General features: G+C 34.5%; 1 protein-coding gene across 1 annotated transcript; it reads left to right on the forward strand.

Annotated features, from left to right (window-relative positions):
• Positions 1–24365: 24365 nt before the first annotated feature.
• KERA (keratocan) lies at positions 24366–31037 on the forward strand (the record flags this gene model as incomplete). Its single annotated transcript, XM_080706357.1, has 3 exons — positions 24366–24411; positions 25847–26740; positions 30865–31037. Exons 2-3 carry the CDS (start codon positions 25855–25857, stop codon positions 31035–31037), a joined length of 1059 nt encoding a protein of 352 aa, XP_080562483.1. The 5' UTR covers positions 24366–24411; positions 25847–25854.
• Between the last annotated feature and the right edge of the window lie 41052 nt (positions 31038–72089).

Below are 72089 nucleotides of genomic sequence, written 5' to 3' on the forward strand. Positions count from 1 at the left end.
AATTAAAAAGCTTCTATGCAGTTAAGTATACTATAAATAGAGAACCTAGAGAAAGGGAGAGAATATTTACTAGCTATTCATAAGACAGAATTAACATTCAGAATATGTAAAGAACTCAATAAACCTAACAGAAAAGCAATCCAATACAAAATGGAAGAATGACCTGAATAGGCACTTCTAAAAAAGTAAAAAATGCCAATAAATAAATAAAATCATGTTTTCCTGCTTTAGTCATCAGGCAAGTGCAAATGAAAACCATATATGGATTCTAGTCCATTCTAATCAGAATGATTATTATTAAAAGCTAAACAAACAGCAAAGGCAGGTGAAGATATGGCAGAAAAAAGTACCATTATAAACTGTTGGAGAAAATATAAATCATTTAGTATAGCTACAATAGAAAATGGTAAAAAAAATTTTCTTAAAAAATTAAAAATAGAGCTACCAAGTCAGAACACAAAAGAAGTATGCGCATGCCCATGTTTATTTTGTCATTATTCACAATAGCCAAGATATGGACTCAGCCCTGTTGCCTGTCAACCAATAAATTAATTTAAAAAAATACAGTGTATATGCACAATAGGGTTATTATTCCGCCACACAAAACAATGAATCTTGTCATTTGCAAGCAAATGATTGGAACTGAAGGATATCATGCTGATCAAAATAAACCAGAAACAGAAAAACAAGCATTACATGTTTTTTTTTTTTCACATAAAAGATGACCTGTAAGTAGAAAAGCAAATATTAAGGATTTTATAGGGTGCTAAGGGAAAGGGAAAAGAAAGTAGGATGAGAAAGATAAGGAGAAAAAGTGAACTCAATGTACCATATATGCATGTATGATGATGTTGTGACATCTGCTAATTTGAACAAGTAATATATGTTAATAGAAACTACTTCAGACAAAATAAGAACTTAAATTTCTAAAAGAAAAACTTAAGATGATTCTAAGAAAATAATATGAATACACTTTTCACATAGAGTTGGAAATTATGTCTTAACCAAGACAAACCACCACAGAACTGATCAATGGATTTAGCTACATTATTATTGAGGACTTCTATTTCTCAAAAATAGTATAAAAAGAAGTAAAGGAGTAAAACACAAATTAAAGAGGCATTTACAACATAACTCGCCTAAGATTAATAACAAAAATTCCACAAAATTAGTAAGGAAAATATAAATCTTTAAAATAGGCCAAGAAAATAAGGATGAAGTGTTTGAGTTAAAAATTGGAGAAATACAAATTAAAGCCACAAAAGTGACATTTTTGACTATTAAAAAATATTAAAAATTATGACAATTTTAAGTACTGGAGGAGTTATTCGCACTCTTATCTGGTATGAAAATACATATACCTTTTAACCCAGAATGTCTCTTTCTACAATACTTTTCAAACTTTATAGTAGGCATACAAAACTGAATAAAGTGCAGCTAGACATGGTAATATGGATTAATCTTGGTTAAAAAATTGAGTTTAAAAGCAACTTTGAATATTCTATCATTGAATTTTTATAAAGCTTAATCGTTTGATTTATTATATATAATTGGACATAATGTTTATGTATAAATGTATTTTGGATAGGATTCAAGACATGCTACATCAAAATATGACATGTTGGGATTTGAAGAAATAGCACAAGAAGCAAGATGATACTCACCACCCTCCATCCGTAAGGCGCATCTTAAAAGCTAGGAAGAGAGCTGAGCCTGGTGGCGCACGCTTGTAATCTCAGTACTTGGGAGGCTGAGACAGGAGGATCATGCAAGTTCGAAGCCAGCCTCAGTTACTTAGTGAGGCTCTCAGCAACTTAGTGAGACCCTGTTTCAAAATAAAGAATGAAAAATAGGGCTGGTGGTGTTGCTCGGAAGTAGAATGTCCCTGGGTTCCATCTCCAGTACCACAAAAAATTAAAAAAAAAAATAAATAAAGCTAGGAAGAATTTTTAGGTCTTGACTTTCATTCAAGAGGTGCTTTATATGTGAAGAAAAGAACGGAAGACAAACAGATATCAAAAAGAATCCAAAAATATAGGCCTTGCTGAGTCTCCTGTTTCCATTTATTTTTATTTATTTAATTAATTAATTAATTTATTTATTTATTATTAATTTTTTGGTGGTCCTGGGGTTCCTGGAAGCCCTTCTACCTCTGGACTACACTCCCAGACCTATTTCATATTTTTTAAATAGGGTCTCTTAAGCCAGCACGGCTGGCTTCGAACCTACGTGATCCTCCTGTCTCTGCCTCCCAAGCTCAAGGATTACAAGCGTGCGCCACCATGCCCGGCTTCCTGTTCCCACTTAACCATCCCTTTTTGTCCTCCAGTTATATTCCTCCAAGACTGTCCACTCTTCATCAAAAACATGCATTGTCTCTCAAGAGGTAATAATATCTAAGACAAAAATTTTGCTAAATTACACATTTATTAATAGATTTAGCCGGGCGTAGTGGCGCAAGCTTGTAATCTCTGCACTTGGGAGGCTGAGACAGGAGGATCGCACAGGTTTGAAGCCAGTCTCAGCTACCTAGTGAGGGACTCAGCAACTTAGTGAGACCCTGTTTCCAAATAAAATATACAATGGGTCTGGGAGAATAGCCGGGAAGTGGAAAGCCTCTGGGTTCCACCCCCAGTACCACCAAAAAAAAAAAAAAAAAAAGATTTAGTATACATAATACCCTTCTGCATTAGGTATATTATTATCATAAAGTTACAAATGATTAAAGTGATGGGCAAAGAAGTGAGGTGATTTGTCTAGAGTTGTATAAGTAAAATAGCATTCAAGGGTTACTCAAGAACAAAGCTAGAGGGCCCCTTGACTCTTCCCTTTGTCTCAGACCTTGCATAGGGAATATCTGCAATTAACAGTAAATATCCACCAACATGTATCTCAACACTGTCCATTTCTCCTCATCTGAAGAACAACCATCTATTAATCTGACCTGATTAAACCAGAGGTGTCCAAACTAGCCTTTCTGCTTTCTCCTTTATTTTTATTATGAGATTATATTCTTCAAATATATATCCTAACCCCTAGGACATCTGAGTGACATCATTAGGAGCTTTTTGTAAAGATAGGGAACAAAATCTATATTCTCAACCTTTTGTGATACTGTCCTTAATTCAATTTCCAGAGTCAATTTCTTCATTTCTTAGTGAAACGTTGGGTGAGTTGATTTTATTTGGAGGGATAAAACAATGAGTGAGCCGGGTGTGGTAGTACAAGCTTGTAATCCCAGCATTCAGGAGGCTGAGACCTGAGGATCACGGTTCGCAGACAGCCTGAGCTACTTAGTGAGGCACTCTGCAACTCAGTGATACCCGGTTTCAAAATAAAAAGAATAAAAAAATAGGGCAGGGGATGTAGCTTGGAGGTCAAATGCCTCTGGGTTCCACCCCCAAACCCTCAAAACAAACAAACAAACAAACAAACAAACAATGAGTAAAATATTTGGCGGATAATACCTAAAGTGCTTCACAAACCAACAGAGACCCTAGTTTAAAATTACCCAGCTCAGAAATTTTCTGGCTTTCCACTCTTCTTTTGCTGTCATGTGGATTCCTGCTGTACATCAGTTTGATCTTAAATGTTGCTGTGAAAAGATGGTAGGGAGGAATGCAAACACATTTTCTTTTTGCTAATTAAATTTGGATGGTCTTAATTTTTTTGAGTAGTTATATTTCCCCAAACAAATCTAGATTATAATCTGACTCATTTTTATTGGAATCTGAACATTCTATTGATAGAAACATGACTTCTCTCTAGTTAGAATGAAGCTTTCCAACATTTTGCAGTTACATTTAGATTTTTTAATTCACTGTTAACAAGAAAGAAAAGAAAGAAGAAAAATAAATTCCCTCTGTCTTCCCATTTCTATTTACTGGCATTTTCTCAGAAGGGGGGATGTTTTATTTCAGGTTTTTTTTTTTTTTTTTTAAATATCTTTGAGTCCCGAGTGCAATCCTCTTAATTCAAGGTTTATTATTCAAATTTTATTGCTCTGAGAACACAATGACCTTTATTTTCCTAAGATGGCAACCACAAGAAATGTGACTTCATGACTATGAGGATGTATAAAGAGGTGTTCAGATGCCTTAGCCTTGAAAATGTCAAGGCATTGTCCAAATTCTTTGCCAAGACTTGCTTAAAAAAACAATATCTTTAAAGTGCAAGCAACAGAAAATCAAATGTCAGTTGCTACACTTTAGAAATCACCATTCAGAACATTTGAGTTACGTAGATTTCCAAGTAAATATAATACACATCTAAGATTTTGGCAGCAATGAATTCCCTGAATATAAATAAATTGTTGTGTTCCCATTAGTTGATGTTCCTGTGTATGCTCTTTTCCAGACACATATTTTAAAAGACCCTTGAGGGAGGGTTTCTTGGAGATTACGCTCTTTCAAAGTACTTCTGACACCTAATTCAAGACCATTTAATTGATGTTTCAACTCTTGCTAAGGCTAAACTTTCTTAACTATTGTTAATGTACTTTTTGTTATGTATAGGATTGTACTTTTCCTCCAGAAATCAAACAAAACAACAACAAAAGATTAAAAGCATTTTACTGTGTCCTTTCTATTTACTTCATTTCACTATTGAAATTATTAAGCTAAAAAGGTAAAAACTCATAAAAGGATTATGTGACAGAAAGCCTAATGAATGTCAAAAATAACTCCAGAGTAATTTTAGCTTACTTTTATGTAACTGATATATTTTTAAATATTCTCAATTTCAAACAGATATTCTGAGTTTGCCTTTGTCTGTAGCCTCTCTTTATCTTTTCTCAGACATAAGACTAAGTGGAATTAGATTTCATTTAGACCTTGAAAAAAGCCATTGAAGATATATTTCAGTGCTATTTGTAACCATGATAGATGTCTTTACACTTAGCACCAAGAGACGTCTTTCATTTTTGTACTTTTTTTTTTCTAAACTGTATCTAATTCTCTCTTCAAAGATGAAATATCAGGCAGCAGTCTGCCAGGTTTCAAATAATCCTTTTATTGTAGAAGTTAAATGCTTTCTTTGTTTCTCAAGTAAACCCATCCAGCACTTGCTGAGCTGATAGGCAAATTCCAGTAGCATGAGGCCAGGTCTCCAGTCTGAAAGAATGAGGATGTCCACTTGCGCCTTTACCATATTTAATTTAGAATGAGGACTAAGCTTGGAGGTTTGACTATCCATCCTAAGTTTCAGCTTTGGCTGTGACACCTTCTTTGTTTTATCCTCCTTTCCTTCCTCATCATTCTTCATCTTCTCTTCCTTCTCCATCTCCTCCTAAGTAATACATAACTCAATCTGTGAAATAAGCAGCATTGAGAAAATACATAAATTTATACCAACCAAACAACCTATACCAAACAACCTAAACAGGAGATTTTAAATTATTGGCATCTTTATGCAAAACTCTCATATAATCATCTCCTTTCATAATCACACAGTTTTATGGCAAAGTTCCCCTCCTCATTTTACAAACCAGGATTTTGAGCCTTAGAAGAATTAAATCAACCAGTTAAACATCACAAGTGTGGTCATATTTGCAACTGAGATGTAACCTTAAATTCATCTCATTAAAAAGACTATTAACTATTTTATAAAAATTAATACGCACTTTTTGTAAACAGTAAATAAATCAGGGTTTCCTAGACAGAAAAATGGCTTTATACAGTGGAAAGGGGACCCCATGGAAGTTAAGAGGTTTGGACTATAGTCATAATTATTCATTGTGTGGCTGAGTGATTATCTCAATTTGGTTTCCTCATCCATAAGTCAAAATTACTAGAAAAGATGAACCTATGGTCCTTTGGGTTCTAGGATTATATGCTCTTAATTACGAAATGCCACAGCGATAAACACTGTGATGCCTTGAATGTGTGTCTCAGTATATTTCTAGTAAACTCCATCAATGTATAGAAAACAGATCCAGTTAACACAGGCAACCACAGAGAACATTGCCCAGCAAACAAAGTTGGTCTTTGTTTATTACTGCCTGTCAATCATTTTACCATCTCCTTATAGCCTATGTCTTCCAGCCTGCCCACTGAAACCCCTGTAAACTTGTTCCACTCCAAAGGATGTGCAGAGAAACAGAATACCCTAGACAGAAAATAGTCTCCTTGGTTCCTTTATTTAAACAAGATCCACAGCTCAGCAGTTAGACATAAATCAGTTCCTCTTCTTCCATATTTTATAGTCCTTGCTCCTTAACCTTTTCCAGTGACATCACCCCTGTAGAACTTCTTCACTCCAAAAATAAACCTCCTCTATTCTCTATGGCATGGTTTATTTATGGTTGATATTATTATGACTTATGATGAATCAATAGCACTCCCTTCCCTGAAAATATATAAACTTTTAATCTTACCTTTTCTAGACCCTGGTAATCATCGTTTTGTTTTCTTTCTCCGTAAGATCAGCATTTTCCTTCTAATAAAACAAAAGTTTCATGAAGGAGTAGCATTTTTAGTTTTGATGGTACTGAGGTTCCTGGAAACCCTTCTACCTCCGGGCTACACTCCCAGACCTATTTTTATATTTTTATTTGAAAACAGGTTCTCTTAAGCCAGCGAGGCTGGCTTCAAACCTGCGTGATCTTCCTGTCTCAACCTCCCAAGCGTGGGGATTACAAGCGTGTGCCACCACACCTGGCTTAAGGAGTAGTTTTTAACTTAATGTTATATCTTTGGAGCCTAAAATAGCTCTTCATATGTAGAATTCCAGGATATAAATATTTGCTGGGTATATGAGCATATATGGGTTTAAGGCTCTAGAATGTGATTTATGTCTCTAAGGATTTTTGGTCACCTAATGAATTCTTTTGTTCTTCTCTTCTCTCCTATTTTCTCCTCTCTTCCTCTCTCCTCTCTCCTCTCTCCTCTCTCCTCTCTCCTTTCTCCTCCTCCTCCTCCTCCTCCTCCTCCTCCTCCTCCTCTTCCTCCTCCTCCCCCTCCTCCTCGTCCTCCTCCTCTTCTACCTTCTCCTCCCCCTCCCCCTCCTCCTCCTTCTTCTTCTTCTTCTTCTTCTTCTTCTTCTTCTTCTTCTTCTTCTTCTTCTTCTTCTTCTTCTTCTTCTTCTTCTTTTTCTTCTTCTTCTTCTTCTTCTTCTTCTTCTTCTTCTTCTTCTTCTTCTTCTTCTTCTTCTTCTTCTTCTTCTCCTCCTTCTCCTCCTTCTCCTCCTTCTCCTCCTTCTCCTCCTTCTCCTCCTTCTCCTCCTTCTCCTCCTTCTCCTCCTTCTCCTCCTTCTCCTCCTTCTCCTCCTTCTCCTCCTTCTCCTCCTTCTCCTCCTCCTCCTCCTCCTCCTCCTCCTCCTCCTCCTCCTCCTCCTCCTCCTCCTCCTTCTTCTTCTTCTTCTTCTCCTCCTCCTCCTCCTCCTCCTCCTCTTCCTCCTCCCTCTCTCTTCCCATCTCTCTCTCTATTTCTCCTTTTTTTCCCACAGAGATGCTTTTGCTTTGCAAACTATTTCCTTTTGTAAATTATGGTTTGCCTTCTTACAAGATGACAAATTGGTAAGATGACACAGAGTGCCAGACTTTTTTCTACCAGATGTTTTTTTCTGGACTCACCATCCTCACTTTTCTGATAATGTAGAAGATTGAGTCAATTTCTGAATGCAGGCTGAGGGAGAACTAAGGCTGTGTTTAGTGCCACTGGCCTTTAAGGCTTGTCACTTCTATAGAAAAAAAATTCATTGTGTGGCCACCATTATTACTGAAGGACCAAAGAGTCTCAGATATATGTGCATTTGCATGGCCCTGACTGCTCTGTGTTTACTCTTCAGATTCCTGGAGTGGAAAAGAAAAGTGAAATCATGGCAGGATAAAGACAAAAAAAAAAAAAAAGATGTGGCCATCTCTTCATCTTGGACCCCACTCAACATCTTTTTTCTCCTCAAGCCTGGGAAATAGAAAGCTTAAGAGGAAAAACAAATGTCAAGAAATTACAATAAACAGAAAGAGCTCAGTGGAGGCCATATTCCTTATTCCATATAGAATTAATCAGATTTTTTTTGCATTATTCTAACAGCTCCATCAAAAGAAAGGAAATAGGTTCATTGACTAGTAGTAGCAAAAGAAGTACAAATGTGCACATTTTAGAAAAAATGGCATAAAACTTTTTTAATTTCAGAATAATCTAATTTTTATCTTTTTCTCCAAGAATCACTATACGACAAAGATATTTTTGAATGTAAGCCAATTTTACCAAAATATATATATATCCTAAAGAACCAGCAAAGAAGAGGGGAATGTGACACCTGCAGCTTCACTATGGAAAGTCAAACTTTTGGTTCAGCCTGGCTTGCTCTCTGTGCTGTTGTCTATGGAGATGAAACAAGACGTTGTCACTTGGCATCCTAAATGATTTAGGCAGGTGAAATAAGAGGAGTTTACTCCAGAGGCACTCAGCGCTGGATGTTTTTGTCTTGTTTTGTCACATTTCTTACTCACCTATTTAGAAGAAGAGTTCTGAGGAAAAGATGCTTAGCTCCCTTTATTTGAACGGTTACTAGGCATAATACAATTGCCAGGATATGTGCTGGGTTTGGGGAATATGAAGTGTCTTCCTACCAGAAAGTGAAGTTTGTAAGTGTTGCCAAAGCATCTGTCACACTAGACCATTTGGAAAAAGAGTGAAGTTTCCTTTCTGTATGTCCAGGGAATAAACTCATGTTAACAAAAAATGAGAAAATGAATTAATGGGAAAGACTAATTAGTAGCTTTTGCAATGATGTTTACAAGTTTCCCTAGAGACAGATGTAATGCCTAGACATGGGGATCCTGTCAACACTGGAGTGGACAGTTTGTCCACACACCACACCACCCATCCCAAGGGGCTTTTTTTTTTAAAGTGAATTGTTAGGATAAGGATAGATTCCATCTGGTGAAAATGGCAAGAAAAAGACACAGGTTTTGTGTTACAGTCCCCACGTTTTTATACTAGCCAACTGGCAACAGTATACATTCAAGAGTTCTCTATTTTTTCCCCTTCTCTTCTCATAGACCATGAAAAGTTCTGTTAAAAGACAACAAGGCTGTATTTTAGAGGTGACATTGTGAAATTCTATGCTCTTCTTTCCACTTCAAGCTCAAATAGCTCCCAGCTAAGAGATTATAACATAGCAGAAGAATAACTTAAAATATATTATCCCTAGGCAGTGTTCTCTCAAGGAGCGTGGGGGAAAGCACATGGTCGAGGTCAGGAATTGCAATTTAATAAAAATACAGAGTAAATTTTCTCAGACTATTATGCTTGGCCAATTTGAATAAGTATCACTCTTGAGCCCTGATAAAAGTACAGATTCCAAAACTCCCTCTGAATTTTACTGAGAAAGTACCTCCAATATTAGGGCTTGTCAACATGACATTTGCTAAATTATTGAGATGATTCTAAATTTGAAGCATCTCTTCAATAAGGATATTAAAATATATTGAAGAATTTTTAAAGAGTCACTTAAAATTGCTTATTTTTTTCAGTAAAAAGTATGTTACTGGCTCCTTTGGGGTTATCTATGGAAGATGTTTTTGAAATATGACTTAAGATTATTATTGTCATCTCCTAAGAATTTATAAAAAGTTAAACTGTATGTTAAAAAATTACTTTTGATCATTCTCCCTAATACTCAAAGAATGCATATGTTAAAAGTAATGCAATTAAATGAATATGAAAGGACTTAGAAGGCCAAAGAATTCTCAAATAATTATTGCATAATGTGTGTGGAAATGAGCTGAAATCCTAGAAATGAGTATGGAGAGTAAGTTTTCAACTCATGAAGCCAAGAGTCTAAAGTCATTTTCAGCAATTGAAAATGGATATAACAGTGAAAATATTTATAGTCCTTTGGCTAAAAGTATTATTTAGAACTCAGTTACTGGCTTGGGATAATTTGTGAACTGCATAGTGGATCATGTTATTGCCAGTTCTTTCTAACTTTCTAATACTTCAAATAAAATGTATAATTCTATATGCTAGAAAAAAAATACTTGGTGGTGCCTATTCCTGGCCAAGTCACATCTGATTTCAGCAGATTTGCTTTCTTTTACAAGCATTCTTTTCTATAAAATGTCTATGCTTGTTCAATTTTATTCCTGTCTTTTTCTCTTTTTTAATTTGCTTTATTCAAATTTCAAGCTTATATAGAAATAACTTTGGATATAATGGAAAAGATATAAAGGTGAAAATTACAATAGAGTTATTTTGATTATAGACTTCTTTATAAATTAAATGCTTGAACTCACTACAAAATTTTAGCAATAGATAAAAAAAAACTTTTGTAGCTTGGAAAACAAAAAATAACTTTTAAACAGCTACTGTTTATGAATCTCTTTATTAAATCTGTTAAGGTCGATTTTGGTGTTAAAAAGCTATTTCAAAGAGTTTCAGTCAGTCATTTAATACTGTGATAACTCAGAAGGTCTTCCTGGTGTAATGTTTTTCCATATGCAGAATTAGAGCTGTGTCCTTCTGTAAAATTTAGTATTTGACTTCACTTTCTAATTGAATAAGGTACAATCATTTAGTTAACAGCAGTCTCTCTCTCTCTCTCTCTCTCTCTCTCTCTCTCTCTCTCTCTCTCTCTCATACACACACACACACACACACACACACACACACACACACACACACACAAAGACTGAAGTATTCAGGATTCTAAAATTAAGATCTTCAGAATCAATAGTCAATAGACCCAGTCTGAAAGATATGAAAGATATCATTAGGGTAATACTAGCAGTATAAAAGTCAAATACAAGAAAATTCTATTGTTTGAATTGAATTTAGAAAACAGTTTTGATTGTGTGACCTTCTAAGGTTACAAAAGATATAAACATTTTCTGAAAGGATTTATTCCAAGATCATCAGCTATCCCGGCCCATGTTTTATACTTATATATGCAATTATCTTACAATGGCAAATTATGGCCCATTAATATCAACATCATCCATGTTATTTTTACTTTCCAAGTAACTTATATTCAGTATATCAATGATTACTATCAAATTGTGAATCAGTTACAGGCAAAGCATTTAACCAAAAACAATGATCATTTCAAATTTCCTCCCCTCCTTAAACTTCTGAAGCATTGAAAACTAATAGGTACTTAGAATTAAATTCTTTTTTTCCTTTTGTCTTTGAAACTCTGAATCACAAAAAGATTCCTTTTCCTGATTTTTTTGCCATAATATACTAATTCACTTGTTTTTTTAATCAGGAAAATAAATTATACTATGTGCAAAATTATAGAAATCAAGTAGTTGTCTACCAAAGAAAAGTGAAAATCAATTGTCTTTTTAATGGAAAATAGTTTGCTTATTTTTATTATTATTACTAACATGTATCTTTTAAAAATTGGGTAAAAGACAAAACATATTAAGACATTTACAGCAAAATTGTAATCATTTCATTTCTGTTTCCCTAATTTAGTAGATAGAGGGTGGAGAAAGGTTGCCTGGATGAGCATAAGTCCAGTTCATTTCTTCAAGTTCAATAAATAAAATTCAAAGTGGTTTCTGGAATCTACATTACTACAATGGCACCAAGAGCAGAATAAGAAAATACACACTTTGTTTTTATTAAAAGTGCACACAAGAAACGTAGGTATGTGTTTCCAGCATCTTTGCTATTGTGATTATACAATAGCACACACATTTATTCATTACTGTTTCTTAAATAACTTCTCTCTTGATGTTTCAGTTAGGAATTTTATCCTCTTAATAAGAAAAAGAAGTAGCATTTTATCCAAAATTATGAATATGGAAAATATGGATATGATCTCTAGCCAAGAATACAAGCAACTATTTTAACAAGAAAATGAAAAGAAGAAAAATTGTTATAAAACATTCTACCTATGTTTCAAAAAAATATTCCAAAGAAAAAGTCAGATTTTCAGTTGGAAGTTATAGACCAGATGTATACATTGTAAGACTGAATCATAAATGGTGATTAAAAAAAAGAGTGTGGTATAACCAACCAACAACATTTACATAAACAAAAAAGCGTGACAGCAAAAAATACACATCCTAAAGAACATATACAAAGAAAGAGTTGCATATTCATTATATTTAAAGTACTGTGCATGAACCAAGTCATGAGTAGAGGAACTGGAGTGTGGTGGTACATGCCTTAATCCCAGGACTAGGGAGACTGAGGGAGGAGGATCCTGTGTTAAAGGGCAGTAGTGGTAACTAAGTGGGATCTTGATTCAAAATCAAATAAAAATAAAAAACTCTGGGTACAAACTCTAGTGCCAAAGACACACACACACACACACACACACACACACACACACACACACACACGAACTCATGGGACACTGAATCCATTGGCATCTTGATCTTGGACTTGCCCATTTCCACAACTGAGAACTGTTTTTACAACTTATTAATTACACAGTCTTAGGTGTTTTATTAGAGCAGTCTGAACAGGCTAAGGAAGTTATATTCTAAATGACTTAAATATTAAATTAGATGTACTCTTCAAATTAACCCAATGAGGTAAGTGTCAATACTGCCCCTATTTTACTAAAAAAGATGAGATGAGTTACTCAAGTTTACAAGTAGTCTTCCAACCGAATTCTTCTTTACCTTTATACCCCAGATCCCACCTAAAATTTTATGAATAGTTGAAATCACTTCTAAGCTTTTAACTACATACTATTGTAAGCTACCTTTCAAAAATTAACCTTGCCCTCCAATAAAAAACAAGTAAAAAAGTATCTATTCAAAGATGATTTTAATCCCAAAAGTTTTATGAAGTAGTAATATAGCAAAATATAAAGAAAAGAAAAAGAGAAATTGAAGGGAAAATATTCATAGCATATAAATAAATTGCATTATTTAGTTCTAAAGAGCAGCTATAATCTGTAGAATTGAAAAGTTCTACTGAAATAAAGGACAATATACAGTTTATTAGTGTTGGATATGCTTTTATATCCAATTATCATAGTGGAGAAAAGAGTTAAGAATTACTCAAATGGGCTGATGGTTGGCGAGAGGATTTCTAGCAAAAGTATTATTTCAAGTAAGGTGCAAAGCTAAGGCCATAATAGTGAATGCAGAAAACTGCAAATACCTGGGTAAGGCCACAGCAAAAGACCTATTACTGGGTACAGAGGGGGTTCTGGAGCTGTCCTCAAGGATCATGAATAAGCCAATAAAAGACTAGTTTATTCTTTTAGTCAGGCCATTATTTATGCTGAGTATAGCATAGATCCTTTTTCATCTGACCTATCTCAGAGTTTTTTGCTTTAGGTAGGGAACTAACCTGATTAAATCTAAGTGAAACATGGTAGTGTATAAGTAACAGTCTGAAAGCTTGCATAGCAAAGATGTCCATACAAAAAATAAATTATTGATATTTGATTTTAGAGTGATGTATAGAATTAAAGAATGAAAGCACACAACTTAGGTGAAAGGCAGGCAATGCCAAGAAATTATTTAGGAATGAGAGCATAGAAGACATTGACCCACACAAATAAATGATATTAACTAAGTCACCTGAAATGACACATCTCTTAAAAGTAGGACCTTAAAGGTCATGAAATAGAGCCGGGCATGATGGTACATGCGTGTAATCTCAGCATTTGGGAGGCTGAGACAGGATCCTGGTTCGCAGATAGCCTCTGCTACTTAGTGAGGCCCTATGCAGCTCAGTGAGACCCTGTTTCAAAATAAAGAATAAAAAATACGGCTGAGAGTGGAGCTTAGAGATAGAATGCCCCTGAATTCCATCCTTAGTACCACAAAACAATACATACATGCATGCATACATACATACATACATACAGTATATGAAATAGGATGGAAAGGAGCATAGCTGCTTCTAATGGCTCATGAAACTACTAGCAAAAGGAGAAAAGAAAGCTCAATTCTATAATCTCAGCTCAAGGTTAGGGCTTGAAATCTAAAGGTTTTGTAATTTTATTTTTAAAATGTACAAATATTTTCATCTCAGGATAAGAGTTTAAATTAACTCTGAAATGAATGCACGATTTACCTTGTCTCTTATCAAATAATTAGATCATTTATAGGGAACTAAGGGCTTCCCCAAAGCTGGAATGAGGACTGCAAAATAAGATCTAGGCTAGAATGGGTTCCTAGGATCTCTAGCTCCATGGACTCTTCTTAGCTTACAGAGAAAAAAAAAAATATTCTCTTTGACCTAAAGCAATTCCTACTTAGTTAGGTATGCATCTCTCCCTAACAGGGCACTAACATTAAGAAGGACTTCTTTTTAACATGCACCATTTCCCTAAATCTTTAATATTCCTTAACCTATAAAGCAAGATAGTAACAAGATTTCAATTCAAAAATGAAATCTTGGAATGAGAACATTATTCTAAATGAATTGCTTATATGTCCTTATCTATACTGGCTAATTATGAGGAAAGATAGGTCTATGCTGAGGATATTTAACCAAAGAGGAAGAAAGAGGATAGGCAAAAACTGGATTTAGATATTTGTATACTACAGAGATTCTGGGCTTCACAAAAATACTATAAGTATTGGCAGTAGGATAGTTTGTTGAACGGCCTATCAATACAAAATTGAATGGAAACATACACTGAGTGAGGTTTATGTGTTGCTACAGAAAAGGGGCAAAATCAAATATTTCACAAAATGGAATTATATACTAAAATTAACTATAAATTTGATTTGTTACCTTTGCCAAGCATTAAGGTACATACTGGGGTTGGGAATACTGGCATCTTTAGAAAAACATGAGTAATATTTATGTGTAATTGGTTATTCTAGCTTATTCAAGCTATTCTAACAAAGCATCATAAACTCAGTAACTGATAAAAAACTGAAACTTATTTCTTAGAGTTCTAGGATCTGAGAAGTACACTATCTAGTTGGTAAAACAGTCAATCTCTGGTAAGAGCCTTCTTTCTGGATCATAGATGGTGCCTACTTTCAGTGTCCTCACAGTGTAGAAAAATGAGGGGTCACTCTTAGGTGGGCCTCTTTTATAAGAGCACAAATCCCACTTATGAGGGATCTGCCCTCATGACCTAAGAGCTTTTCAAAGGCCTCAGATATATATATATATATATGTGTGTGTGTGTGTGTACATATACATATACATATGAATGTATAATATATATTTAATAGATATTATACTATATATAATTAATAAATATCAGGATCTGCATAAAATCAAAATGGTTTGAGCCCCCAATAGTGGCTAGTTAAAAATTATATCTCTTGGAATAAGAGAGATGTGAAATCCTCTACAGTGCTATTTGATTTGTAAAACCAAAAACTCTCCATAATTTCTTGTCAGGAGATTTAATTGAAGCTTTGTTATAAATGATGCATAATTTTTGGCTTCCACTGAATGTTTAAGCCTCAATCAAACTATGGACCTAAATCTGACAGAAGAAAAAAAGTAACATCTTAAATATGATATCACAAATATATACTTTACTTTTATTCATTTTTTAGTCCTGTTCTTCCCTAGAAAAAAGCCAGGGGTTGTTACCAAAGTAGCTGTACACTTTGAAAGAAAACATGGTTTTGAAATGAAAGGAATGCCTAGGACCCCTAGACCTCTTCTGAGCCCAGTGGTGATGATATTTTGGTTTTAAGTGAAACATTTTTTTCTTATTACATTTTTACTTCTTTCCCATATTAGTCTTCCAAGTTTTTTATATATAGCTGGAATAGATGACGTGGGGCAGGGATAGTAGATTTCTCCCTACAGCTCTATAATCAATGAAGGAAGAACAATTCCCATCAACAAGATAAAATTTAAGGATGAGAGATATACCGCTATAAAACAATTCAATTAATAGCGGAAGCTCTTCAATAAGGGATCCAAAATACCAAAAAAGTTTAGGTTTAATGACTCCCAGCAGATTCCCTTCTAAATCTAGTGTTTGGTAGTACAGCAGATGAATATTTTTTGAGGATAAAAATGGATTTTCAAAGTTTAATTACATGACAACTCCTGTTGCAAATGCTGTTCCATATGTGGTCCAAATCACTACAGATTTTGGTTCCTAGTAATAAGCTAATGATCTGAATAATGCCTCTTTGCTTTATTCCAATAAACATCACTACTAGAGGCAGTCTGCTTCCTTTCAACTAGAAAGAAACAACAATACAATTAGCCATATACTATTTCTGAATTGTGTTAACTCAACTTTGTGCCATATTTTAGTCTTCAGAAATATCTCTCCTATGATATATCATATGATAAAATCTAGAGGGTAAATTTTATTAGCCAGAGACATTAGACACTTGATTTCCAGAACAATATCATATAATAGAAATCCCTAGAGCTGCCAAGTCATTGAATAATTACAGGAATTTAGGAAAAATGGGATTTCTCTTCACTCAAAGGAAAGAAGGGATGCTTCTCCACTGTGAAGAGAGATTGTTGAACCATAGATCTATTGCCACAAGGAATGTGGGAATGTGGGGAGTCTCTGGATTTGGGGGCCACATATTAAGACATATGATTCCAGTGATGAAAAGCTATAAGCTTCGAGTTTGTGTCATGGCATGACTTTACTCTCCAGATAGTTTGCACCAGAATGATCCCACTAACCCACTCATCAGATGAAATGGATGTTCAGAAAGTGAATGACACATCAGCTCACTGTACACAGTAAGTGGTAAGCTTCAAGAGCAAAATTAAACCTATCTATGGCTTTTCAAAAAAAAGGGCATGTTATCTTTTATAAATAATTAATATATTTTTGAGAAACTGGATGATAGCGAAGGCTGAGCAATGGTTTGATGTTAGGCTCTCATAAACATATAGTATTATCTGATTTATCCAAGTGAATTTCCTAGCACTGCAGATTCAGAATTCCATCCTTGAGAAAGGGATCAAATAGATCCTAATCTTATGGCTCTTAAATAACACTTATCACCTCATGTGGTCTCTCTAGAGATCAGAGGACTGGAGAAAGTATAAATACAATCAGAATATAGTTGATACCACTTAATAAGTAGAAACCAAATGAAAGTGGGCTATTAGACTAATAAAACTCCAATCTAAGATGCTTTGAAAAGATAGATTAATAAAAAGCTAGATATAGTAAGACAACTGGGATTCAGGGGTCTTTCCTCAGCATTACTGATAATTTTTTGGTTCTCATCGTGTTTTCTCCACATTCTGTTGACATGATGTCTTCAAAAGAAATCCTTTCTGAAGATGAGGTGTAAGTTAACTGGTTTCCAAACTGCCCACTTCTTCTTATCTTGATATCTTCTGAAGGACATGGATTCTAAGTCTCACTTGGTTAAAACTGAGAGGATTTGAATAACTGGTAGAAAATGATACCAGAACAAAGGGTTCTAGATAGCTCCTAACAAAGCTTATCCAAGAATAACAGGGCTATTTTTACTTGTTTTATTTATTTATTTATATTTTGGTCGTACTGGGGATGAAACCCTTCTACCTCCGGGCTACACCCCCAGACCTATTTTATATTTTATCTGGAAACAGGGTCTCTTAAGCCAGCGAGGCTGGCATCGAACCTGCATGATCCTCCTGTCTCCGCCTCCCAAGCACAGGTGATTACAAGAGTGCACCATCATGCCCGACTTACTTTATTTTTTAATTAAATGATGGCATTCTTCCTATAGAGTTCTGGAGCAAAAGAAGATATATAAATATCAAAGTTTAATAAAGATAAAAGTAGCTTAGGGGTGAGAGTTTACTAGTAGTTTCAGATCAGTTTTGGAATCAGCATAAACTAAATTGCTTCATATAGACTGAACTATGAAAGATTTGTTATTTATTAACAATGACAGAAAAAATTATTAATAAAAATCATAAGTCATGCATGGTGGCATATACCTGTAATTTCAGCACTGGGGAAGCTGAGACAGGAGGATTTCAGGTTCAAAGACAGCCGCAACAACACAGTGAAACTCTCAGAAGCCTAGTGCGACCCCATTTTAAAATGAAGAATAAAAAATGGCTGGGGATTTCTCAGAGGTAGACTGCCCCTGAGTTTTATTCCCAGTGCCTCCCACACACAAATTATAGCATCGTAGCTATAAAAAGTGTTCTAAAAAGAAATGCATCAATTTTTTGTCCATTTATAGATATGTATGTGCACACTCTTGAACACACAAATGTGTATACACGTGTGTATATATAATAGGTTAGAGATAAAATGAACAATATGAGGAAAAGTAGGGTTAGGGAAGGAGTAATAAAAGGAAGAGGATAAAGATTTAATTTTTGAAGAAAGTGGATGGTCACCAAAAATTATAAATAATGAATTGGGGTAGATCTGATAATGTTAACTATTCAAATAGTCCTCTGTTATACAGGAAATTACTTGTTATTGATGTAAAGACTACCTATGCTTGGGGAGTGCAGGGTAGAAACAGGAGGAAATCACACCAAAAATGATGCATGAATGTCTTTGTCACTCTGAAACCCACTATGCTGCATAATTACAATGCACCACCACCACCACCACCAACACCAACAACACCAACAACAACAAAGAACTGAGGGGCTGGTTCTCTCCTCAGTGAAGTAGCAGTGACCATACCATGTTAGTCTAGATGAAAGCTAGTAAATACTCTCAAGTCTCATTGATCTTTACATATCATTTTTAGAGATTCTTTGTACAAGCACTTCAACCAACCACAGCTAAAATCTGTGTCTGACACATGTGCCAGCAAATTTACAGTCCAACTAGAGTTTCATGGCTTCCATCCCTTGCCTTCTCTTTTTTTAAAATGCCAGTGATCTTCTGGAATGTAACAAGCCTAAATTCTTAAAAGTAAGATAGCTTAGCAAAGTACCTTTCCTGTTATTTGAAAGAATTAGAAGTAACATAAATAAATATAAAATTGAAAAATGCTACAGAAAGGAAAAGACATTAGAGTAGCAACAACAACAATATAACAACAACAATCTTTTGCCCTTTCTTGAGTTTCTGCAAGTTCCTTTCACTGGTAGGAAAAAAAAAAAAAAGTTGACTATCACCCTCTCTGTTGAAATTTCTGGCCTTGTTTTCTTTACATAAAAAGGAAGACAGAGCCGGGCGTGGTGGCACATGCTTGTAATCCCAGTATTCAGGAGACTGAGACCAGAGGATAACGGTGTAAGGTTCTCTGCAACTTAGTGAGGCCCTGTTTCAAATTAAAAAAATAAAAAAATAGGGCTGGGGATGTAGCTCAGAGATCGAATGCTCCTGGGTTCCATCCCTACTACTGCAAAAAAAAAAAAAAAAAAAAAGACAGTTTGAATAGATGATTTATAAATTCTCCTTGATTTATAAATTCTCCTTGAGTTTTAAAAATTTGTACCTTGAAATTTATTTATTTGTTTGTTTGTGGTACTGGGGTTCCTGGAAGCCCTTTTACCTCCGGGCTACACTCCCAGACCTATTTTATATTTGGAAACAGGGTCTCTTAAGCCAGCGCGGCTGGCTTCGAACCTGCGTGATCCTCCTGTCTCCGCCTCCCAAGCACGGGTATTACAGGCGTGCGCCACCACGCCCGGCTACCCTGCAATTTTTTTATATTTATAAAATATGTTCACCCTCATTTCAATTTGATCTACAAACGAATCTGTTTAGTAAGTATAGCCTGGGAGTGGGGGTGCACACTTGTAATTCCAGTACTTGGGATGTTGAGACAAGAGGATTGCAGGTTTGCAGCCAGCATCAGCAAATTGTGAGGCCCTCTACAACTTAGTGAGACCTTGTTTCAAAATAAAAGAATAAGAAATAGGGATAGGGGTGGAGCTTGGAGTTTAAATGCCCCTGGGTTCAATATCCACTACTGAACAAAATAAGAGTTAGTCGTAGGCTCAGGTAAGTTGCAAAAGTAAAACTCTCACATATTTTATTCATCTATCTAAATTTCTCTACTGTTTCTACTAAAGAGTTAATTCTCATAAAATAAACATAAATAGCAGAGGTACATGTACCCTATATATGTATTTTCTCATTTACTCATTAAGTAAATATTTACTGAATGACTACTATGTGCAAAGCTGGATGGACTTCTAAAATCTCAGTCTGTCACTAGAGACACTAGAGTCTTTTATTAATTCTTGTTAAAGCTGTTACAATTTAGATATTCTTACCATATTCATAATTTAATTCATTTAATTTTTATGTAAGCAGAATTAAAGTTCCTGATCCTGACCTCCAGGAATCAGTAACTTAAAGAGGGCAGATTGGATTGTTACAAGAAAAATCAAAGATATGTCTAGCGATGATTCTAATAGTGGAAAAAGTCCTATAACTTTAGTCTGGAAACTGACATCCAAACCCGGTAAACAATGGGGATAGTGATATTTATTTATATCATGTCTCTTTGTGTCTTTAAAATGTAATTGTTATCATATGTGCACACAGCGAGAAGGAAGAGTCAAGAATGGTTTCCAGATTTCTGGTTTAAGAGAGTAATATGATAATGGTGTCACCTAGAAGTATAAACTGATGAAAACAGCAAAAATAGTGAGGAACAGTGAATCTCACTTAGATTCAAGCACTTGAGGCATGCAGCGGGTGGTGTCTAGAAAGCAGACCATTTACATTGGCGTGCAAGTCTTGTTCTGTGGCTGGTTGGCTAGATAAACTCAGGAGACGGATAAAATCATGCAGGCACTCACAAAACTTATAGCAAGCCAGAAAAGCACAGAGTAGAAGACAAAATTTCCAAGAGCTCACAAACATGATGTAGTATTTCACTATAGTTTTTATTTGTACTTCCTTAATGATTAGTTATGATAATGATGAATGATATTCATGTGTTTATTGGTCATATAGCAATCTTTGGAGATTCATTATCTATTTTAGTCTTTTACCTATTTCTAAATTGTATTGTTTGCTTTTGTTGTTGCTAATTTTTAGTATTTATATTTGGAATATTAATATACCTTCAGATATAGCATTTGGATTTTTTTTTTTTTGGTGGTACTGGGGGTGGAACCCAGAGGCTTTCTACCTCCGGGGTATACTCTCAGACCTTTTTGTATATTTTATTTTGAAACAGGGTCTCACTAAGTTGCTGAAAGCCTCACTAAGTAGCTGAGGCTGGCTTCGAACCCGTACGATCCTCCTGTCTCAACCCCCCAAACACGGGGATTACAAGCGTGCACCACCATGCCCGGCTGGAAATATTTTATCCCATTCTAATAGTAACTTTTAATTCTGCTTACATTGCATTTGGATGTACAATATTTTTCTATTTTTTATGAAGTTTGTTTATTCTTTTGTTGTCTGTGCCTTTGGAATCATATCCAAGAAATCACTGCCAATTTAAGTGTTGTGAAGTTTTATGACCCTGGTTTTCTTCTAAAAGTTTATAGTCTCAAGATTTAAATTTAGGTCTTTTATGTATTTTGAGTTAATATTTATATATGGTATTAGGTAAGGGGCCAATTTTATTCTTTTTCATGTAGTTATTATTTTTCAACAATATTTAGTGAAAATATTATTATTTCCTTCACCAAATATTCTTGGAAACCTTATCAAAAATAACTTGACCATATATGGAAGAAAAAAAAAAACACATCAAAGTTAATCATGAAACCAAGCAGGGGAAGAAGGGAGGGGGAGGGAAGGGTTAGGGATTGGGTAGGGCTGATTGGGTGATGTGTGCATGTATATCTCCACACGTTTTTTATCCCATTAAGATGTATGACCACAATGCACCAATAAAAATTTATTTAACAAAAAAAAGAAAAAGAAATGCTCGAAAATAGCATTACCTTTTTGAAAATGCTAGAAAGAAGAAAAGGAGCTTTGAAATTTAGACAAGGAGAGGTCATTTGAAGAGGAAAGGAAAACCTAGGAGAGAATGATTCCAGGGGGGAAAAAAAAAAACTTAGAGGAATATGTCATAAAAAGTAGGTCAGTATGATCAGAGGTTACAGGTCAAGTAAATGAAAAAACTAGACTTCACTAGTTTAGAGCGTGTGTTGCTCATTGCTGATCATTTTCAAGCAATTTCAGAGAAAGGAAAGAACTGAAGCCATATCCTGGGGAGTGGATCGTGAATGGAATTGTAAATAAGTTGGAGGCAGCAAGTGTATTACTGTAATTGTCCTTCAATGAACATATAACAACATTTGCTTAACAAAATTAAGAAATTACTCGGTTTGGCTAAAAAAGAACTTTAAGTGATAAGAGAGTAGCTGGGAGGGGGTGTGCACATCTAAACATCATCTGTTGGCTGGCTGGGCGTGGTGGCGCAGGCTTGTAATCCCTGTGCTTGGGTGGCAGAGACAGGAGGATCGTACAGGCTCGAAGCCAGCCAAATAAAAAATTATATATATGTAATTATATATATATTAAATTAAAATGATATGTATAATTTTATAAATATATATTATATATAATTTTATATAAACATTTATATTTATATTTATATAATTATATATAAATATATATATATATATATATATATATATATATATATATGGTGTCTGGGAGTATAGCCGGAGCTAGAAGGGTTTCCAGGAACCCCAGTACCACCAAATAAATAAAGATCATCTATTGGTTTTATCCTGAAGGTTTAGAAAAAGGCAAATAAAAGAAAAGGGAGATCATTGTTATAAAGAAGAAAACAACACTTGGTTATTTATTTTTAAACACATGTATATGTAGAGCTAGAAAGAAATATGCCTGGACTAGATTTAAGCTTATAAAAACCCTGTAAGATGAATGCATTTTCATGTGAGAGTGTAGCACCAACTACCAAAGAGAATCTAATATTTTCATAATCATTTATGACACACTAGGGCTAACACAGTGAGCTAGCCCATTACTAAACAGATGACAAAACTGAGCTTTTTTTTTTTTCTGGGGTTTCTGGGGATGGAACCCAGGTGCATTTTACTATTCTACCTCCAAGCTACACCCAGCCCTATTTTATTCTTTATTTTGAATCAGGATCTTACTAAGTTGCAAAGGGCCTCACTGTAGCCAAGGCTGTCTTCGAGCCTCGAGCCTCCTGTCTCAGCCTCCCAAATACTGCGATTATAAGTCTGCTAAAACTGAACTATTGTTGACATGTTTAAGGTTAGGAGGAAGGAAAGATGTGATGCAGGAAAGGCTTCTTCAATTCAGTGTTGTCTCTTCTTTACTATGTTTTTTCTTTTTTTTTTTATGGTATTGGGGTTCTGGGAAGCCCTTCTACCTCTGGGCTAAACTCCCAGACTTACTTTTTATATTTTTATTTGAAAATAGGGTCTCTTAAGCCAGCACGGCTCGCTTCGAACCTGTGTGATCCTCCTGTCTCCGCCTCCCAAGAGTAGGGATTACAAGCTTGCGCCACAATGCCCCGCTATGTTCTGTCTTTGATAAGATTCATGTAGGCAGTGTTGCATGAGTCACATAAATTAATTCCTTGACCATAGAATGCAATATATATATATATATATATTTGAAAAGCAAATTATTACTATCAATCAAAAGAATATTGTCTGAATGAAAAATTTGCATCTGTCTTTGAGACCTACCTTTTTTTTTTTAAATAAGAGTAATGGAAGATGCATTAGCTAAGTGTTAAAGTAAAAAAAAAAAAAAAACAAAAAAAAAACCAGTATAACAGAATGTCTTAAAAGGCACTAAATTAAAAACATCTTTCATATTATAATGAATAAGCATACTTCCACTTAAATAATTACTTGGATTAAATTATTAAAAAATAGAAAATAGAGAAACAAAAAACTTCCATAATACCAAGCTTATTACCATGTTTAGGGCCAAAATCAGGTATGGCTTTCAGATAACATTTTTAAATGTTTCAAATATATTTTTCTATCTCTTTTTCTCTTAATCAAATACATTCTAGCATCTGTTTTATATCAATAGCAAAATGAATAAAAGACATTGGCTTTAATTTTATTGTATTTTTTTTAAAGAGATCATTTAGGGAAAAAAATGCTTTAAAATCTTTTTCTTGTAGTTGAAATTAAAACTGCCTTTAGTTGCCTGCTGGTGGATCAGGTCTAGATAACAATGCATGACCACATCTTTGGAGCTATGAATTTGGAGTCAAAATCGCCCTGAATTATTATTATAGTTCTTGCTGGGCTGCCTAGGTATTGAGGTGCTGTGGTTGTTGGAAGGGTTAAAGTTGGAGCCACTGGTGCATATATACTCAGGAGGACTCATAAAAACACAACAGTGGAGTGTGGGTCAATCTATTACTGTGAGCAAGCAGTGACCAATAGAAAAAGAAGAAGAAGGTCCAAGAAGCCTGAGGTAAGTCGTCTTCTGAAGCCCTGTCAAAATGAAAATAATATATCAAAAGGTGTTCATGGTGACTGGTCAGAGTAGGTTTTACTTTGTACCATAGAAGTCTTGATAGCATCAAGTAAAAACAAATTTTTAGGTATTTTTTTTTTCTCAACTGATTTTTAGCAAACTGCAGACTCAGATACAGGACTCAACTGTATATTCCTGGAAGGCAAGGTAAACTGTTTTACTTTTTAAAACCCTTAAAGTTAAGAATTCAGAGTTCTGATTCATCAGCTGTAGAGTTACAATTTCAAAAACTAAAGCATCCCCATATTCGGAAAAAGAAATAACATGTTGCTATTGGAAGATGGCCAGAGCCTCATTCTGCAATCATAAGAAATCTAACAGCTTGCAGAAACAGCTCGGCTCTTGTCATTTTCTGCAATTTTATGGCAAAATTGAAAGATCAGCATTGCATAAATAACTGATTTTATCTTTTTCAAAACAATTTGTAAAATTTGTTTTGTCTTTGCTATCAGTTGGTTTGTAAATGTGCACTGATCAGAATGTTACTTTTCTATATGTATATAATACATATATATGTTATAAATATGTTTTACAATATATATTCTGCATATATTTTTTCCGTGAAAACAGATTTTTGTAGCCATAGTCTCCAATGATATTCAGTGAGGTGGATTTATGTCTTTTAGGTGTTATCATACATCAGTATTTATTGTAATTATCCATTCTGAAGACATGAATATGAATTTATCTATATATAACAAGTATATTTGTGCTTTATTTTTTATTAAATGTAATAATGCCACAGTTGAATATATATACACCATAATAATATAAGAAATATGATCAACTCTATGTAATAAATTCTCCCTTCACCATATAGGTATGCATGTACATATATGTATATATAAGATATTATATAAGATACATATATATTATATATAAATAAAGCAAGTAATAAATAAATAAAATAGAGTTTATAACTCAATTTTCTTTTTAAACAACTTTATTCTATACTTATATAAGTCTTCTTCCCCTTAAAATAAAACTTACCTGAGAAGTTCGGCAACAGAATAAAAGATTAATCCCACACCTTTCTTCAGATCCTAGAGCCTTCTTCACAACAAGCTGTTAATGCATTATTTGAACTCTTCATTTCCTTTTTCAAGGGGCAAAGATCCTTGAAAATCTCCCCAGATGTTCTTCTCATTTAGGAGTAACAGTAAAAGCAAAAGCATATGCCTATATCTTTAGGACAATACAGGCTTTAAACTTGGATTATTAAAAAGATCACTTTTTTCGTATTCTTATATCCAACTACTGGTTTGAGTTAAGTTCCTTGAATTAAATAGCTTGAAATGGAAAAGCACTTAGCACTGCTAAAATTCAGTTTCCATTTCTGAGCTTTCACTGTGATTGGGTTAAAACTAGAGAGCCACAAGTTGGTAAATTAGTTTCAATGCTTGCAAACATGCTTTGCATATGGTGCCTAATAAATAAATGTGCATTAATTGATATCAAGGGAAATGCTAAAATCTTCAACTCTGCCCTGAAGAAGTAATGCTTATGGATCAAATTGATGCATAAAATTATCTAAGAGGCAAGATTCTTAAACATTTAACAGCTGTGTCTCTTACTGCTCCAGGTACTATAATGGCAACCAGAGTCTGTCTCATCATGTGGGTGCTACTCATAACAGATACTGTGTGGACTCAAAGCATGAGACAGGTCTACGAGGTCCATGAGCCAGATGACTGGTCTATGCATGACTTCGATTGTCCCAGGGAATGTTTCTGTCCCCCCAGTTTCCCGACTGCTTTATACTGTGAAAATCGAGGTCTCAAGGAAATTCCTGCTATTCCTTCAAGAATCTGGTATCTCTATCTTGAAAACAACCTGATAGAAACCATCCCTGAGAAGCCATTCGAAAATGCCACCCAATTGAGATGGATAAACTTAAACAAGAACAAAATAACCAACTATGGGATTGAAAAAGGAGCCCTGAGCCAGCTGAAGAAATTGCTTTTCTTATTTCTGGAAGATAATGAACTAGAGGAAGTGCCTTCTCCATTGCCAAGAAGTTTAGAACAATTGCAGTTAGCCAGAAACAAGGTGTCCAGAATTCCTCAAGGCACCTTCAGCAATCTGGAGAACTTGACCCTTCTTGATCTGCAGCACAACAAACTATTAGACAATGCCTTTCAAAGAGACACTTTCAAAGGACTCAAGAACCTCATGCAGCTAAATATGGCCAAGAATGCTCTGAGGAACATGCCACCAAGATTGCCAGCCAACACCATGCAACTCTTTCTGGACAACAACTCTATTGAAGGAATACCAGAAAATTACTTTAATGTGATTCCTAAAGTGGCCTTCCTGAGGCTAAACCACAATAAGTTGTCAGATGCGGGTCTCCCTTCAAGTGGTTTTGATGTGTCATCAATTCTAGACCTTCAACTGTCTCACAATCGACTCACCAAGTTTCCCCGAATTAATGCTCACCTGCAGCACCTTCATCTTGATCACAACAAAATTAAAGGTAAGTAAACCCTAACATGTGCCTTTGACTAGCATAGTCCCATCCTTGCATGTGTATGCATCTTTTTTTAAGAAGACCAATTGAGTTACTGCCACAACTAATACGCTCTTAGATATTTTAAATGTATTTTCAGTTCTCATTGCTAAATTGTATCTATTCATAGTCTTTATGAACCAAAAAGTCCAAATCTTCTAATTCGAGACTGAAAAGTGGACCTTAATGATATACAGAGGACTACTATCCATGAAAGAGATGAAATATATCTTCTTTTACTCGTGGAGATTCTAGTATTTCTGTCTCCATAGGTAGATTTGTTTTAATAAAGTATGCTAGGCACAGAGAACTTCATAAATAGAGTGAATTTGATTTAAGAGAGATATTATGAAGAAACTCTGTCCTAAAGACTAAAGGGCAACTTATTCCAGAAATTTCTTAATTAGAATAAGTTCCCCAAATGAGACTGGGATGCTCAAAGTTGACTGTGTACAGAATGGTGGCTCCACCTGTTTAGTTTTTGGTTTAATAAGTCTGGGTTGGGAATGGGAGTCTTCATTTATTTCTCTTCTTTTTCTTATTTTTATTTTTATTTTTTTTATTTTTTGGTTCTGGGGATGGAACACCCAGAGGCATTGTACCTCCAAGCTACACCTCTAGCCCTATTTTTAATTTTTTTTTAATTTTGAAACAGGGTCTTGTTGAGTTGCAAAGGGCCTCACTAATTAGTAAATGAGGCTATCCATAAACCGTGTTCCTCCTATCTCAGCCTCCCGAATGCTGGAATTACAACTGTGTACCACCAAGCCTGGATGAGGTTTTTCATTTTTAACAAGTCCCCAGTGAAGCAGCTGCTGCTGATGCTCTAAGAACCACACACCCAGAACTACTGCTACAGTATAATATTTTACTTAATTGATATGGAAATAAGTGCACTGGACACTGGCAACTTATTGGTATTTAGTGGCAACCTCACAAGGTAGTATATCCTCCCCATTCTTGAATATAGCTTTTGGTAATGGAGTGAAAGATGAACATAAAGTCCTTATATACAAAGGTGATATCAAATTTAGAAAGGTTACAGGAAGTTAATAGTAGAAATATTAGAGTCAGACTTGACCTCTTCACCATGATGTTCAAGGTCAGGCTGCACCTGGTATAGAAGTGGGCACTACCTTGATCCAACCACATGGGTACCAATGCTCACCACAGCATCTCTCTCTGTGAATCTTCAACCCCGGTACAAGCCCTTTAACAATAAATCCCTGGTGAAATTTCTGAGACAACCTTAGAAAATGCATTCCTAAAGTGACGTTCAATCAAAATGGTTTTAAGAAAGTAATCCAAATATTTGTCAGAAGATTGTGCTTTCTGGTTACTGTGCACTAAATTTTCCTCAAGCATATAAACATATCACCTCTATAAATATTTTCCACTGGGCACTGATCAAGTATTCACGATTTTTTTTTTTTTGTAACAGTGTACTGGAACATAAAATCCAGGAATTAAATGGCAGGCTGCCACCACAGCCGTTATTTTTCCATGGTGAAAAACATAGTGTTCAATTCTGTAGTCAAGTGAAAGGATGAAATAGAAAAGGAAATGTTAGTAGATGAATGGATTTAGCTGAAGCAAAAGATAGCAGGATCAAAACTAATTTAAACTTGAAATTCTTTGCATGATGATTGTTCATTGTTCTATTCTTCTTCCAGTATGTTTCTCACTGGGCAACAAAATCACACAGACGACTAGTGTGGGAAAGGTACACTTTTTTGAGAACTGGAGATTTCATCCTGAGGATTTGAGAACGAGGGTGTTTGGGAAAGAGGTAGCAATATTCAAAGCTTAGATAAGTAGCAGATAACTCTGTCCTTCCTCAGCCGACATTTCAGAGAGGTTTTCCAGAGTGGTTGCCAAGATATTTCTAGTTTTCAACTATTTTCATATCTTAGTGCACATCAGAATCACCTGTAATTCTTGTAAAATACAGGTTTCTGGGTCCCACATCAAATGTTTCTGACTAAGGTCTGGAGTGAGGCCTAACAATTTAATTTGTGGGTAACATTGAGACTGCTGGTCCACAATTTGAGAACCACAATCCTCTCAAGGCCTTGTATGATATTTCTAAAAATTTCTGCAAAAGAGAAATCAAAGCTCAGCTAGGTGAGGTTAACCAGAACCTAAGTCAAGAACTTCTCCTTAGAAGTGAGATGAAATTTTATTTTCACTCATATAGTATAATAATCATACTTTCCTTCAGGCCCCCAAATATAAGAATTTAAAAATTACAAATAGAAAAACAACCACATCAAAACAGATATTGAATTATTTCCTTTGATATAGATATCAGATGTGGTCCTTTCTATAGTCTAAAGAAATAAACGTAAAATTAGAATTTCCTTGGCAACAGAAATTGGCTTATAATTTTATCACACTGTGTTTAATAACTGGTAAAGCATTTAGTTCTTCTTGCCATAGAATCTAGTGGTTAATAGAATGACTTCCAAAAAGCAGACTTTTATATGAAGAGTTCTCAAAATTTGCCAGATTGTAAAATTTTCCCATGTGATATGATAGAAATATTTATTTCTTCTGAAAAATTTTAAAGGGATTAAAATTTGGTTAAAATTTTATCTATTAAAATAGTTTCATCTTGACATTCTCTGAGAAACACTATAATTAATTTATAAAAATTTAAATATATAGCTAGGTGAGGTGGTGTGTGCATGCTTATAATCCCAGCACTTGGGAGGATGAGACAGGAGGATCATAGGTTCATGACCAGCCTCATATATTTTGGGAGGCACTCCACAACCTACTGAGACCCCGTTTCAAAAATAATTTAAAAAATAGGGCTAGAGGTATAGCTTGGAGATAGACTGCCCCTGGGTTCTACCTCCAGTACTATAAAAATGTAAATATATTTAGAATACTTATTTCTCATACTTAATTTATTCAGATATGAATTGGTTATGGGGTATGAAGGTGAAAATAATATGAAATTGCACATTGAAAGGGGCACATTCTCTCCTATGGGCAATAGACTCCAAGTAGTAAAAAAGATTAGTCTCACCTCACTGTTCCACAATGCCTAGGTGGGGAGCATAACAAATATTGCTTGAAAGTCTGTGTGTGATGATAAATGATAATGTATGAGAACATTAACTTGATAGCCACCAAACTGCTATACATCTACAAGTCATTTTGCAAAGTTAAATTCGCTAAAAGGCATAAGGTTGGAACAAAGTGACTTTGCTTAAAGCATCAATAATACATCAATCTGTATGCACCAGTAGCTTACAGAGGAGAGGCGATGCCCAAGGTAGGTGCATTTAATCAGGCAAGATCTCAAGCTCAAAGAAGCTCTAGAAAGGTATGTAAAAACAATACAGTATGTGGATTCGTGGTCAAGATTAGCTGTTCAATACTTCTCTGAATTTTGCTAGTTTAACAGGCCTTCTGTCTCAAGGATCCTCCTAAATCTCAGTATGGTCATTGGTGCCAAGGGCTCTATTCCAAGGCAGGTGCATAATTTCCACTATGTTAACCATGTGAAAAGGTTGGTGGGATATTTTCTGGCTTGAATTCTTTATAATTCAATTTTTGGTGAATGTTTCCCTCCCAATTAAATAAATATACATATTTATTTGTGAAGTATTATTTGTTTTCTCTATTGTTTTTCTTTTGTTAGACTGACATTCCACGCACTCCTCTATCCATCTACCCATACTTTTAATATCAGTTCTAAACTGTCTCCACTTCTAATTCTCTGAATACTGTCTCACCCTATAGAGATTTAAGCATGCTTCATTTCACCTGTACACTTAGGGAGAAAAAGTATACACAGCCCCTTCGTTTCCATCAAAGTTCTTAATATTTTCTTTATAGTGGTCTGAACTAAGAATTTCAGAACATGCGTGAGATGACTTGTACCTATGTTGGGTTACTTTTATTAAAGAAGAAAAATACCTTTGTGCATAGTCAGGCAAAAAATAATTTTTGTCTCTACCACTTCTATACATCAGGCCACTGGGTCCTCCATTTGGACCACTGCAACAGCTTCTTGGTCTTTGAACTCATGTCTTTCCTGAGTTTCAATGCAATCATTCCGGCTCCCTTTATCTTTACAGGTGTGAATGTCTCTGTAATATGTCCTACCACGACCTCACTGCGTGCTGAACAAGATGCCTTCATTCATGGGCCTCAACTGAGCTACTTACGTCTAGATGGAAATGAAATCAAGCCACCAATCCCAATGGACTTGATGACATGCTTTAAGCTTCTTCAGGCTATCATTATTTAGATATATTTTCACCAGATCTAAAGGTGGATTAATAAGATAACATTTCTCATATGAAATTTGGTTATTGTTCATAGATTTAGGACAAAATTAACATTTCCATTTGCTCTTGGCCACTATTTTCTTTTGTGTAGTTTATTTTTTCTCTGAAGATGCTTTTTAAAACACAGACACAGAGTTAAGATAATTTATCAACTCAAAGATAGTTATTTTTGTCTGTTTCATGTCTGATTACATAATATCAAGCAATGCATTTACACTACTATGCATTAAAAAGCACATTTCGTGTATATTCTAAATATGTATGCAGATACTATCTTTACAATACAAATAAAGCAATCAAACAGGAAGAATGATATGGAAAAAGTTTTAAAAGTTGTAATATTCTTTTGTTGTAATTATGATGAAATAAACAAAGATTGCTGAATGGCTTTTAGACCTTCAAGTTTTCTATTTAGCTTAAGAATGGGGATGAAACGAATCAAATACTTTATAAAAAGAGTTATGTGAATTTAATATTAAATAACAAACAGATATATTTATAATTCATCATTATTTTGTAGCTGTCTTTGTTATATGTCATGTTCTCTAGCAATTAAAATTCTTTTATATTTTTATAATACATTTCTCAAAGAATTATATTTAGTGCTTTAAATCAACTTGACTTGCAAATTATTCATGTATTATTTTTTCCATGACTTTAGAACTTTCTAAATGAAATTAGTGAATGCTTTCTAACAAAAACAGTCATAGAATATTTGTTTTAAGGGCATTATCCACAAGTTTAATTTAGAAACATATTTCATTAAAAAGTGTCATGGTAAAAATGATTTCTATTTTATAGCATAAATATATGCAGATATATTTTCTCTACTTATACTTTCTTTTCTTCCAGTAATTATAAGAAAATATATACTTTAAGTATTTTACACAATATACCCATTTTTCATGAGTTAAGAAAAAAAAACAGGAACTTATATAACCAAACATACTTTGGCCTTCTAAAATTGTAAGGCATATACTAAAACAATAAATATTCCATAGAGACATATGCGTGGCTATATATATGGAATTTTTTGAAATATATGCTTTCAAAAAATCCCAAAATGTTTGATTTTTTTCTAGAAAAAGGACTATGTACATTTATAAAATACTAAATTAAAGAACTTCCAACAAGTTATTCTACTCCAGTCCATGCCATAGTGAAATATACACAAATTAGCTGAATAATCACAAAACATGTGGAATTTCATCCATAATAAATATTATTAGCAGAAAGCTATATGTTACAAAGGAATTAATAATTATTATTTTACAGAAGCATTTTCTAAAGAAATGATGGCTAAGTAAATATATAAAGGTTAAGTATTTAATACAAAGTGGGAAGAAATAATATTTCAGGCAAAATTTAAAGACTATGTAGTTCCTAAAAATATGAAAATAACAGAAGAATATTAGCTGGAAAAGATGTAACATCTTAGTGTTTTAAAGAGCATCAACTCTACAGGTAAAATTCTTGAATCTAAATCCCAGTTTCAAGACTTAATATCTATGTGCTTCTAGGAGAAATCTTTGAACTCTCTGTAGCTGCTTCTCCTATATGTGTAATGATGGCAAGGAATAGCCACTCTGTGGTGAGTATTAAATGACTCAGAACATAAAGCAGTTGGGTGTGGTGGAGCATGTTTGCAATCCCAGTACTTGGAGGGCTGAGACAGGAGGATTATAGGTTTGCAGCAGCCTCAGCTGCTTCTAGTGAGGCCCTCACAACTAAGTGAGACCCTGTCTCAAAATAAAGAAATAATAATAATAATAATAATAATTATTATTATTATTATTATTATTAATTTTTTTGGTGGTGGTAGTACTAGGGTTGGAACCGAGAGCCTTTCTACCTCCAGGCTATACTCCCAGACCTGGATCCTCCTTTCTCAGCCTCCCAAGAGCAGGGATTACAAGTGTGTGCCACCATGCCTGGCTTAATAATAATAATAATGAGGAGGAAGAGGAAAAGGAGGAGGAGAAGGAGGAGGAGGCAGTGGCTGGGTGTAGCTCAGAGGTAGAATGCCCCTGGGTTCAATCCCCAGTACCACAGAAAGAAAGAAAGAAAGAAAGAAAGAAAGAAAGAAAGAAAGAAAGAAAGAAAGAAAGAAAGAAAGAAAGAAAGAAAGAAAGAAAGAATGGAAATAACCTAGAGGAGCTCCTGACACATGGTAAACACTATTATTTATCACTAGTATTGTGAGTATGTTTATGTGTTTATTCTAGGCACCATAAGTAAAGCAGTTTAAGAAAAACTAAGACAGCAGGTGAGACTATTTACTAAGATTTCAGTCTTAACGGACAAGTTAGAAACACAAATATTGTTTGAAATACAAGAGAACGACAATGGTCATGAACATAGAGAGTTAGACAAATGTGAGTGGTAGGAGATAAAATGTCAATATCTGATGAAAAATTGTGTATGAAGAACAAGAGCAAAGAGGATATTGATGTTCCTGGCTTACATACTGGAATTGATGACAGTATATTTTGTAAGAGAAACATTTAGAAAAGATGGTAAGTTGGTCCTTAGGCATGTACATTCTTAAATGGGATTTGAAGTTAAAAGGAGAGGTCTGGAGGGATATGAAATTATTTAAAGTTTTTGGATTTGGTGTTTTACCCAATTATCTTGGGAGAATTGTGCACTGAATCCACACACCGTGAGCTAAGACTGGTGGTCAGGGACAGACATAATGGAAGAGAATGCAGGTATTAATCTAAGTAATGACAAAGGAAGATACAAACGATGAAATAGTCTTTCTCTTGGCAATTCAATTTTTTTTTTTTTTTGGACATAGGTACAAAGTTACTATAGCTTCCCAAAAGTTTCAGATAATAAGCTTTTATTCTCCCTGATCTCATCTACCTGGCAACTATTAAATTTTTTAAAGTAATTAGTGGAAAGTAAGCTCAAGCCACTTCCTAAAATAATGAGCTTTAATGAATGTTAAATTTCTCATTTTGAGAATCTAATTAAAACACAAATATCTCCATGTACAGAGCATGATGTCCATAGGCAAAAATAAAGGAGACACATCAAAGAAAGCAATGATAGAATGAACAATTTAAATTATAATGTTTTAAATAATGATGTTTTTTGTGAGTCTGGGGATAGAACCCAGAGGCATTTGACCCCTGCTCCACCCCCTGCCCTATTTTGTACTCTTTATTTTGAAACGGGGTCTCACTAAGTTGCACAAGACCTTAGTAAGTAGCTGAGGCAGTCTGCAAACCACCATCCTCTGGTCTCAGCCTCACAAATGCTGGGATTACAAGTGTGCACCACCAAGCCCAGCTTAAATAATAATGTTTTAAAAGTAAAGATAAACATTTTGTGGTAAGAATCCTGTAACCAGGTTTTTGTTTTTGCTTTTATGTAGAGTGAATAAATATTTCACTCAGCAGAGATCTGTCAGCTCTATCCAAGATTTCATCAAGGGAATAGCTAAACAACTAAATGTTACCAATGCGATGAGCTAGGAAAATCATTTAGCTCTAGTTTTGAATTAGTTGAGGATGCTAGAGTTGATGACAACTTTGAGAACAAAAGTTACTGTATGCTAACAGAATCTGAAGAGTAGTAATGTGTAAAAAGAGGGGGGAAATTGTCAGAAAATAATCATATCTTTTCTATCAACATCATAGTTTGACTTCAACTCCATTTTGTAAAATTACCATTTTGTAATTGTGTGTGAACAAAAAAATCAGCATTTTCTGGAAATTGCTAGTGCCAACCACTTCCTAGAATCCACTCCAGCAATGGCATTAATATTGTAAGTTTATACCAATAGTACAGCCCAGGAACCTGGCAATGGAAAATAAAAGACCCAACAATTTTCTGCCATTTTTTGTTCTTACACACCTTACTTTATTGGTGGTAGAATCCTTTCTTTGTTAAGCCAAAAAAAAAATCAGTAGATCATCAAAAGTAATTTAATGTAAACATTTAATTGCATGTGTATGTGTGTGTAAGTGTATACATGTTTCTGTGAGAGATAGAAATGAATAAACAGTTTTTCTGCTCCCCTTCACCAAGCACACTTTACTACTGGTAACCAATATACGTAGAGATTTTTCCCTAGTAAACTCCAGCTTGTGTGTATATGTGTGTGTGTTGGGGGGGATGTATAATTTAGTTCAATTCTAACACTTGATAGTTTCAAATTCCATAGATTAGCCGCTGAGTTCGTCAAGACTGAAATGATCACCTACACTTTCAACTGCTCAGCTACAAATTAGAGTTCCCACATTCCCCCTCAGTTTTCATGGCTTTACAATGATGATTCATAAACTCAGGGAAACTATCTACTTTTACTGCTTTCTTACAAATGGTATTTACGAAGGATACAATAAAGAGTCCATAGGAAGAGACACAGAGGACAAGTCAAGTGAGAAGAGGTAGAGCTCTCACGCACCTCCAGGAGCACGACCTGACCAGCAACTCCAAGTGTTCATCAACCTGAATCCTGTCCTTTAGGGATTTTATGGAGCTATAGCTCATCACTTCGACCATTAGTGGTCAACTCAACCTCCAGCTCCTTTTCTCTCCCAGGGAAGTTCCATCTGTTTAATCCCAAGTTTAGTTTCCTTGCAAAATAGTCTGTGCCTGAAAATCAGGAAATTTCCAGATCAAAGGTTCTTATATTACAAAAAAAAAAAAAAAAAAAAAAACCACCTAAGGGATTTAGAAGTACTGTGTCAGCAATTAGCATCAAAGGTCAAATATTAGAACAAAAGATTGTATGAGTGTCTCCATATACGTACATGTTTTAGAAGTTCGCTGACAAAATCTAGGGACTATTTAGATACATAGATGGAAGATAGGTTTATATATAGATTAGATGATGATAGAGAGATAGAGAAATAGAGAGATAGATAGATTTAAAATTTAATGGCTTAAAAAGTCCTTCATTAGCCGGATGTGGTGGTGCATGCTTGTAATTCCAGTACTTGGGAGGCTGAAACAGGAGGATTGCAGGTTCACAGCCAGCCTCAACTACTTAGGCCCTCCACAACTTAGTGAGACCCTGTTTCAAAATAAAGGATAGAAAACAGGGATGGAAATGTCACTTAGAGGTAGAATGCCCCTGGGTTCCAACCCCAGTACCACACATACACACACACACACACACACACACACACACACACACACACAGTCCTTCATTGACTGGGAGGAAGGTACAGTTATTGGTTAAAGGATGCATTTTTGTTCGAAGTTAACCATAGCATAGAGGTAAAGAATGCATAACTGCCAAAGTAATGTAAGGATAAAGTAGTGATGAAGTATTTATGGTGACCAAAAAAAGAAGGAAAGAGCAGAAAACTTAATAATAACGACAAAAATTAAGAAGAGAGCCTATAATAAAATAGTATGTTTGAAGCTATATATATTGATAACACATGGTACAATCATTATAAACTCCTTTGTGAGGAAAGATAGTGTTTCAAATACAGCCCGTGCCATTTACGTAATCTTTGATCTTGGGAAAATATTATAATACTTTTAAACATTGAATTTTTATCTGTAAAACAGCAATATTATCTATCTATAGAGTTTCTGATGAGATTGGATAGAATCAATAAAAGAAATATGCATAAAGGAGACAGAAATGAAGAAGAAATAAAAAATAGCTTTAATATAAAAGCCTAATTCTAAAGTTCTTTTTACTTATACTCTGCCAACTAGTTTTCTTTCCCTAGACTGTCTATCCCAAATTTCTGTGAAACCTGAAAATGTTAGAGGTAATAACAAAAAATCCCTACCATTTCTTTATAAAATGTTAATAATACAGATGTGATATATTGATAAACTTAACATTTAAGAGATTTTCTATTTATCTATTGATCAGATGATAGAGAATACAATCTTTTAAGAATCCTGAAAAGGGCCAGAACACCATAAACTACATTGTCATCACCAGACTGAGGCCATCATCAGATGCCCTCCCATGTCCCCCTTTGCCAAGTTTCCCTTAAAAGAGAAGCCATGAGCCCCCAAAGTGTGTCTCTCTTTTGAAACAGGTCTCACTCTCCCTTGAATGTATATTTCCTACTTTCCTAAATAAAGCTTTATCTATCTGTCATGTGCTGCAATTCTTTTATGTCACATAAGTCAAAGATGCTTTTAGTTCTGAGTTGAGGTTCTCATCTCTGGAAATTCCTGGGACCCTTCATGTAATCAAGCCTTCTTCCATGTGATAAAAGAGATAAAAGATGTTTGTCTTTTATTACCTGACAGACATGCATTAGTTTTATTACATCAAAAGTACTTAATAAATAATAGATGGGAAGTTTATTTCAGGTGAGCATAATTGCATAGGTTTTTCTTTCTCTACTTGACCATATTCTTAATGAAGACATGAGAAAAATAAATGGGACTTGTTCAAATTAAAGGTTTTAAGGTGGTACTGGGGTTCCTGGAAACTCTTCTACCTCTTGGCTACACTCCCAGACCTATTTGTTTATATTTTTTATTTGAAAACAGGGACTCTTAAGCCAGCGAGACTGGCTTCGAACCAGCGCGATCCTCCTGTCTCTGCCTCCCAAGCACGGGCATTACAAGTGTGCGCCACCATACCCGGCAAGGTTTTAAGTTTTAAGTTTTAAGTCCAAAAGAATCAAGTCAAATTGTGAGTGATGGAAAGGTGGACCTTGAGGTTGAAGTTGGGTAGGGAAAAACATGAAATCATCAGGGAGCAAATAATTTGGACAAAAAAGACCAAAGGTTCAATGGAATACATAAAGGTAAGACAGGAATTAGAGTATATGAGAGCTGAAAAATGAAGGGATCCGAGCCTGGGGATTTTAGTTTAAGATATCATAAATGATTCAGTAATTGGAAAAGAGGAACTTCTGGGTGTGGTCATAGAAAAGGACTGCCTAAATAGAGAGAAATTCAAAGTTACCAACGTCAAAATGTCAAGAAACCAGAATGTCTGTAATAAAGTTAGATACAAGTACTCACCATTTATTTTAAAAACCTGGAGAGAAGAGTCAGCACAAAATGGTAAAATTGTTTTTAATACTAATAGGTCAAATATCTTGGACACTGTCATATAGCTGATGAATGGCAGATACAGAATTCAAACACAATTTGTCTGGTTTTAGAGTCCTCACTTTTGACCACTATGTTATACTTCTTTTGATGAAAATATGTCACTATGTTTATTAAAAATTAAAAAATTCTAACATAATGCATATATACTCTTATCTATTGATTATTAAATAACAGTTTAAAAGACTGTGTTTTGTTGAGTATTATATTTTGCAATATTTTAAGTATGGCATATACTGAAGGTAATTTTTGATTCAGTAATTCAGCCAAAAATTCTAAAAAAGTTTTTTTCTTTATGCATCGGAGACAGAAAAATGCCTTCCTGAGAATATTTTATATTGCAAAAAGAAAATAATTATAAATATGAATATTATGATATTCAAATATTTCAAGTAAATTTGATATATAGTATACAAAATCACAGGATTGTTTTTTTAATTTTTATTTATTGATCTAACTTTAAAAAATGCCACTTTATTTGTGACATTCAGCTGAATAAACAACACTCAATGCAGAAAGACTCATTGTTTGAGTTCCTTAAGGTTTTTTTGTGATGAGTTTAAAATGTCCTGGTAAAAGAGCACAACAGTAAAATGAATAGCACAATGTTTTATATCTGAAATATTATTCATGGCATATGTTATGGTGGCAGAGTTTGTTTCCAGTAGGATAAAAGTCCTGCCATGTATTCCTTTTCTGGCCATTTGCTTGCATTAACAATGGATAAGTTGAGGGATGTATGTATGTAAGTGCTATGTACGTGTATGTCCCTATCATTCTAAACTTCATTATGATGTCTTATTACAATGCAGAAAAAAGAATATTTTTTAAATGGTATAACAAAGTTGTAAGCTTCTGAGAACATAGGCTGGAGACATTGTCTAGATTCAAAGGTAAGGACTGCCTTCAGAGGAAAGGAAAGACAGAGGGAACAAATATGATTCCATATAAAATAAGCTACTTCTACAAAATTAAATGTTAGAGATTCTTTATATAGTTAGGAAGAAAAGAATAAAAAATTATTTATGTGATTTAACACCATTGCTGTATTATAATCAAGGATGGTGAGGTCGATTAGGGAGAACATAAATAATGCACACTCAGATCAAATGTATCTGTCAAAAATCCTTAAATGCAAATTTCTTTAACTTGACAGAAATGTTGAGTGTTTTTACCTATACCACTTTTTCCTCTCAGGGGCATATGGAAGGATTGAACTTACCCATTCTTAGCCATTGTAAGAAAGCAAAGAAGCAAAGATAAGTTCTGGTTACTGGGCAATTAGTGGAAGTGATGGGTGTCATTTCCAGGCTAAGGTATTGCATTGCATGAGTGCAATGTTCATTTCCTTCTCTGTGTTGTAAGAGGGGGGAAAACCTTCATATTCTGGTTCTAGATGGTGGTGGGGCTGCCATCCTATCAGTCTCTAGTCTGGAGTGTTATCTGTAGCAGGGGCTATTCTACTGACTGGTATAGAAACATTTTTTTTTTTTATTATTAAGCCAGTGAAATGTTTGGTATATTTTGTCCTGAATGATTCATTCATATATTGTACGTCTTTTCTGTGATATAAACTGAAAAATTCAAACACCTAGTGCTATACAATCAGTGTAATATTTGTAATTTAATTTCATATCTAAATGATGCATGAGCTTGGTAAAAATCAAATAGCTAGAAAAGGATCCCACTGAGAACAATGACTTCCTGTCTCAGCTTTTCTATCCACTGTAACCGTCTAGAAACAGACAAATTAAATGTTTACTGATTTTTTTTTCTTGTAATTTTCTCTATTTTACAAGCAATATGGTTTTATCTCTTGATTTGGAAACTTTATTCGGATTACATTGACGGGTTATGGAAGATCCACATATATTTTATTCTCTTTTATACTTTTTAGTATCAATCATCTTATATTTATTTCTCAAATTAAATAAACTTGGGGAACGTAAAACCTTATACTTCTACTTTTAGTTTTCATGACTCTACCAGGTTGTCTCTACTTTCTTCTGTGTGAGATGCAGGAATTAATGTTCTAAACCTTTCCTCTACTTTACCCTCATAGTCTGTCAGATACACCTTTAGTTTCATGATCAAATTTATACTATGTTAAGTAATACATTTTCCATAAGTTTCCTATAAGCCAGTTTTTAAAGTGTATTAAAAAACAGCCTTCCAATATCAAAGACTTGTAGGAGGAGGAGGAAGGGAGGGGAATCTAGAGGGAAGTGCTCCAAGAGTTGTTTGCTTGTATGTTTATATCACTCTATATCCCAATATCATGTATAATTACAATGCACCAAATAAAAGGGACAGTATAAGTATATAAATATTACCCCTTCTAGGATACCAATGGGAGACAGATTTCCCTTTTTGTATACTCATCCCACCATAAAAATTGAACTAAAACATTGTCCTCTCTAATTTACCACTTATGGCTTCTCCACCTCACTTTCATTATCATCCAGAAAAATACTGAAATCTGTTATCCACTCATGTTGTTATTTTTAATTCTCTTTACTGTTGCGTATTTATCCCCTTTCAAAAATTGCCAAGACTTCAGTGGAATACTAGGAGGATATGAGACAAACATTCTTAGATAGCATTTTCTTTGTCCATTGTTACCCTAAAGATTCCCATGTTTGGAGTGTTCTACCCAAACTACCTACCTAAGACTTGGATGAGGAAGGAAAATTGTGTGGGGAAGTGGTCAGCTGGAGAGTTGAAGCTGGAGGGGGCCTCGGCAGAAAGGGAAAGGGAATGTTCAGTCCCTTGGATCACTGGGCTGAGCTGACTGAACCCATATGATTTTGGGCTGTTTTTAGATTTACATATGTAAAGCTAGATAGCCCTTTCACATTGGAAAGGTCAGTGTTTTTCAGTATTATTTTTATGCTTTTACTATCATCTCATTTCTTTATTTGATCTATATAAGCAATATTGCTCAAAAGTCCCAGTGATTATAATCTAACAGCAACTCCACACCACTTCCTTCTGTACTTTTACTCCTTATATTCCTAATAATAGTAGAACTCCTCTTCCCACTAATTACAAGATTTTGGTATTCAGTTAAATACTAAAATCATTTTTAGTTGTATACTTTTTTCCTTCAAAACTTTAAATAACTTATTATTGTCACTACTTTCCAACTATGGTTAAATAAATGTTATGGGAAGACAGGGTGTGGCACGGCAGCCCAAGATGGTGCCCGGGCTGACTGCCAAGTCATGAGAGCTTGTGATGGTGGTCTTGGCTGGCGCATGCGCTGTTGTCAGTATCAAGCGCCTCATGCATGGACTGTGATGTAATGCCTCGTGGTTGGGCCAGTACGCCTATGAGATACCTTCTTGGGAGCATGGGATGGACATGGGCGGAATGGGATTGGTGGATATTTTTGGAGCAGGCTTGGTATGCTGTATATAAGGAAACTGCTGCGGGGAATAAAGAGGAAGTAGCTTCATCAGCAAGTCGGCGTTCCTGTGTTTCTTCCCTAGGCTCTGCTGGTCAGAGCCTTAGGGTCACAACAAAATGTGCTTCTTTCTTTTTTAAATTATGAAAACCACAAGTGTCTTTTATATGCTAGTGTATTAGTTTCCTATGGCTGCCATGAAAAATACCACAAGTTGGATGCCTTATGCAACATAGGCATTTTTTGTTTGTTTCGTTTTGTTTTGTTCTTCACATCCTGAAGATCAGGAGATCCAAGATCAAATTTGGTTTCTCTGGGGGCCTCTCTCCTTAGCTTACAGATGAATTCTTCAACATACGTCTTTTGGTTGGTTGTACACAGTTCATTCTATAATGGTAAATAGACATGCGTTGTGATTTCAGTGTGTTCCATCTAAGATACAAAGGTTGAAACTCAAAGGCCAGGTAGTCAGATAATCATATTAAGAAGTGGGGATTTGAACAAACAATTAGGTCATGAGGGTTTCTTCCTAGTGAATGGAAATAAGACCCCTAAAAAGAGACACCATGAAGTATTCAACCAACTTTCAACTTTTGTTATGTTGAAGACACAACATAACATAACAACATAACATAACATAACATCCTCTCTCCAGGATGTAGAAAAAAAAACTCCAGTTAAAGACAGAGAGGATGGGCCCTCACAAGTTGGCACCTTGACCTTGGACATCGGCCCACAAAACCATGAGAATAAATTTTTGTACTTTATAAACTTCCCACTCTTAAGCATTTTGTTATTGCCTCATATATAAGCTAAGGTAGCATCTGAAATATAATAGTTTCTATTTTTTTGGTGTGGGTCTAGGGATGGAACCCAGGGGCATTTGACCTCCTAGCTACACCCACTGCCCTATATTTTTTTTTATTCTTTGTTCTGAAACAGGGTCTCACTAAGTTGCAGAAGGCCTCACTAAGTATCTGAGGCTGTCAGCAAACCAGGATCCTTTGGTCTCAGACTCCGGAATGCTAGGATTACAAGCATGTGCCACCACGTCCAGCTTTCTATTCTTATTTGTTAAGCATTTTATCTACAAATTAAATTAATAAAAGTATAGAACAAAAGAGTACACATATGTTTTCTTCATATTTTATCAGATCAAACAGTACTACTCAAACCGGAAGTGATGGTGCACACTTGTAATCCCAGCATTTGGGAGGCTTGAGACAGGAGGATCGCGGTTCGGGGCCAGCCTCAGCTACTAAGTGAGGCCCTTTGCAACTCAGTTAGACCCTGTTTCAAAATAAAGAATTAAAAAAAAAAATAGGGCTGGGGCTTGGAAGTAGAATGTCCCTGAGTTTCATCCCAGCACTGCAAAACAAAACAAAAACAAAACAAAACAAAACACACAAAAAAACAGTGCTACTTACTAATATATACAAGTATTCATGCTGGAAGTTTGTAGTTTTTAGGGACAATTTGGAAGCATTACTTATTATTATTTTAAGAGTGACCCAACTGGTTGTTTATAAAGATTTAAATGCAAAACATTTCATATCATAGAAACCCCACTAGCGACTACTAGATTAAATTCTCATTTATCAGCCTTACAAAATATATTAAACCTTAAAGACAACTACTCACTATTTTGATAGGAGCAAAACCAAAGTATTGTTTAAAATCAGTTTATTGCCTGTGAAAATGGAAGCTTATATGCTGTGAATCTAAGGAAATCGGCCTTACAAAGAATGAGTAATCATATAAATTCGGCAATACCAAATGACTAAGATAGTTTAATAATTTCCAAGTTATTTGACAGAATCATTTGGTTCCAAGGAATAATCGCAAATGTTTGATGAAAGATCTCAACAGAATAAAATGAGAATTCTACATCAAAGCTTCTGTGTTTGTAAAAGAAACAGCTGTGACTAAAGGGCCCGAGGGCAGTGGATTAATATTTAAAGTTATTCTTCTGAAATAGAGTTATAAATTTGAACATGTTCACAAAAATGTAATAAGCTCAATCCCATTTCAAATGATCTTTACAGATGCCATGTAAATACATACCAATCAGCTTTGCAATTAAACACCATCTAATTAGTTCAACAACTTCATGCCAAAAGCATGCTGTCATTTTACTAAATTTACATTGTGCTCAGTGGTAGATGAGAATGGATATTTCAGAATGTTAGCTCATTTAGCATGGCCTAAGTTGGCTATGTGCCTGCACATAAACAAACACAAAAAAGAAAAATGAAAACAGAATAAATCCAATGGAAATCTGGAAAAAATTATATTATGTCTTTATTGGCAAATCCAAAGGAAAAGTTCACAAGAAAAATAGTTTTACATTTAGTTTCTCATATTCCATGCATACAAGATAAAAATGTTGGCAAAAATTGTTTTTATGTATCATTTGTTACCATCCAAAGATTGCTTATTCTACAATAATATTGTAAAGATGTCCAAATGTTCTTTCTTTATCTACTTTACAAAATGACATGTATTTTGATTCCAGATGGTATATATTACACGATATCATTTATCAAAAGTTATATGATTCCAAGCACATAAAACTCATTAAAAAAAAATCACGGTGGCTCTAAAGTTTTTTTCCTTCTTCTTTTTGTGGGGGTGATTGAAGTATTGATTTCTAGTATAATGTCATCTAGCAGTATTCTGGAGACCAAGCAGAGAAAACCAGTCTTTTTTTTAATGCAGAAGGTCAGCCTTTCTCAGTTAGTTTAATAAGCCTTTATTGACCTACATACTTTCTCTTGAGGAATGTGGAAGATTATATGTGATATAGTATCTTTAAAAACCACCACTTGAAGAATAACAAAGAAAGCAATTGGTCTAATTGAAAAGGAAGATAATATGTCTAAAATGTTATGGTGTGCCCGTATGAGATTTTTAAAAATAAAAACTAGAATTCAAAGCACTCCTAGAGTTCTATACCCTAGGACAACCAGTTTTCTATAGTCAATCTTCTTGTTTCCCAAGAGGATAATGTAGTCATTGAGATTATAACTGAGAGCAAGGAAAAAACTACATGTAAACAAACAAACAAAAAATGCTGCTGATTTTAATCACCAAATGCCAAATACATATACTATATATACAGAATTCTAAGTGCATGCAGGCTATTAATACTGACCATTATATGGTAGAAGCAATTATAATTTCACAAACTACCCAGTTAAACTATAGGTTGCCGGGCGTGGTGGCGCATGCTTGTAATCCCCGCTCTTGGGAGGCAGAGATAGGAGGATCGCGCAGGTTCGAAGCTAGCCGCGCGCGCCGGCTTAGGAGACCCTGTTTCCAAATTAAAAAAAAATGTAAAAATAGGTCTGGGAGTGTAGCCCGGAGATAGAAGGGCTTCCAGGAACCCCAGTACCACCAAATAAATAAATAAATAAATAAATAAATAAATAAATAAATAAATAAATAAAATAAACTATAGGTTTAAGTGGGTTCTTTCTAATCTTAGAAGCAGAAGAAAGAGGTTAAAAAAATCAGCTAAACACTTCTACTTCCCTTATTCTAGCCACAGCCAGCTTTTTCCACATCCTGTCATTGGTGGCAGGTAAGCAAAATTTGGCTGGTCCATCACAAAATGGCCTCTTAGATGATTCCAGGCGATTAGTAACGTGTCTAGACTTTAATCTCTCACTTTAAAAATGCAACCTGAAATAGAATCTATAACAGAAAGGGGTGGTTGATTATACTAAAAGCCTTTCCAAGTCCCATTTTATATTTCTCACTTCTATATAGTGAATGCAAATGCTAACCGATTTCAAATTATTTCTTTATTCTTATTTTAATGTTTCACAAATCAGATTTGAAGACAGGATTTGGGCATGACTAAATATAAGTTATCTCAGGAAAATCTGAAGGAGAAATGAAGCAGGAAAACTAATAAATGATGTGGTAATGAACAAATAACCATGGTGGGCAACTGGAAAGCAAAGACAATGAGGACTGAGAGACGGCACAGTACATCTTATGAAAATACCTTGGGGCTGGGGGGAGAGGAAAACTGAGGATTTTTTATATAATTCTTCTCACACTTATAATTCAGTTTTTCTTCTCTAAAAAATGGGCAACTGAAAATGACTGGATCATTGACAACCAGGTAATAGAAAGAGTAAATATTAGTTTATAAGATTTAATCTCATCCTGGCCTTGCTAAGAGCTGATAATGAAATGAAATAGTCTCTCTAACTGGGTCTTAGAGTTCTGTCATTTGAAGAAAAGCATAGGGTTGAGTTATTAGCAAAACTTTCTTTCTTTTCTAAGTTTTACAGGTATTTAATTTAAAATATTTTTAAGATTTATAGCATATCTATTCTTCATTAAAGTCTAAAAACTTCAATGTCACATTTACTTTTTTTAATTAAGTAGGAACTATAATATTTTTACAGTGTCAGAATAACATCTGTAAAATGAATAAATTAGCTTGGGTAAAACAACATCTCTCCACAGGAGAAATCAAATTATCTGTTAAAGTAATTAGACAAAAAGTACCAAATTTTGATAGCTGTAAACATAGTACTGAAAATGTCACCTCAAGACTTGGAAACATTTTTGTCAATGTTTAATTTTGAAATTTAAAGAGAGAAAGAGAGAGGAAAGGAGACAGAGTAGCACCATGTGTAAGTAATAAAAATGCAATCCCAAACAAGCCAGATCCTCAAAGAAATCTTATGATCAAAATTGCTTCCCAAACTTCCCTCTTATTGATGCCAGATGTTAATCATGAAAACAGAAGATAAAGAACTTATGGAGAGAAAAAGGCATTTTAAACAGTAGAAAGTTAACTTATGAAAAGAAAGCCAGTGCATGTCTGGTTAGGCAATAAGCCTCTGTGACATATTAAAACATTTTTTCCATTGACAACCATAGTTTATATGGCCAAAATCCTTTTCCCAATATGAAATACATAATTTGGGGGTGCAGTCTTGGACTTTGGGAGGTTAGTGGCCATGTGATTAAGGGAAAATTGTATTTCAAACATTTCTGAGAGCTTTTCCTTTTTGCATATTTTATTTCTCTATAATGGGATTAGTCATATCTGTGACCTCGAGTTTTATCTCTATATCCTCCTATCCATAATCTAAAATCACATTTCATAGCTTTCAGAATATCTTGACCTGATTGCTACTTTAGCACCAAAATGTAGTGTGTGCAATCGCAATCTTAATTTCTTTTTCCTAAAATTTCTTTATTCTTAATTTTCTTTCACTCAGTAATGCATGGCTTCACTCAATCATCCCTTTATTTACTTAATGAATCTCTTTCCTCAACAAACATGAACATTAAGAGACTACTAAATGGGGCATGTAACCTCACTCCTATAATTTCAATACTTGCGAGGCTGAGACAGGAGGATTTCAGGTTCAAGACCAGCCTTAGCAAATTAGCAAGACTCTGTTTCCAAATAAAAAAAAGGGTTGCGGGTATAACTCAGAAATAGAGATAGCCCCTAGTTTTAATCACAACAAAGACAACAACAAAAATCGGGCCAATCAGAGAGTAGATGTATATTGGTAGGATCTAAGGCAGATTTGAAAAAAAAAAAAAAGGTATAGTGTCTGCTTCTAAAGGATCTAGGAGAGAATTGTCACATAAGATAGTCATAATACAATAATACAATAGAGCAAAGCTACCACTGGTAGCACTCAAGTACTGAAAATTACAGGCATGAGCTACCATGCCTAGCTTACAGATTGATTTTTAACTACGTCTCTTTTGTCTATTCCAGTGGAATATTTTCTATTTCTCTATCCTCAAACTTTCTAATCATCTATTATACCATAGGTGGGGACCTTATTAATATAACATATTGTTTTTCTCTGTTGCAAAATTTCTATGAGGTTATTTTTATTTTCTTATTTAAAACAAAATTTTCAGGTTGACACAAAGCATTTGAGTTTTCATTTCTCTGCTGACATCCCTTACCTGGCTGATCATTATGACCATATTTTACTTTATGTTCTTAACTTTACTCACAGTTATTTATTGAAAGTCTTAAATTTTCTTCTGAAAAATTATAATTTCAATACATAGGGTATTTTAGTATTGTTTTCTACCTCTTTCTCTTGTCTTGGGTCACAATTTCTTGGCATTGTTTTTTCTCATTATTTATTAATTTTTAATTACATGTGAATATTGTGAGTCTTTCACTGTAATGCTAACATTCACTTTTTCTGAAGATATTTTTTTATTTTAGTGGAAACTAAAATGACTTGATTGAGACTCAAAAGTATGGCTCCATCAATATGAGGATGAGTTGAAACTACTCCTTTATCTCAATGTTCATATGTTGCTTTTAAAATTTTTTATTGGTGCATTGTAGTCATACATCTTAATGGGATACAATATGGTAGAGGCATACATGCACACATCACTCATTTAGCCCTTCCCCAATCCCCCTCATTCTCTCTCCCTTCCCTCCTTCTCATGTTTGGCTTAGTAATTAACTTTGATATGTTTGTGAATGTACATCATGTACAGTAGGAAATTTCCCTCTTCACCCTCCCACCCTCCTCAGTTAGGTCTCCTTATTTGCTCATCTGTAGATTCTCCTTCTATGATTAGAGTTCTTCCTATGACCCATTTTCTCCCTAACTTCTGCATATTAAGATGTTCATTTTAATTTTGCATCCTGCTGTCCCCTGAATGTGAGACAATTAGCTAAGTGGAGTTTATGTACAGATTAGGGGCTCTCCTCTCCATTCTTTTTTCTTTTTGTTTTTCTTTTTTTTCTTTTGTGGACATGGGGATCCAATTCAGGGACATTCTAACTGTGCTATACCCCACCCACATTTTTATTTTTTATTTCAGGCCTCACTAATTTGTGAAGGCCCTCAGTTCACTGAGGCTGGCAGAAAACTCACAATCCTCCTGTCTCAGCCTCCCAAGTACTGGGATTACAAGTGCCCAACATGCAATTTTCTCCTTTATGTAAACGCTTTATTTCCAATTTCCAATCTAGTTAAGATCCCAGCTCTCGGACTAACTTTAAAATACTTTCAGATGAAAGTCACTATAGTTCCCTTCTTTCATAGGTCTACTCTTTCTAGTTTCTATTTACTGTGGTTACTGTGTTTTGATGAGGGCTAGTCAAATGTAATATTCTGCTATGATAGTGTTAGATTTTGTGAGATTTTAATAGTTAGTGGACATATCAGATTTTATTTACTCTCTCTTACCATCAATAAGTTGTATTTTGTAAGTATGTATTTGTTTCATATACTTTTGTGAAACTTATTGAAACAGATCCTGAGTCTTTGATTATACAATTGAACAATATTGAGTCTGGTGTCTGTTCTGCTTCTGAACTCTGAGTTGTGAATTATATATTATCTCAGCAATTATAAATTTGTATCTGTCTTTTTATCTGTAGATATTTTGATTAAAGAGTATATACTAGGTAAACACTTATGAATTAAATTCTAAGATATATTTTATAAAATTCATTTGATTTATACATCACCATGAGAGAAACTTTTCAGATATAAATGACAATTTTTCATTACAAATGTTTCTATAAATAGCATTGACATATAGTGGCAAGGAAAGAATGTGTAAAATTAAATATTTCATTAAAAACCCTAAAATAATTTATTTTAATTAACTTTTTGTGGATGTAAGTAAAGCCAAATGATACAAGTTATTACCAAGTAACGATGCACTTATTGGAAGTATATAAGTGAACACAGGAGGTTAGAAACTAAGACATGAACCCGGTTTGAAGAATAATGGAAACCATACGGTACCCAAGATCCCAAAGGCTGGAATTATATTCCAAGCAGCTCTAGATAGTTCCACGGTGATCAGTTTCTCATGCATTGTTACTATCCTCCAAACATCTGCTCTTCATTTTTTTCCTCAAGCCAATCTATTTCCTCAATATCTTCTGCTTCCTCCTAACTTTGCATTCCTTAGGGTACCTCATCTTCTCTTGCCCCACGAATGGCTTCTATCTCTGTTTATCTTAAGCTTATGATCCCTTTGCCTATGAATAAATATTCCTGAATAAGCTGGGATTCTTCAATGATCATTAATAAAAAAAACAAAGTAAATGAACAAAAAGAAAAAAAATGCGATTAATTGGTATAATTCTGTATACAGAATTGGTATTGTTCTGTATACTAATAAGTAAAAGTGTACTAATGAATTCAGGAATGATTGCTTTAGGGATTCAAATATTTGTCTTTCCCCTCTCTTTCTCTCCTTCCCTTTCCCTGTTTTCTCTCAGACCAGCTGTTTCCCATAATAACACCACTTATCGTTGAGTTATATCTCATCTTAGTGACCTTGTTAGAAGACAGTATGTATTCTAAGAGCCCCAAACACAGTATCTCCAAGGAGGACTGTGATGGACTTTTAGGCATGATTTACATTATATGCTCATCTCTGAATCACTATTTGTGTTATACCTAGAGTAGTAAGAGCAGAGACAGTGTCAAGCTTTCTGGAACCATATCCAACAGGCTTCTCGTGAGTCCAATTATTCTATTTCTGGAGGAAATGTGGAAAGAAATATTATAGATTAATACAAAGAAAGAAAATGCATTTTATAGCTTTTAATTTTTTTGTGTGTGGTACTGGGGTTCCTGGAAGCCCTTATTACTCCGGGCTACACTCCCAGACCTATTTTTTATATTTTTGAAACAGGGTCTCTTACGCCAGCACGGCTGGCTTTGAACCTGCGCGATCCTCCTGTCTCTGCCTGCCAAGCGCGGGGATTACAAGCGTACGCCACCATGCCCGGCTATAGCTTTTCATTTAGATAATGAACACAATTAGGCTGTGGTTCAGGTCATCTTACACTGGGCACCATCATGACCTGGCACCCATATACTTGGGCATGGAAATGAGTCATAGTCTAGGAATAGATACTTATGAGTGATACCACATTACAGAAGCAAATTGTAGAGGGTAATCCTATTTTCAAAGCTCTTAGTGGAATGGTTTACCATTAAAAGCAGTTTTAGAATTAACAGGTATCATGATTGTTATTTCTAGTTAACCATTATTTCAGATGAAGAAAGTTAGTTGGTTAGATTTTTCTTATGAACTACAAATTTGCCACCACTATCTTTTAATTTCTATCTAACATTTCAATAAATCTGTGACTTAACTCTTATTACAATAACAGATTTTATAACATATTGGTATTTTTATAATAAGGCAATATGGTATATATTGGTTAGCTTTAATATTTAGGTGGACTGGAAAAGTAATATGAGAGTTATAACAAATAAATTGTCCTTAGAAGTTTTGACTTGAATGTATTTTATTTTCTAAAATTAAACAAGTCCAGAAATTTTAACACTATCCTTTATTGAAATCAAGGATAATGTTTACACAAAAACGATCACTTAGACATGAAAGGCGATGGAATAAATTTCATTGAGAATGGTGCCTCTGTTATTATTTTCATGAAACCACAATATGCTCTGAAATTCTGAATGGCCTTGTAACTTTGTATTTTACTGCCCAAAAGAAAATATGTCAAAATTTAAACCATATCAGCTAATATTCATTAGACACCTAAATATCTGAAGCATAATTCTGATAGCCATAATTCAGAAGAAGAAAAATGTAGAAAAATTAAAGAGAAAAGATTAAGTATTTTGTTATCTGCTTTTAATATAGAATAGGATACCAACTGGGTACAATTATGCTTCATACCTTCAAATATTTCCTGTAGAACAGATGGCGCATACACGACTGGAATGCCATTCCATATAAAAAGTAATATCTTATTCAGAAAGCCAACAAAACTGAATAAATATTCCTTTCTTTTTACCTCTAAACCTAGGAAAGGCTTAACATTGAAATCTAAATTCTAAATGATATATTCAATAAGTCTAAAGGCCTCTCAGCAAAATAAAAAGGAAATTCTCTTTTCTCAACTAAAAATTTCTCATGTGTTCTTCAAGATTAGAGATGTGGCTGTACTGATCTGCTTACTCACTTATCATAAACACTTGTATAAACACCAATTTTTCCATAAAGTTCATAAAGAGTTCACCCTACTTCCTGATCCCAACTCAGGTGTCTGAAGCTGTACATAAACTTTATCTTCACTTAAAATTACCACTATAAATATTTCTGCAGTTCTTTTAATATGGCCATGCTCAATACAAGTCTTTAAAAACAGCAGTAGTGTCATAGTTAAGTCTAATATTTGTGAAGTATTCATCTAAGCTCTAAGCTTAACATTTCATTTCCTTCAACAGATAAGAAATGAAAAGTGATTACTGAATAGCCAATGTGGCCCCAAACCAACAATTGGCCACTGTTGTACTGGCATTTTCAAAGGTAACATCTGTGATAAATAGTTTTCACTCTAACCATGGTTTTCAACTTTATCATATTTTATAAACCTACTCCCCTAGTTTTAGAACATGAGGAATACAAAATCTTACAAACATAAGTACAAAATCATGTATAGTCATGTATTCATATTTTGGACATATAAATATACATTTTTATAATATAAACAGTTTAATTAAAAACTTTCTGAACAAAGTAAACCAATAAAATAAAATGCTGGGTTTCCATAAATTGTCTAATGTTTAAAGTCCACACTGAACTTCCGAGTCTCTTGAGCTTTTCTTTCAATTATAATCAAATATTATAAAAATTTTGTCCTTGTGCTTTTTAAAATTTCACTTCTATTGACACTCCATTTACTTCTAGTATTTCTAGTTTGGCTCCTGATCCTATCATTTCACTAAGACTATCCTTTTGACTAGTTTCAATCATTTACTTAACCTGTCTGTCTATGGTGTTAGAATTTGTATATAAAATGACCCCTAGTGAAACCCCTGTGTTATCCTGCACAACCAGGATCAAAGGCGGGACATGGATGGATGAGGTGGACCACTGAGGCATGGATTTTTGGACCAGTTTGTCCCTGTCCCCCATTTTCTTAGCCACCATGAGATGGGAGCAACTCTCCCTCCCACACCATGCTCTGAGATGAGGCTGCTGTAGTCTTTGTCTCAGAACTGAACAATCATGAACTGACCTCTGAAACCATTAGCCTCAAATAAATCTTTATTTCTCTATGTTGTGCTTGTCAAGTATGTTAGTCACAGAGATGGAAAAGCTGACTGATACACCATGTTAATCTTGCAACCAAAAACTACATTCAACTTTTACACGAACAGAATTGCAGTTTTCTTTGATATAGGATACACTAGCTTAAAAACATACATACCCATTTAGTATATACACACAACTACATTTCCAAATCAGAATGAAGCAATTTTTATTCTTATGACATATCTGTCCAGTGAGTTAGATGTACATTGAAGATTACAGGATATTTCAAAGTTGTTCTAGTTCAAAAATATAGACACTCTATCCATCTTTAGTTCATTTTCTTCTTTCTGTTTGTAAAATAAAGAGGGGTGGTGCAGAGCAATATTCTGTCTGTAAATTGATAGAATTTTACGTTGTATAATATAGTAGTCAATTAATACAACATCTGTGCTTTTTATCTTTCATGGTGTCCTTTTAATGGGATCAATATCTTTACTTGGGTTTGTAAGATATTGATTGTCCTGTATCTTTTTATTCTTCTGTTCCCTCTTGTTATTTGGAAGAACTGATACTTTAATTGCTGTCTCAGCATATAAATAAGTGTGTTACATACATAATGTTATGTGAATATTGCATATATAATAATTATACTGTCTAGAATTCAATTGTTTATTTTTTATTTTGATGTAAAATATATGCTATAAAATACATGTTTTAGTATATATTTACTGAGTTTTAACAAACATATAAAATTGTATATCAAATTCTTACCAGGATATTAGTATTCTGCATATTACTATAGTCCAGACATCTTATTTTTGGACAAAGACCCTTGCCCTCCATCTCTTATGATCACCCACTCTTCTGAATTTGCTCCGATCAAGCTGCATTTGTATTGTTGTCTGAATGGGTCCTCCCAATTTCTATGTAGAAACTTGATCACCAGTGTGACAGTACCAAAGGGTATGGCCTTCAATGGGTGACTAAGTGATAAGGGCACAGTCCTCACGCATGGGATTAGCCCTTGTAAAACGGGCTTGAGGTGCCAGTTTGCCTGCTTTCTGCCTCTTCTCCCATGTGAGAATGCAGCATTGCTTTCTAATGGAGACCAATGTACCTCAAGTCTCCATCCTAGAAAAAGAAACCACATCCCACTGGACTTCCAGCCTCCATGCTGGGAAACATTTTTCTCTTGTTTATAAATTATCCAGCCTCAAGTATTTTATTACAGCAACCAAACATTAGTTTTCTTATTTTAAAATTTGACAAGAATGAAATCATAGTATATATCTTCCTATATGGTTCTTTCACTCAACATATCATTTTGAGATTCATTCACATTGTGGGTATATCAATAATTCATTTATTTTTATTGCTAGGCAATATCATTTTTAAAAAAATCTATTTTAATAAACTCTGCCTTGCTTTTTTATCAGTCTAATAATATTTAATGGAATTGTTAAGATACTTAGTTTTCGGTCTCATCATTTTACTATTCTTCTGTTTGCAAATGTCTTTTGATCTTGTATCCCTTTTTTCTTTTTTGATTATGTATGTCTTAGAGTTCTATTTTAATCCATCAACTTTTTAGTTATATACCCCTCTTTGTTATTCACTTAGTGATTGCTCTAGGGATTATTAGCTCATGCCACTTGAAATTTTCTTAAACAATTCAGAGTTTGCATTGTAGCTGGCTTCATTTTGATAAAGCATGTGTGAATTAAATACTTTCTGCTAGCCTAATTATTTGAAGGAGATTTTTCAAAGGATGGGCTAATTTATCATATTGCAGACTGTTGGAAAATATTTTTATTTCATAGGTTGATGTGTGTGAGAAGTTTATTAGCTTTTACTTATCCAAAATATTGAGGTCAGGAATTGGCAGGCAGCTAACAATGCTGTGAAAGGGCTCGCATCTCTTTTTGAGCAAAAATACAATGTGTGTTTTCTGTATGATTTTCCACTCATCATTCTCCATTTCTTTTCCTCAAAGCCAAGCCAGGCCCACAAAAGCTCTTTCCATCTGTTTAGGCACTCTATGGCCAGTTTTGCAAAACACACAGAAAAAAACAAAAACAGTTGCTTTTTAATTTTATGATTATGCCACCTACTTAAAAGTAAGCAGTGTTTATGGCTTTTTATTCAACACTGCAACCACAAGAATCTTTTCTCTACAGCCCTGTTGGTCTTCACTATTTGGACAGTCTTTCCTTCTACTGAGTATTAGTATTGCTTGTCAATTCATCTGCACTTTTGCTCACTTATTTTATAGAATGAATTTTATGACTCTACTTCTTATCTTCCTTGTTGCCATTCAATGATTTTTAAGAAAACGAAGGGGACAACAATTTCATTCAGCCACATTAAAATGAACGCTTCACCTACACAATAACTTTCTTCTTCCCTTGTTTAATTTTCTTTAGAGCACTTATAATTTAAAATGTATTTACTTTTGTATTTTTTCTGTTGCCGCAATATGAAAGTACACTCGATGACAGCAACAGTTTAGTTTTGCTGCCTCAACTATTACTGCATCCAGAGTATATAGAACAACTCCTGATATTTCAATTGACAAATATTTGTTGGGACAAACCAAATGCAGGAAATAGCTATTTGAAACCCAGATTTTCACTTACATAAAACCAATCTTCCCCAAAGTATGATATATTTTCAATTGACTGAATAGAATATAGTTAGATTATACAGGCAGATTTAAGATTTGTTTTTTAATTTTTTTAAAATCAGTGCATACATCTTAATGGAGTACAAGATGGTATGCATGCACACATCACTCATTTAGCCCTTCCCCAATTCCCACCCCATTCCCTCCCCCTCCCCCCTTCTCATGTTTGTCTTAGTGATTGACTTTGGTATATTTGTGCATGTACAACATGTACATTAGGAAATTTTCCTCTTCCCCCTTCACATCCCCCTAAGTTACATCACCTTACTTGTCCACCCTAGGTATTTCTTCTTCCTCTACAGTTCTTCCTATCACCTGTTTTATCCCTAGCTTCCACATATTAGGGAGAACATCCAACTTTTTACATTTTTTGACTGACTAATCTCACTTAGCATAATGTTCTTCAGTTCCATCCATTTTCCTGCAGTTGACATAATTTTGTTCTTCTTTATGGCTAAGTACAATTCCATTGTGTACATATCCCATAGTTCTGTAATCCGTTCATCTGTTAATAGACATCTTGGTTGGTTCCATAGTTTGGCAATGGTGAATTGTGTGGCTGTAAACATAGATATGCATGCATTAGTTTAGCAGTTTAATTCCCATTCTTTTGGTTAGATACCGAGAAGTGGTATTGCTGGTTCATATGGTAGGTTTGTTTCCATTCTTCTGAGGATCCTTGATACTGTTTTCCAAAGTGGTTGCATTTATTTGTAGTCCCACCAACAACACATTCAAGTTCCTACTTATTCACACCCTAGCCAGGATTTGTTGTTGTTTGTATTTCTAATAATATCCATTTCTCTTTTCTCTGCTGTTGTTCATCTATTGTCCCCAACCAAAAAAAAGGAAAGGAACTCAGAGGAGTCTTTGACAAGGTAACTCTACAACTCTCCACAACTACTGACCCTGCAGAGAAAATACAGGAGGAAAGAGGCAGATGTTCTGTGTGTTTGACTGTTTTAATTGGGTGTTGGTTCTTTTTAGAAGGAGTGGTAGATTGGTGAAATTTAGACAAAGATGAGTTAGGTTTTCAATATATTTCTTATTTTTTCTCCCTGCATCTCCTTTATATACAGGCTCTCTTTTTCCTAATGAGAACAGCTCCCAAACGGTTAAGCTAAAGGCATGCATTTGAACTCTCATACTTTATTTCATATCTCCTTTCATTCCCCTTCAAAAAATAAACTTGTTATCTGAATTGTCAAACTTCTGATTAATAATTACTCACATCACAAAATTAACTGAGGAAGCAGCCTAGTAATAAAGTTGTACTTAGTTTCTTCTTTCTTCTCTTTTTCTTTCCTTTTTCTTTTTGGTAGAACTTGGGATAGACTCCAAGGGCCTTCTACCCTGGACTGTACCCCCAGACCTGTTTATTTTTTATTTGGATACAGGGTCTCTCTAAATTGATGAAAGACTCACTAAGTCACTGAGGCTGGCTTCAAACTTGTGATCCTCCTATCTCAGCCTTCCAAGTATAGTAATTACAGACCTGAGCCACCATGTCCAGCCATTAGTTTCTTATTCCTTGATGTTCATTTTATATGAAACTTCCCTAGAAATATCGACCAGTAAGAGGAATAGTAATTAAACTAGAATATTAGCATTTCTTGAAAATCTACCCAAGTAATCCATAGAACAACATTTATTTTAATACAAGTCATTGCAATAGAATAATGACAAAGCTATCATTGTAAAAAAAAACCTTATTATTTATTTAATATTTCCTCTACAGTGTGGGTAAGGATATACACTTTTACATGTAGTATGTTAGTTACAAATTCAGTACTCATGTTAATCATCTAAGGGTTTTTTTTCTGTGTTTTCTACAGGGGAAAATCTGACATTAAGAGAGATCAAGTGATTTTTTTCAAGGTTACATAAGTGTAAACATTAGACTTAGGAGCTGCTTAACTTTATAGCAGAGCTACTTTGCCTTACATTAGGAATTAAATCCTTTGAAACATATTTTTTAATCTTATACTTTTATTGGTGCATTACAGTTTTACACTATAATGTCTAAATGACATCATGTGCTAGTGATATAAAGGCATTGATGGCCAGAGTGTTTGCACATGCCTGTAATCCCAGTACCTGGGAGCCTGAGACAGGAGCTTAAAGTTTCATACACAGTCTCAGTAACTTGGTGAATAGGCCTTAAGAAACTTAGTGAAACTCTGTTTAAATATAAATAAAATAAGGCTGGGAGTGTAGTTTAGAGGTAGCAGACCACTAAGTTTAATCCCTAGTACCATGCACACACACAAAAAGGGGATGTGATGATTAATTTTATGTCAACTGGCTGGGTTATGATGCACAATAGTTTCATTTAACACTGTTTCTGATATTGCTATGAAGATATTTTGTAGATATGATTAACATCTATAGTTAATTGACTTTATATTAAAAATTATTCTTAATAATGTAAATGGGGTTCATCCAAACAATTTGTGACCTTAAGAGGGAAAATTCAGGTTTGCCAGGGAACAAAGAATTCTCTTTCAATCTGTACTGTAAGAATACTGCCCGAGTTTCCAGCTTGCTGGCCAACCCTAAAAATTTCAAACTCAAAGCTACATCAGTTTCTGGCTAAATTTCTAGCTTACTAGCCAGCCCTAGAAATTTTGAATTTGACAGCCCTTAAAACTGTGTGAGACAATTCCATAAAATAAGTTTCTATAGGCCGTATACATGTGTACACATTTCTTTGGCTCTACTTTTTTTGAGAATGCTGACTACATTGGGCATTCACACCTATTCTGATTTATATCATGCACTTAGCTACTCCTAAGACAGGGTGTTGGTCATAAATTGGCTGAAAATAGACTTAGTTATAGCAGAACCTACAAGTACCCTCTTATATTACACACTGATTTATTCCAACCATTAAAGAACAAAGAAAATTCTTTATGCACACCTTTCAGAAATCCTAGACTCTTTTAGGCTTTGAAACTATATTTGTCTATATAATTTCAGGGAATATGAAGAATCTTACCATAGGTTTCCAAGGGTTAATACCTCCCCCCTGGACCACTGTTTTATTCCAAGGCTCTACACTCAGGTTCCCAGAGTCTCCTTGATGAAGTTAGATTCAGTTGCTTCAGTGAAACAACTAAATACCTCACTAGAGGTATTTAACTATTATACATTTTACTTCCCTAACAGAAACTTAAATTCCCTACCACTTTGGAGATTCCAAGATCCCAAATGCAATCTTAGTAATGATTTGTTGGGGTGGAAAGAGGGTCAGTTCTTCTTTTTCCTGTTCAAGTTCTGAACTATTTAGGGTTGGCAGCAAGCAAAATACATATTTTAGCTTAAATCTATCCCAAATATTGCATGACACATATTGCTAATAAAAAATTGCCATTTGTTTGATATGCAAAAATTTTCTCGGTACATTATACTTTTATTTGCTAAATCTAGCAGTAGATAATACTAATTGAGATATACAATTACAGAATAAGTAAAGCAGAAGAGTAAGATATATTTTATTGACATGATAATAATCTGATGAAATAATTAATACTTGTCAGAAAGATTTGACTCTAATATTGATATGAATGCTATAGAATTATTATTATAAAACCAACTTAGAGCTTTGACTTTTTCAGGTGGTATAATTCAATAGAAAATTTAATCAGACCTACTGAGCACTGGTGGCAGATACTACTTTTAAGAACTAAACAAATTTAAAAGTAAAAATCATATGAAAATGAAGAAAAATGTTATTATTTGTTACTGTACTACATATAGATTGAACATTATTACTATCTGAGTATATTTGCCTCCAGTCTTCTGTGCATGTATAAGTCTGTATGTTTGTATGTATGTACATGTCTTATGTCTGTATAATTAAATATATTGGTAGACATATATAGATATATGCATATATACATATATGTGTGTATATGTGTATATGCCGCATTCTGAGTAAATTCTTATAGATACATACATACACATACATACATATATACATATATACATACATACATATGGAGTAAAGAACTACTATCATATTTTCTTTGCTTCTTTCTGGTCAACCTCTTTAGCTCTGAAGAAGTTGATCATAATATTTTTAAATTTTTTATTCCCTAATAAATTATCATGGGTTTGCATGTCAGCATGCCAATTTCTTAAATAAATGAAATATTTTGAATAAATGAAAGACAGTCTATTCTGAAGTGATGTGCAGGAGAATAGTAAAAACCAAAGTAATCCCTCACTGAGTGGCTAGAGTGGTACTGCATATCGCCAAGCATTCTCTAGGTGGTGCAGCTGGAGGGCTGACACAACATGTACTGAATATCATCAGTGCCAAGTACTGTTTCCATCTGTAGACACTTCACCATGTGAGGAGACAGGGGTTCCAACAGACTCCCTCCAATTTACCTGTGCCTTATGCATTTCTATATCAACTCCACTCAATGAAACCAATTGGCCTGAAGGTCCAAATAATAGAACTACTCAAACTATAGATCCTTCATTGAAAATGTGCTGATTGGAGACCTCCTTTGCCCCAGGGACAGAGCTAGACACTGGGTACCTAAAGGCGGGAAAGTAAACCATAATTTTTTACCCCATTGAATTATAATTATATGAAAATTATATTAAATAACAAACAACATATTAAATGAAAGATATAAAAATTAAAGTGGGATACCGTAACGGATTTAATAAGAAACATGCTTAATTTGCTGGGGAGCCATAAAAACAAGTTTGTTTAAATGATTAGTTTAAATGATTAGTGATGCCCCGCGCTTGGGAGGCGGAGACAGGAGGATCGCGCTGGTTCGGAGCCAGCCTCGCTGGCTTAAGAGACTCTGTTTCCACATAAAAATGTTAAAAAATAGGTCTGGGAGTGTAGCCCGTGGGAGTGTATACCGGAGGTAGAAGGGCTTCCAGGAACCCCAGTACCACCAAAAAAAAAAAAAAAAAAAAAGATTAGTGATGGTATTTTGTGAAAAATAGAAGCACATATAAAACAAAGTGAATGACACAGATAAAGAAACTAAAGAGGGGAGTAACTTTAGTGGAGGACGTGAACTAAATGACTCAGTGAACGAAGTGAGGGACTACTATGACTCACCATCTATGGAAAGGAGGTGCATAGCGGTTGGGCTGAGGTGGAAAAGGCAAGAGGTCATATCAGAAAACGCATCTAGAGTTGCAGTGAGAATTTTATATTTAACTCTAAGTACTAGTAAAAGTTACTGCCTGTTGTGAACAGTCAATAATACCAATAGAAAATATCAACAGTATAAAATGATGCACTGTCGACAATTTAAGGAAGCTAAAATTAGACTCAGTTCATTAAGTAGACACGTCAAAGTCTATAAACCTTTTTGTTCCTGACTACTATAAACTACTATAAAAAGTTCCCTGACTACTATAAACAGAATGTCTAAGTTTTTCCCTATCAAACAGAAGTACCTCTGATTTTCTAGAATTCAGTTGGTGATTTAAATTATAAGAAAAAAATGAAATAAAGTTTAGTCTTTATGTGTGGTGTCTATGTTAACCAAGGTATCATATTGTCACTTTTCTAAATAATTTGTTTAATACTAATAAACCTCCTAAAATTATTTTTAAACCTCATTTCTAAGGTGTGTTTATTTTCTTATCTATATTTTCATTAACAATTGTATCAATAACATTTTTAAAAACTGAATCTTGAAAACTTATAAGTGAGCAAACTTATAAGGAGATTACATATTAGCAACTTGTAAAAACTTTGTACTGAACTGAAGCTTCAAATATCAGAGTAAAATTAATACAGTTTAAAAAGGGTGAAAGTTGGATGATGTTGTGGGATCTGAATCAAGTTTTCAGTAAAAAGCTTATTTACCTAAACCAGTTGTAAATGAATGCCAAGGTGAAAAACATATTTTGTAAACAAGCCATGAATTAAATTTTAAAATTCTGAACTAGTGATTTAATCAACTTAACACAAGAAAACCGAAGCCAAAAGCATACTAGTTATTAAACATAACACACCAATATAAATCAGATTTGGAAAACTTGGGGGCAAAGCATTAAGGCTGTTGATATTTACATGCATGTGTAGACCTTAAAAGTTAGAAGTCAAAGAATATTCTGTAGTAAGAACATCATAAATGTGCTATGTGTTGCAGTTTTCCTGCTTTGGTAAAAGCCTCTTTTGATTTCAAATGTTTGTCTTAACAAAAAAATATTTGCTAAAGGGAGACAAAATTTACTGAGTTTATGTATAATGTACACAGTGTGTGGTTACGCTTGCAGACTAATGCAGGAACCCATTCATAGCTAGGAGTAATGACAGTGGAAATGATGGTACCCTTAAGAACAATCCCTGCATATTTAAGATGTGGTATATCCTTAGCATAGTATGATATTCTATATTTAGACTATGTTCTCACTAGACTATGAGAATTCCATAAGGGATAGTTCACCAAGACAGTGTCTTTGATATAATAAGAATTAAAAAGTAAAGCAAATTAGTGGGTAAATAAATATATTAATCTGTGCTATCAACATAAAATTAAATACCAAAAATATTTTGAAACAGTTTTAGATTATAAGAATAGTGAGGTAATAAAGATATCTCTCCAATGTTCTACCTACTCCTATACATACTTCCTCTAGTATGAACATCTTGCATGAGTATGGAACATTAGTTATAATTAATGATCTTGAATCATTATAAAGTACAGAGTTTATATGACAGTTCACTAATTTTTTTTGTACAGTTGTATAGGTTTGGATGAGTGAACATTGACATGTATCCACCATCAAAGTTTCATACAAAAATTTCCCTGAACTAAAATCCCCTGTATTTACCTATTTACCACTACCTGCAGCTTTCAAACCTCTGGAAACCATTGAGCTTTTCACCGTGTTTGTAATCTAGCCTTTTTCAGAATGTTTTCATATGATTAGAATCATAAGATATGTAGACTTTTCAGATTGACTTTTACTTAAAAATATATACTTGTGAGTTGATAGCATTTTTATTTTTTATTTCTGAATAGTATTTCATCATACAGAAATACTATTTGTTTATTCATTTACCTATGAAAGTACATCTTAATTATTTTTAGGTTTAAGTTTGAAGAAAACTGCCATTAACATTATATTAAATAAGGAAAACTGCAGGAATTCTCCTAAAAACAGGTATAAGACAAAGATGTCCATTATCACCACTTGTTTTCAATATAGTACTTGAGACTCTAGCCAGAGAAATAAGGCAAGAGGAGGAAATCAAAAGAGTAAAAATAGGAAAAGAACTAAAACTATCCCTATTTACAGATGACATACTATATTTAGAAGACCCAGCAAACTTAATCAAAAAGCTTATAGAACTGACCAACAAATTTAGCAAAGTGTCTGGATATAAAATCAATCTTAAAAAATCAGAAGCCTTCCTATATGCTACCCATAAATTCACTGAAAAACAAATCCAAAAAATACTTTCATTCAGGATATCCCACACAAAAATTACTTAGAAATAAACCTAAATTAGGAGATAAAAGACCTCTTGTATTTCCATTATTTATATTTTACATTTTTTGTAATTGTTACTCAATTCTTGACTATTTCATTTTTTATTTTTTATTTTTTAATAAATTTTTATTGGTGCATGGTATTCATACATCTCAATGGGATAAAAAGCTTGTAGAGATATACATTCACACAGCACCCAATTAGCCTCTACCCAATCTCTAACCCCTTCCCTCCCCCTCACTCCTACACATGCTTGGCTTCCTGATTGACTTTGATATGTTTAAGTACCTCATGTGCTTTAAAGAGTTTCCTTACCTTCCCTCTTATCCCCTCAGATATGTCACGTTCATTGCTCCTCTATAGGGTCCCTTCTTCATCTAGAGTTCCTCCTGTTACCCATTTCTCCCTAACATTTTGCACATTAAGAAAAGCATCTGACTTATTTTTTGTGTGTAACACTTCACTGTAAATGCCATAATTTTGTTCTCCATTATGGCTGAGCAAAATTCCATTGTGTACATATCCCATAGTTTTGAAATCCACTCGTTCATTGAATGACATCTTGGCTGATTCCACAGTTTGGCAATGATGAACTGTGCAGCTATGAATATGATTGTTCATGCATTACTTTGGTATTTTGGTTTTCATTCTTTTTGGTAGATACCCAGAGGTGGTATTGCTGGATTATATGGTAAGTTGTTTTCCTTCTTCTGAGGATCTTCTATACTGTTTTCCAAAGTGGTTGCACCAACTTGCAATCCCACCAACAATGATTAGAGCTTCTATTTCTCCACACTTATTTCCACTTATGGGAAACCTGAAAACCAGAAGGCGAGTAACTTTGATAGGATGATCCACTCACAAACAATTTTTTTTTTTTTAAATAGAGGTAACTTGGGTCTAAAAATCTGCTGAGAGATTAGGTGAGGCAGCAGCAGCTTTTATTCTTCCTGGCCACAGAGTTGAAGAAACTTGCTGGCCCTTTGCTGTGAAGCAGGCCCCAGTTCCAGGCCTGCTGCACAACAGGCTCCGGGCCAGGCCTCACTGCACATCAGGCTCTGGTTACTGTCACTGTGGGCATGACGTTTACAGAGGTTCCTATTTTCCTCCATATCGTGTTGTTTTCTCCTATGCACACACACACAAATTATATATATATATATATATATATATATATATATATATAGTATGTAGGAGCAAACAACACGTGTCATTTGCAGAAGCTGAGAGCCCAATTCCCTGCAGAAATGGATTTTATATCCCCACAATATGTGGAGGCTCACAGCCTCACCATGGAGAGCAGAGTCCGCTGCTCCAAGCACACCCTGACCTCCAGCTCCAAGCACACCGTGACCTCCATCACAGCACAGCAGCCATGAGCTGAGGTCTCCTGGGACCTCTGGTGCAGCTCATCAGCCCAGCAATATGGGCAGGGCTCCCTCTGACTTGCCTGGACATTTTTTTACATAGTATGTCGTCCGGAATTTCTGCACATGTGCGACAACAGCAGTCTACTTTTGGGGAGATATTTTCAAAAATTCAAGGTGGATTGGATTGGATGTGTCAGCCTCTCCAGAATACTGGCCGCCGCCGCTGCTACTGCCATTTTGGACCATCTCTGCAAAACTTTTTCTTACATAGTATGATGTTCAGAGTTCCTGAGCATGTGGGGCAGGAACAGTCTACTTTTGGAGAGATTTCTTCAAAAATTCAAGTTGGATTTGGTTGGATCTGTCTGCCTCTCCTGAATCTGGCCACCACCACTGCCTACTTGGTCTCTCCTAGAGTATGTTGTTGTTAAGTATTCCTGTGTATAGGTGGCAGGAGTAGTCTGCTTTTTGATCTCTTCTGGGATATCCCTCCAAAAATCACTTTTTTTGCAGAGGCGGCGCTGCGCTGCACTCTTGCCTCTAATTCTGCCATTTTCCATTCTCTCTCCTGCATTTCAGATAGGATGTGATGACTGGAAATGTTTCTGTGTGTTGTCCCATTCAGCTATTAAATCAAAATCTGTTGTCCAGGGTTTCTCAAGGGGATGCATATCCTATTCGGCTGCTACTAACCATCACCGCTGCGGTTGTGGTCGCCCCTGCAGCTGCAACTGTAGCTGCTGCCATCTTCCTCCCTCTTCTATACTTTTTAATAAAAAAAAAAAAAGTACGTGTCTTTTGCAGGAGTTAGGAGCCCAAGTATGTAGTAGCAATGTGTTTTATCTCCCCACCAAGAGCGGAGGCCCACAGATTCATCACAGAGAGCAGGTTCTGCTGCACTGAGCACACCCAGGCCCGCACTGGGCAGAGGAGGAGGCGGCCAGAAGCGCCCTTGGCTCCTGGGATTCATGGTGCCAGCCAACCCGACTATGCGAGACTCCATCTGACGCACCCCGGATATTTTTCTTCCATAGTATGTTGTCCAGAGTGCCTGAGTATGTGGGGCAGGTACAGCCTACTTTTGGGGAGATTTCCTCAAAAGTTCAGGGTAGATTAGAATGAATCTACCTGCCTCTCCCCGATACTGGCCACTGCTGCCACCACCATCTTGGCCCTCCTCCCGAGCATTTTTCTCCATTTCTTTTTAATTTTTTCTCTGTTTATTTCACTTTCAGAAGTTTCTCTTGATGTATCTTCAAGCTCACTGTTTCTTTCCTGGACCATGTTCAGAGTATTCATGAACCAATCAAAAGCATTCTTCATCTCTATTGTAGTATCTTTGATTTCTATCATTTCCTTCCATTACCAAACAGTATTTATATACTGTGTACTTTTTCATTGGCATTCTTTTTAGGTCAATTGTGATTATTTTAAATTCTGATAATTCTAAATCTAGGTAATGCATGAGTTTTTATTCCGATGTCAATGTGTTTCTTTCACCCGGTTTCCTCTGCCTCCTAATCTACCTTGTAATTTTTTGTTAAAAACTTGGCATGATGTATTTGTAACAGGCATTAAAGTAATCAGGCTTTTGGTGTGAGGTCTGATGTTAATCTGGCTAGGACTTGAGCTGCATTTAATGTTTTCCATAGTTTCAAAGTTGCCAGAAGCTTCAGTTTCCTAAAGTGAACTTTTTCCTTTCATTGTCTTAGAATTTTCCACAGAGCCCTTTATGAAATAAAGTGTGTCTTGAAGCTCTTGAAGCTCTCTCAGTTGTGAAATACTGTTTTCATATTATAGTCTGTTGATGTGGTGATAATGTTGTAGCGAGAGTAAACATTCTATATATCTAATCTCAGATTTCAGTAGGCCTGAGTTCCTGGGCTATGACCTTAAGAAGCTTCCTTAGTCCTTTTTTTTTTTTTTTTTTTTCCTCCCTTTGTGTGAAACAGGGCGGACAGAGGGGGCTGGATTGGCTGATTCTGTTTCTTCCATTTCAAATAAGTCTTTGTTATGATAAATTCCCATGGAGAGAAAGCCTTTGCTACTTCCTTGGGCATATTTCAAAATGTTTGTTAAAGATAATAGAAGAATGGAAGAACTAAGAAAACATACAGATAAAAAAAAAGTGAAAGGATGGTGATGGAAAAATCAAAATAATATTAAAAATGCTATTATTATTTCAGAAAAATCGAAAATCAAAGGTATAGTAGTAGGTATTTGCACTGAAATTAAAAATAATAATGTGCATGAAAACCAAGCAAAAATATTTCATGATTTTATCAGGGTTCAAGGTCTAGAAAACATCATATAAATCTCCAGAGAGAGAAAGTAAGTGACCTAAACAATAGAAAATACTTGATATCCCTTCAAAGTTTTCCACTAAAATCTTTAGTGCCAGAAGACAATGAAGCAATGTTTCCAAATATACTAAGAAAAAATGTGACCAAAAATAGCCTACCAAAAATTTGTCCTCGGAATTAAAAATTCACAAATATTTTAAAACATTTAAGAACTCGGGAAACAACACATAAGTGACTGTGTGTGTGTGTGTGTGTGTGTGTGTGTGTGTGTGTGTGTGTGTGTAGATCTGGACATGAAAATATCTAAAAGGAGAATCATCTCACAATGACATATTTGAAAAATGAGGATTGTATGGAAAAATAGATATTAATAGTATTAATCACTGGACAGATATCCAGGATTAAGTATTAACGACTCAGGATTGTATATAGAGTCAAAAGAATATTCTGGATCCAGATCCAGATTCTTATCATTTCAATTCTGAAACATTTTTGTTGTATAATCTTGAGAAAAATGACAATGGTAAGTATTTTAAGTTTGCTGTGAAGATTGAATGTGTTATAAAAAGACACACAGGAGATATTAGAACCCCTCAAAATACATTAGAGCAAACAATGCCCATTTAGATAGAGGAAAAACTGTTATCAATTGATATGGAGTAAATTATGACAAAAACTGAAAAGTAGGATGAAATATAAATGTAAACAAATGTTTCTAAATGTAAACTACTTAAAAATGATTTCAGTCTTCAAATTTTTATTATTCTTAATTTTTAAATAAATTATTTTGAACTAAATTTGTGATGATTTTCATCAATTTCTTCAATTAAGGTAGACTTATATTAAATAGAAGTTGAGTTAAATATTTTAAGGAAAATAACATACTTCATAATATTTTTTAAAAATAACCTAGCTATCTATATTATGTCTCTTTTAACTATATAGATGCAAAGAATAATATTTGGGATTATAAGCATGTGGTAGTGATTATTTTTCTCTTCCCCAAACAATTACAGTTCTTGATTTTCTATAAAGATGATTCGATGTGACTTACACCATAGCAATAAAAAGGCAAGTAAGCAGGGAAAATTTGAGGTCAAATTATTTTGATAAATGAAGCACTGATGGTGGCTATTATTTAGCAAAATTACTGATTATGTTAACTTTTATTAGCATGATTAAGCACGAGTAATGTGAAGATACATTGAAAATATAATCTAGCATAAATTAACATGAAGCAGAACTTTATTAAAATGTCATAATATGGCCGGGTGTAGTGGTGCATGCTTGTAATCCCAGCATTCGGGAGGCGGAGACTGGATGATCGCTGTTTAAGGATAGCCTCAGCTACTTCACAAGGCCCTTCGCAAGTCAGAAAGACTCTTTAAAAAATAAGAAGACTATAAAATAAGGCTGCGGGTGTAGTTTGGCGGTACAGTGCCCCTGGGTTCCATCCCCAGTGCCACATACAAAAAATGCTGTATCTTATTTATTGATTATATAACTGGCATTTTGCATCCATTTCATTTGGAAGACAAATAAGAAACAGAAATTTAGGAAAAGAGTTCCAGCTCAGATAAAATAACTTTCAGAAAGTTTCTGTGTTCAGGTCCAAAAAGTGCTGTTACTCAAGATCACTCTCCAGTCCTTTATCAGTTCACTAAAAATTAAGTGACCAAAGCATTTGGTCTAAGGTCCAAGGCAGTTCATTAATTTATTTGACAATATTTATTTAATAAATGCCTACTGTGTCCCGGCAGTATAACATGTTTTAGAAAAAGAAAACAAGTAAACCATGTTTTCATGGAGATAACATTCAGGCAGATAAAATAAATAAATGAGCAATTTATAAATAACATCAGATATTTTCATTTTATTTCTTTTTATATGGCACTGGGGATTGAACCCCAGGATGTTGTACATCCAAGCTATAACCCCAGCCCTATTTTATTTTTATTTTGAAACAAGATCTCCCTAGGCTTGGTGAGAGTCTCACTATTTGCTGAGGCTGTCCCTGAACCTGTGATCCCTCTACCTCAGCCTCCTAAGTACTAAGATTACTGGCATGTACCACAACACCCAGATAGATACTTTCAATTGTTATAAAAAAAAAGTTTGTTCTATTTTAGATAAAATGGTCCTGGTACAAGGAACTGAAGAGCTCAACATGTGAGTAGAACTTACAATGAGAAGAGAAGTGAGCCAATTAAAGCACTAAATTCTCCCAGATTTATTTATTTAATTTATATATATATATATATATATAGATAGATAGATAGATATAGATATAGATATAGATATATAGATATATATATAGATATCTATATATAGAGATATCTATATATAGAGAGAGATATATAAATTTTATAGATATATATGCATTTTGATTAAAATCATTGACACAAAGGCACATATTTTATAGATGTTTCTTGAATAAAGACAGTCTCTATTTCTCACTGTATTTTAGCCTGAAAAGATGTAAGAAATGGAGCAGCTATCATCTGAGATACTAAAGGAAGCTCTCTGGAAAGAGAAACTTACGCTGTTTAGTTGCTTGTGACAGTAAATTCCCTCTTTTTAAGGCAGTTTTATTTTTGGGTGCCTATACTTCTAAATGGCACAAAACTGTCTTTCAGGTTCTCATCATGGTCCAGGTTTTTGTGTTATACAACACAAGAGAATTTTAGCAGTATATAAAATAAAGCTTCCTTCAAGCGGCCTTTGCAAATTGTCCTTGAACATCTTGATAGTAGAACAGAAAAAAGCAATTGAATAAACAAATAAGGTGATCTAACTGAGGGGGATGGGAGGGAGGAAGAGGGACATCCCCTGATGTACACGATGTACATTCACAAACATATCAAAGTCAATCACTAAGCCAAACATGAAGAAGGAGGGGAGAGGGAATGAGGGAATTGGGGAAGGTTTACATGGTATGTGCATAGATGTGCTCAGATGTGTTTAGAGTGATGTATGTATATATGCCTCTACCATCTTGTACTCTGTTAAGATGTATAACTCTATAGATTAATAAAAAATAAATAAAGTTTATTCTTTTCTCAGTTATGACATGACAGTATCATAGAGATTTTTTGTGGCTCTGTTTTGGAATTCTTTGGAACATCTTATTTATTGAAATAAAACCTTGTAAGAAAAAATTGAAAATTAAAAAATAAAGTAAAAAATTTCAACAGAAATAGTAATTAGAACTTAGTGAAGAACCAGCTATTATTACTTAAGTGCAAACAGTCTCAAAGGTACTAGAATAATTCAAGCAACTCAATTATTAGGCAATAATTCATTATTTCAATAAGGGAGTCAGAGATTAATTAATTGACTCATTCAGAGAACACTAAATATGAGTTGTGTTTCAAGACTAACTTTTGTATCTGTGTGTGGTACTTGGAATTGAACTCAGAGGCATTCTACCTCCGAGCTACACCCAGTCCAATTTTGTTTTGCTTTGAATCATATATGCTAGATCATATAAAGTCTTACTATGTTGCTAAGGCTAGCGTAGAACCTGCAATTCTCTTGTGTCAGCCTCCCAAGTACTGGGATTACAGATTGGTGTTATCAATGCCCGGTACTCTTTTAAACAATGATACAAGTGTGAATCTTACCAGTAAAGTTTATGTATGTTGAGATTTTTATTCATCTAGGACAGATCTATAACATAAAAGAACAGATAGTGACAAGGGCCACAAAATATTAAATGTGAGGGAGGAAAGTGATGGTGTTCAGGGAGACGGGAAAAGCCTCTTTGTAGTGATATTTGTACAAAAACTTACAGAGTTTATAAAATGATTCAGGTATTCTAAAATGAGGGAGGAATGATTAATGTGCTATGTGGAGGAAAACATGATTTGGTATTATCTCTGAACAAAATGGTTGTCCATAAGCCTATGCTCTGGAAACAAAGGCAGATCTCAGTCTAGAAAAGAAGATACAACCCAGAATAGTGAAAACTCTTTAGGCCAGATCTTACAAGTCAAAATATTGCACAGAAAGAAATGTGAAGCTACCGAATGTCTTCAAGAAAATGATGCAGTTTTATGCATTTACATAATCAGTTCTTTGGTTGGTGTTTGGGGCCCAAAAGAAGAAACAGAGAGTCTTGGTAGTAGGTTTTTGTTGCCTTTGCTTTGATATTTCAGATGGGAGATGATAGTAGAAAGAGAAATATTTTAGTATAATTGATTTGTTAGACTGGATGATGGAGAGGGACATTAAGAAAATGGAGGAAATTAACAGTAATTGTAGGACACTGGGCTGAAGCCAACTAAGATCTGAAATATCACTTAAAATGCAAAAGGAAGAAGAAGAAGAAAATGTAAAGTAGGTACAAAAATCATCTTTCCAGGTATGTTGTGATTTTTCAATTAGATGCTGCTATGGTTTGAATGTTCCCTGAAGAATTTACATTGAAATTTAATCCCCATTGGAGTGTATTAAGAATTTATAAATTTAATTTGAGTATGGTTATTGGAAGAGAGACCTTTGGGAGATAATTAACATTGAAAGACGCCATAAGGGCAAGGAATTTTTGAGAGGGACCCTGGCTTTGTAAGAAACAGAGACCTGACCGAGGACACTGTGCCTTGCCACGCCAGGCCCTGCACTACCCTGGGACTTGGCAGATTCTTCACCATCAAGTAGGTTCTCATTGCATACATCAAGCTCTTGAACTTCCCAGCCTTTAGAAATGTGATCTGAATAAACTGTTATTCTTCACAAATTTCTTAGTCTATGGTATGGAGTTATAGTAACAGAAAAAATTACGATAACACATAAGTAAAAATATTGAATTCTAACTATTCAATGGCATTTAGAACTCTATAACTCACTGAAATGTGAGGCCTAGGGAGGTAAAGCTGAAATATTTTAATATAAGGTGGCAGTTTGGTGTTGTGGTTAAAAACTGGGTTTCTGCTGCCAAACTTTCTCAGGTCTTATTTTGGCTCTGGTCTCTTATGTGTTGAAGTCACATAACTTCCCTAGACCTTTGTTTTCTTTTCCACAAATGAGTTTAATAAACAATGACAGGCTTGTAGTAAGTTTTTAAAATGTTACTTATTATTAACATTATTATTGTTTTTGTTGTAATTAGATCATTGAAGCAGATGAGGTCACCCAAGGAGAAAGGAAAAATAGAAAAGTAATGAATCATAAAATTAAAGCCCTATGCCTTTCAATATTGAGAGGCTGATAAAAGAAGGGAAGGCAAAGAAAGAACCTGGGAAGGCATAGCCAATTAGGTAGAGGGGGAAAAAATTAAAGCCACAGGGGGATGTTGAGACATTTAGACAAAGCCAAGAAACTGTAGTGGGGTAAGAATTAGTGGGAACTGAGCAAGGGGAAATAGCCCCTCAATAGCATTTATTTGGATTTTTTTTTCGTGTAAAGGGGGATGTTTGAGCCTCAGTATGGTGTATAATTACAATGTACCAATAAAAAAATTTAGAAAAAGGGGAGCATAGAAATGTAGTAGAATAACATCATGTTATTCAAAGATCATTTTTATGGATGATAATTGAGAAGCCAACATAAAGAATGTATAGGCTTAATCAAGTCTGCACACACATTTTTAAAATGTGTGAATGATGCCATTTTCAATATGATTCATAGAAAAATAAAATAAAATAGAG

Source organism: Muscardinus avellanarius (genome assembly GCF_963383645.1).
Source record: "Muscardinus avellanarius genome assembly, chromosome: 11".
NCBI classification, from domain to species: Eukaryota; Metazoa; Chordata; class Mammalia; order Rodentia; family Gliridae; genus Muscardinus; species Muscardinus avellanarius.